Source organism: Electrona antarctica (genome assembly GCF_951216825.1).
Source record: "Electrona antarctica genome assembly, chromosome: 16".
NCBI lineage: Eukaryota > Metazoa > Chordata > Actinopteri > Myctophiformes > Myctophidae > Electrona > Electrona antarctica.
Window position 1 is genome coordinate 39489231 of NC_136797.1, and position 72089 is coordinate 39561319.

At 42.2% G+C, this 72089-nt stretch overlaps 6 protein-coding genes across 9 annotated transcripts in view; 4 read left to right on the forward strand and 2 right to left on the reverse strand.

Moving 5' to 3' along the window:
- The first annotated feature begins 1125 nt into the window (after window positions 1-1125).
- On the forward strand, window positions 1126-33353 carry LOC306939255 (growth hormone receptor-like). Its single transcript, XM_079523811.1, has 10 exons — window positions 1126-1300; window positions 7105-7192; window positions 21547-21682; window positions 24181-24350; window positions 25462-25640; window positions 27447-27591; window positions 28228-28318; window positions 29218-29287; window positions 30603-31028; window positions 31313-33353. Exons 2-10 carry the CDS (start codon window positions 7114-7116, stop codon window positions 31823-31825), a joined length of 1809 nt encoding a protein of 602 aa, XP_079379937.1. The 5' UTR covers window positions 1126-1300; window positions 7105-7113; the 3' UTR covers window positions 31826-33353.
- Window positions 33354-36348: 2995 nt separating this feature from the next.
- Window positions 36349-72089, forward strand: part of LOC306940117 (serine/threonine-protein kinase NIM1-like) — an 805056-nt gene continuing 769315 nt past the window's right edge. Inside the window, exons 1-9 of one of the 4 annotated variants that reach the window (XR_013791976.1) lie at window positions 36349-36495; window positions 40711-40825; window positions 41281-41330; window positions 42358-42677; window positions 44139-44443; window positions 45903-46171; window positions 46975-47144; window positions 47726-48017; window positions 49055-49656. Coding sequence is in view for 3 of the 4 variants with exons in the window: in XM_079525101.1 (XP_079381227.1) it covers window positions 44191-44443; window positions 45903-46171; window positions 46975-47144; window positions 47726-48017; window positions 49055-49366 (1296 nt within the window). In the remaining variant the exon portion in view is untranslated. Of the gene's footprint in view, window positions 36496-40710; window positions 40826-41280; window positions 41331-42357; window positions 42678-44138; window positions 44444-45902; window positions 46172-46974; window positions 47145-47725; window positions 48018-49054; window positions 50336-72089 lie in introns of those variants that run through there. The other 3 variants (XM_079525101.1, XM_079525102.1, XM_079525103.1) reach the window with 3 other exon arrangements.
- LOC306939716 (growth arrest and DNA damage-inducible protein GADD45 gamma-like) lies at window positions 52994-53723 on the reverse strand (the record flags this gene model as incomplete). Its single annotated transcript, XM_079524403.1, has 3 exons — window positions 52994-53107; window positions 53238-53445; window positions 53566-53723. 3 exons carry the CDS (start codon window positions 53721-53723, stop codon window positions 52994-52996), a joined length of 480 nt encoding a protein of 159 aa, XP_079380529.1.
- On the forward strand, window positions 57590-58276 carry LOC306939470 (growth arrest and DNA damage-inducible protein GADD45 gamma-like; the record flags this gene model as incomplete). Its single annotated transcript, XM_079524058.1, has 3 exons — window positions 57590-57702; window positions 57814-58018; window positions 58163-58276. The coding sequence occupies 3 exons, from the start codon at window positions 57590-57592 to the stop codon at window positions 58274-58276; spliced, it is 432 nt and encodes a 143-aa protein (XP_079380184.1).
- LOC306939471 (growth arrest and DNA damage-inducible protein GADD45 gamma-like) lies at window positions 58391-61301 on the forward strand (the record flags this gene model as incomplete). Its single annotated transcript, XM_079524059.1, has 4 exons — window positions 58391-58507; window positions 60622-60734; window positions 60839-61043; window positions 61188-61301. 4 exons carry the CDS (start codon window positions 58391-58393, stop codon window positions 61299-61301), a joined length of 549 nt encoding a protein of 182 aa, XP_079380185.1.
- The window catches only part of LOC306939472 (growth arrest and DNA damage-inducible protein GADD45 gamma-like), a gene marked incomplete at both ends in the record, with an annotated part of 7124 nt that continues 5147 nt past the window's right edge, over window positions 70113-72089 (reverse strand). Inside the window, 3 exons of the mRNA XM_079524060.1 lie at window positions 70113-70226; window positions 70371-70575; window positions 70678-70790. Coding sequence (XP_079380186.1) covers window positions 70113-70226; window positions 70371-70575; window positions 70678-70790 — 432 coding nt within the window. The remainder of the gene's footprint in view (window positions 70227-70370; window positions 70576-70677; window positions 70791-72089) is intronic.

The following is a 72089-nucleotide window of genomic DNA, read 5'->3' on the forward strand; positions in this document are numbered from 1 at the left end:
CAGAATTGGTCATGGCAGTTACAATGTTTCTTAGCTAGCTTGTTTTGTTGGGTTTTTAGGTTGCCCAGCTGAACTTGGAGATCATTGTCGAAGCGATTGGCATGCTTTGACTTGATTTAGAAATTCCGAGCATTTTCTTTTTATCTCTGGCTTTCATTGCAGTCAGTGTACAGTGTACGTACAGGTGCATCCATGCTCCGAGCGAGTTTTGACCCTGATAGTTCTCAAGGGAGCCATTTAGTACTGATGTAAATTTGGTTTTAAAGCCAATTAAGCCATGATTCTTCGACTAGTGAGCTCCTGAGCTCGTCGGACCAATCCAGATTCTCCAGTTCAAGGTTAAAGGCCTAGGTTTGGAGGTCCCTATCTATAGTCTAGAACTCTAGACTGTTTTGTGTTTTGTCCTTCATATTCAAATTCAATTCATAGTTTAGGAAATTTGAATTCATAGGGTGACTTGAGGCTGAAGGTTGACCTGTGTTGGCAGCAGTAGGCTAGTGTCGCGCGCCCAAAATAGCAGACCTACAAGCTCACAAGGAGTCGCATCCGCGATCAACTGTAAGCTTATAGGTCTGTGCAGTGATCCATCCAACTAGGCTGTTCAGGGTTGCCATGTCTGACTATTATAAGGGACTTTGGGATTGCTTTTTCTGAGGTTGCTTGTAAAAATATGTTGGAGACAGTTATTTGGGCTTGTTTAAAGCAACTGTTCTCAAACATTTTCATGCCAAGGACCCCAAATTATTATACAGACCACAGACCACAATCTGAACATATTTTGTTCAGATACACATACACAAAATGCAATCATATATTTAAAATGTTTAAAAAAAGTATTTACAAATCAGTAATTTTCTTCCTAGATGATTATTATTATTATTATTATTATTATTATTATTATTATTATTATTATTATTATTATTATTATTATTATTATTAATAATAATAATTTTGTATTATTATTTTAAATAATATAGTCGCATCTTTTGGACTTGTTTACATAGACGCGGTTGCTTGTTTCTCTTGCATGATCTGGCAACTCGGGGGGGCGTAGTTGTAGTTGTACTAGAGAGCAGCAGTGATCTGACACGCGACGCCCAGACAGATTTTTTTTCTTGGACAGCGAAAACAGAATTTAATATTTCTCCTCACTCCATGAACTGAACTTTGTTGGCGTCGTGGGAGGCTATGCGGACCATAAACTATGTGCGTGTGTTCGTGTTTTGCTTCAGCAAAAAAGACTAATTCCCAGAAGAAAAGAAGATAGAAGAAACAGCTAGGCGGATTTTCAACTTGAGAGGTCAGAGCTAGTTTTATGGTGTTTGCGTTTTATTGCATGTTGCTTACATTGTGGTTGTGGTTCACCACCAGAATTACAGTCTGACTCTGAGCTTCAATTATAACGTGTGTATTACTGTATTTGTGCCATGTATGAGCATGAAAAGCAATGCTGGGGTGTGTTTAGTTTTCATCTGCACTTCTGTAAGCATGTTTTAATATAAATACTCAACAGCAGTAAATTATCAGTGTTGTTCATTCTCGACTGTAAATACACAGTCTGTAACCAAATTGACCCTACATGACATGTTCATTTAGGTTTCTACAGAGTTTGTTTGTTTCAGAGTTGGATAAATTAACAGTGGTTTCCAACCTGCTCTGACTGGGACAATAACCTACACTTTCAAAGTTTATCTTGTATTTTATTTAGTTAGCCAACTACTTGTTTATTTGTCAGACATATAAGCATATTTATACTTGTGTGTCATGTTCGTTATTACTTGGGCAAACTTTGCTATGAAGAAAACAAAATCTAATATGTGCGCAAGCTTTCCCTTGATATGAAAAAGGTTACAAACCACTGTTCTAGCTTGTCATGATAATAGTTTTCATTTCCTTCACACACTGTACTATATGCACATTGCACCCTGTGTGTGGTAGGCTACTGGGAAGAGTATGATACAAGATCCACCCATGGGGGAATTCTGAAACGAATGTAATAAAGTAGGGTAGCCTAGTGGGGGGGGATTGGAATTTTGTTATTGCATGTTAACACAGTACAGTACACTCTGTACAACATGTGATGCCATTATATTTTTCTTTCCCACACGTACAATGAATGCAGTATAGTGTTGATTTTGACAGAAGATTTTTATGTAGCTTTTTTTTAATACATTGAACAATTTTAAGTCAACTTAAATGTTTTAGTGTCTTGTTTTAGTCGACTAAATATAATATTTTAGTCGACTGAATCTATAGTTTATTTAGTCGACTTTTGACAAAAATGTATTTTGGCAGGTGTCGTAATTTCAAACTTGGTTGCATGCTGAAAATAGTCGATCTACAACGATCTACAGAGACGCTGTGACGCGTTGTGAGCTTGTAGATCTGCTATTTTCAGCATGGGGCAGCAGTGGCTCAGGGGTAGAGTGACCGGATAGGAACCGCAATTGTCAATATATTTAGTCTTGGTTTTAGTCATCATAGCTTCGTTCTTATTTAGTTTGTATTGAGTTTTCCTCAGTGAAAAAAGAACATTTTTCGTCATAGTTTTAGTCTACGAAATCAACACTAGAATGCAGACAGTATGGCTTTGTCTGTCTGTCTGTCTGTCTGTCTGTCTGTCTGTCTGTCTGTCTGTCTGTCTGTCTGGAGACTGACTGGAGCTCACACCCTCTTATCAAAAGTGTTGTGCCACATGTGCTGCTGATGTGTGAAGATGGGTTGAAGCCACCCTGCTTCAGTGTGTTATCAGCATGATGACTGTGTCCAGTTCACACAGGCCCCTTTTCCACCAAAAGTACTTTGTTTCTAGAACTGGTTCCGTTGGATTCTTGGAATCATGGTGCTTTCACGGAACCGGTGGCCAATTTTGGTTCCAATTCCGAACCACTGTATTAGGGTTCTTCTGATTCTGAACCAATTTATTTTCAGTGGAAATGCTCTGAATTGGTTCAATATTAGGTGGGGAAAACCCCCTGGTTCAAACCTGGTGCAAAAGGGGCCACAGAGGATGTGAAAAGGACATGTTTGTTCCGCAGGAGCAGTAGGCCTTCCTGCCCTACGGTCAAGAAACTGGCCCCATGGTGTGTTGAAATTGAGTGCAGAATGCATATGCATGTCCACTATAATCTAGCCTAGTGGTTCAGGCCAGCACACACAGTATAGTATAGTATAGTATAGTATAGTATAGTATGCAGGGTTCCTTACGGTCATGAAATTCCTGGAAATATTTTGACTGCTGAGTTAATTTCAAGGGGGACACATAACATTTTTGTGTCATCACACTTTGCATCTTGACTATAGCATTCCTGTTCAGATATACAAGATTTGCAGGCAGTTCAATCACAATGGCAAAGTGTTGTCACTTTACTCCCCTGAGTCCCCCCTCTCCTCTCCTCTCCTCTCCTCTCAGAAAAACAATTTAGTTTCACAAAGTGCCGCATGCATATAATTTCTCTGAATTATATGGTAAAATTTGCTTTCAAAGTTATAAATTGCTGCCTGTAACATGTGAAATGCATTATTGAACAATTATATATAATAAAGGAAGAATTAGCACTGATTTCTCAATTGAAACACATTTAGCAGAGGAAACATACAGTAGATAAAATAAGTCTTTATTCGATTCCAGGCCAGCAATGTATGTCGATGTGTGTCCCTGAGCAAGACTCTTAGCTCCCTGAGCGCCGTAGAATGGCTGCTCACTGCTCCTAGTTGTTATAGGAGGGGTAAATGCAGAGGAAAAATTCCACGTATGTGCAGATATACAAAAGACACCCCAAGGAGTGGGGACTCTTCTACAGTATAAACGCAACATTATGAATGTCAACGTCTCGAGTTGCGAGGCGTTGTGTGAGCTTGTAGATCGGCTATTTTCACAATAGTTATCTGTGGAACAGAGTACAACTAAATGTAATGCCTCAACTCTTACACATGCTTGTCAAGGTTCAAATACGATTATTTTTTAAATTTCAGTTCAGTTCACTCACTGTCAAATTTAATACTGTAAAAAGTAATTTAGCATATAAAATGGACCATAAGGGTTCACAAATATTGATATATTACTGCTATTTACATGGCGTAGACTAGTGTAGACCCTGTATGCTACACGTTGCTGTATGTATTATGTAGCACAAATGGGGGGAAAAAAATCTAATTTGCGTGGAAAAAGAAGATAGTTAAATTCTAAAATATTTAGACCTGACACATTATCTTGGTCCCTCAGAACCACCTGAGCCTGCCCTATCCTCTTCAATATCCTCGCTTCCACTCAGTGGTCGAAAGAAGGAACTAAGTACATTTACCTAAGTACTGTACTTAAGTACAATTTTGACTTATTTTTAACTATATTTTGATTGTTATTACAAAACATACATTAACCATTTCAGCCCTATATTCATTTCGGCCATTTGAAAATAGCCGATCTACAAGCTCACAATGCGTCGCAATGCGACATATTATGTGCTTGTAGATCTGCTATTTTCAAAAGGTTTTTTTTTCCCCCACATGTTTTACATTGGATAACCTCTGAATGACTGTATGACCTTTCCTCTCTCTATGCAACGAGGCATATTACTTAAGCGTATGTGCTCCTCTGCATCTGGTGCTGTTGAATGGGAGTAGTCCACTGGCACTGACAGACATGATATATATAATTATAATATACTGTTATTGGCTTTTTCCACCACTGCCTAGTGCACTGCCCACTAGAAAAACAAAACACAAGTGCAGTCCAGTCTTGACCTTTTTTAGTTGTCGATGCCCTACATATTATATCAACACACAGCGAAATGACCTCAGAGCGTGTATACACACACATGTGTACAACACGTGTAGTTGAATGAACCGATGAGGATTTTACGGTGTAGTAGGATCAGGTTCTGGGAGCCACACAATGGAATAGGGATCATGTATTTCACAAGAGCCTGCTGTAATTGGCTGTTGGTGGAAGTCTTGTGTTCAGTGCACCAATGTTTACTTTGACGTGTTTCGACACACGGTAAACCCAATAGCCCCAAGAGAGTAATGAACCAGCCAAGTGCACAGTAAGTATACAGGGCGGCTGTGGCTCAGGAGGTAGAGCAGGTCGTCCAATGATCCCTGGGTCGGCGGCTCGAATCCCGGCTCCTCCTCTCCACATGTCGAAGTGTCTTTGGGCAAGACACTGAACCCTACATTGCCTCCAATGAGTTGGTCGGTGTGAGCTTGCCACCATTGGTGTGTGAATGTGGGAAGTGAGGACGCTGGCGTCGACTGTTCGCCGCTTCACCTCCCAATGTATGAATGAATGAACCATTGTAAAGCGCTTTGAGCACTTGGAAAAGCGCTATAAAAATGCAATGCAATTCATTATTATTCACATGCACAAACGGAAAAGTCTCAAAAAGCTTTGTCAAAAGCCTTGTTTTAAAGTTGGCATGCCTCAGGCCTAATTTCCTTCTTGGTAATGATAATTTTGTATTACCGTACTGTACCAATTTATTTTCTTCCAAAAAGTACATTGAAGTGTAAACAAAAATGGTATTTATGTGGATACGACCAACAGCTCAATAGAAATACATACAGTAGTATATAGGCAGGCGTTGACATTGTCACTGGCACTGCCCACTTGTATTAAATCTTCCTAACAACAATGCTGCTCGACTGCAATGTGTGGATTACATAGATCATCAAGGAGTTCCACATTCTTTTGACTGCTTTCACATTTCCTGGTTGATGATGGCCTTCATTCACATTGGGCATGACAACATCTTTCGTTTAGGTTTAGGTCTAGTTTAGGGCTGTCACAATTTCAAATTTAAGTTGACGATTAATTGTCAGTTGTCACACAAATAATTGTGATTATCGATCTAATTGTGTTTTTTGCATTGAAAAATGTTGTATTTCTGTTTGGCTTTTAGACTTCGTATTCACAAATTGCACAGTGTAGATATGACAAATGACTTAAATATACAAAGAAGAAATCACTGACCCAATTTTTTTAAATAATTTTCTCTTTCCAAAAAATGTATAAAATGTGTCATGTTGTAAGCTTGTAGATCTCCTATTTCTGAAGAAAGAAAATAGGAGATCGGAGATACGAGGAAAAAAAATGAACCAATTGACGATAATGCAAAAATAATTGTGATTATCTCAAATGAATGCGGTTAGGCGATTATGTAATAATTGTGACAGGCCATAGTCTAATTAAGAGAGTGTGTTTGGTATGTTCCAGCAGAGTGAAGTGAAGGAGTGAGTGGTTTTTATTTAACCTTTATTTAACCAGTAAAATCACATTGAGACCATAGTCTCTTTTACAAGTGCACACTGGCCAAGAGAAGAGGCAAATAAATGTTACACAGCTCTGTCAGTAACAACAAATACAGGACATGACAAGACAAACATGACATCCGTAATACCAAGAACCTACTACCAGGGAGACTCAGAGAGAGTCTAAATAGCTATCCACTAAACCAAGTACAGACTAAAAGAGACTAGTAAGAACAATACTTAAAGAAAACTACTAGGCTAATATAAAACTAAGAACACCGCAATTGCTACTCGTCAAAGCAGGAGCAATGGCCGGAGAGTGTGCCAGAGGCAAGCCTCTTAAAAGTCACTAAGGGGATCAAGGAAACCAATTTTAATCTAGGGTTTTTTTCCCTGCCTCAGATTTGGTGTTGGGTACGACATAGCGCATCCAGGCATTTGATCTGAGGTTAAGCAAGTTTTGGACTAGTTCGAATTTAGAACTAATGTAAGAAGGAGAATTACCAAGAATGACTTTGTAGATAAAAGTGTACCAATGTAGCAGCCTGCAAGATGCTAAGGAGGACCACCCTACTAAGGAGTACAGGGTACAATGGTGTGTCCTATAGGTGGAGCTGCTAATGAATCTCAAAGCTGCATGAAAAAGGGGATCAAGTCTGCCCAAAGCAGAGGAACAGGCGAAACGGTAAACAACATCGCCGTAATCAAGTTGCGACAGAGCTGTTGGTTGGTCGGAGCTGTTCATTGGTGCTGTGGTGGGTTGGGTTGGGCTGGCGGAGCTGAGCTAGATGGACTGCACGGAGTAACATTCATTCAATCACCAGTCACCACATGTTCTGTTCCTTCCCTCCACAGCGGAACACCATGGCCACCAACATCCCCATGTTCCTCTTCTTCATTCATATCTGGATGATTTCAGCACAGGAGACCTCCTCTGACCAAGGTACCTTCGTCATTTATTTGATTGATTGATTGTAGGGATGTTAATAGTTCATCGTTAATCGATTAATTGCCATTAATACATTCTTCAATTAAACTTGTAGTCCGGCAGCCAACAGGCTTCTTTTGTTTAAAGTGGGGCATTTGGTATATATTTTTTTATTGGCCTAAAATATTGTCATACATTCATGAATCCACTTGCTGAACGACTGTCGGCATTGAGCAATTCTTTTTATAGGGGGATATTATGTGACCATACCATTTACCACCTATATAAGGCAAGATTTCATTATGCTTTATGTAGCATGTGACATGTCAATCTCGGGGGTTTTCATGATTCTGAATCCATTCCAAGCATTAGTTTTGCACACAAAAAACACTCCTTTGGCTAAAAACGTCCATAGCCACTTGCCCAAATGTGCCCAAAATGGGCTGATCTCATCACATTTGTCATGATGGCTATGGCCGTTTTTAGCCCAAGGCGTGTTTTTTGTGCAAAACTAATGCTTGGAATGTATTCAGAATCATGAAAACCCCCTAGTTTGACAATGCTACTTAAAGCATAATGACATTTTTATATTTTTTACATTTTTGACTTGTTAATGGTATGGTCACGTATAGACCCCTATAGAAACAATTGCTCAATACCGACATCCGGTCAAGTGAAGTGGATTCATGAATGTATGTTTATAGACAATATTGTAGACAAATAAAAACAATCTGTGAATGTAATGCTTACTGCGCACGCACGTCCCCCCCACATTGGTAGCCACAGAAACGTCTCTGCTTTTGCATGTGATGTGACAGACAAGACGGTGCACTTTTCATTTCATTTTATTCCTCATACAAAGATGCCATTGCCTGGCCCTGTATCTCAAATGGTCAAATAATATATATTTGATTAAGGAATATAGCATACCTTTTGTATTCTTTCTGTATCAGCAAAATGTAGATTTGTTTTGTTAGACATTGAGGGAAATTAAGATTCTCAGATTATTATTTTTTTAAACGCCGCTTATCAACTCACCGGATTAATGAATGAATCGATAATTGACATCCTTAATTGATTGTTGTTTACTGAAGAAATGCATAATACATGAACATATATTTGTATCTGTCAATAGGATAAAACAAAAAGAGAGAGCTTATTTGAGTACAAATGTGTGTGTACTGTAAACTGAGTGTCATGCATTTGGGGGAAGATGGGTACATGTATACAATTTCAATGTACTACCAGAAAACTAAAATAGCACAAAACCAAAACATGGCTACTGTAAGAACTGAATTGATTATTTGGTCCAGCCGCAATTCAGCCAACTCTGTATTATGGAGGATTTGAAGTTAAAAAGAAAGCAGGGGCTCGTAACTCACTTTAAGATGCTCCAAACTTTATTTAGCGACAGGCAGGCGCTAAATAAAGTTTGGAGCATCTTAAAGTGAGTTACGAGCCCCTGCGTTCTTTTTATTGTTTACTGTTTCTACAGTTTTGGCTCAGCACCAATGGAGGATGTGTGTTACTTTTCTTACCCTGGGTCTTGAAGTTAACACATGTAGTATATCTGATTTATAGACATGCTTTGGTGTACATATAGGTGGGGTTGGCAAAAGGGCCTTTCTGTGTGGAGTTTGCATGTTCTCCCCATGTCCCCTAGGGTAGGCACCCTCACTAAAAACATGCAGTAATCCTGGTCTGTAAAACTGCCTCCCTCTGGGCCAGCTGGGGCGCCTGATGGAGGGGAAAGGAACTGGTTTGAATAGCGTGTTCCTTCCACGCACTACGTCCGACCAGGGAAACTCCCCCTGTCAGGTGAAAAGAAGCGGCTTGGACGCTCATGCATATACGGTAGAAGGAAGCATGAGGTCAGTCCTTTGCTCTCCCCAGGTTGGCGGAGGGAGTGTAGTGCCCAAGATTAAATTAGATAATTGACACTGGATGAAAAACGGTTTTTCTAAATCGTGGGATAAAAAATATATTAAAAGAAATGATATGCTTTGATGTGGGCCTACATTTATGTAGCTTTTATTATGTGATAATATTCCAGGCACAGCAGAGGCTTGGCATGTTTATTAATGTGAATTCCAGAAAATGATTGCTCTTGGGGATGTAGTGTCACATTATTACAGTACATTTGTTATTTTGCTATTTGACCAAAGGGGGAAGAAAAATAAATCTAAATTAATCTGAAAATAGCCAATCTTTTAGATCTGAATTCAAAATAGTTGGAATTTTTATTTTCACTTATAGTGACATGCCCATAATTGCTAGGGTTAATGTTAAAATAAACAAACAAGTTCATCACCAGATGGAACTGACTACTGGCAAACGATGCCAAAACATTATTGTTTACTCGCTAGTCGCTACCACTCATGTCCAAATTAGCCCTTCACTAAGCCCCACCCTCTGCGATGGCAAGCTGTCCTTCTCACCAATTGAGATGTATGTTAAATGAAGGGATTTCTATCTCCATATAAATATCATCCATCATTTCAGCTTCAAAATGTCTCCTAAATCTAGTCAACCAGGCCAGCAGTAGGCTATGCATGAATCAACTTACGACCGTCCGACAGGAGTTTTCATGTAATGCACAGTAAGACTATGGTGATTAGTATTATTGCCATCACCTGGGGGGGTCAGTCGTGTCCCTTTCCTGACGTTAAGCTGTGTGATTTCAGCACCACAGCCATGCAAATAACATAGACAGCTATGAGGTGACGAAAGCTTGCCATCCTTAGCAACGGTTGCTAAACTATTTGGATTGGCATTGATAATCGCATTTGGGGTGGGGTTTACAACATTTCCACATTTGAGTTGTGCTTCTTGAAATGGTACTGTGAAGACTGAAGAGAAAAAAATCATTGTTATTATGCTTAATTACATCGCTTCGGCTAAAACACAGCATTATGAAAGGACCACAATGGGAAAAAGCCAGCCGCTGGCTCCCATTTGTTGGAGAGAGATACATTATCATATGACATTGTAATTAAGTATAATAACAAGTGTGTGTGGAGGTGGGGGAACGGGGGGAGCTATGGGAAGTAGTGTAGGGAACAGTCGCTTGCCAGTAATCCGCGGAAAGGGAAAGCCAAGGGGTTTCCGTTGAAGTGGCTTCCCAGGAATCCTGGATAATGGCCAGAGCCATCTACCAGAACACTGGGGAAGCTGTTTAATCATTCAGAGGCCTCCCTTTTTTCAGCCACTCTGCCACGCTGTTTATTTACATACACGGTCATTCACTGATAGTAGGTTGGCCCATTCATAGGCAATGAATTCGCATGCACGGTTCACATGCACAGTCCGTGCTTAAATCGCATCTTGTTGCATAATAAGAGTACGGTACAGGGCCAAGTGAAGAAGCCCCCATTACCTTTTACTCAGTTGCTATTATGTTTGTAAACTCATGTTTATTAGTGATACCATAGATTGTATATTATACGTAATCTTTATTAATAGAAGATACCCAACATTATTTTCAACCCAGTCAGACCAAGTCAAGTTTATTTTTGATCAGATTAATCCTGTTTGTTTCCTCTATACTTTTACCTATAGGCACCCCAGGGTGTATCAATAAAGGTCTGTGTAACTGTCTATCCTCCTGCACCTCCCTGTTTTATGTGGTCATCTCATAAGCCCACATTGTTTAAGCCCGTCTTCACGCCACATTGAAGTGGAGTGAGAGGCTGAGAGCCCACCGATCTGTACCAGATTGTTCACAGAAATCGATTGGTGCCTCAGCCAGCCAGTTGTGGTTTACTACTAGCAGTGAACATTGAATTATCCAGTAGAACCAGAAGCTATAGGCAATTTAACCACAAGAGAAAGAGTCCGCTGCTTAATTAACAGCAAAACATTCTGAATGATTCATTCACGGAAGTGGATGAATCATAATTTATTTCTCTAAAGAAAAAATAAAACTGGCACGTCATTTGCTGGATGGCAGGTGAAGCACCAACAGTGGATTAAGGCAAGATTAAAAAGATATATAGAAGTCTGCACACTGTAACTTTGCAAAAGCCCCCAGTCAAGGATTTATTATACATTGACGTTTCTATTATAGATTAACGCTTCTTCAGAATGTATTTCTCTCTCATATACTTCACAGGTCTCTACTGACCAAGACATGATTGTTTATTGAATGGATCCCCACACCGGGGCGACAGCTAATCTTCCTGGGGTCCATAACTAGGCTACATAACATACACATCCAGCAAGGGCCAGTACTGGTCAGGGTTTTCACTGTTCCATAATGTCCATGTCGGACACAAACCTTGTTTCTCCATCTCTCATTAAATATTTGTATAATTTTTTGTCATAAATGAATGCCCGATTATGCCCTACTCGTGAATGATGCAAGCAGGGATGGGAACAATACAAGTTAGAAATGCAATATTCGTTGTAACCGTTGTCAGAGTACCTGTGTACCTGTCTGTATGTCTGTGTCCCTTTTTATGCCCATATATAGAGATTTCTGTAACGCACGGATTTTGCGGATTCCCTCGGGTTGTCGGCGATCATGTTTGAAGTAGGTCGATTTGGCGGCTCTCAAGATACCTAGAAAGCTTATCAGACCCAAAACTAGAATATTTTCAGTTACCGTTGGATAGGAGTTTGTCCATAATTTCATGCTTCATTGATTTTTATACAGGTTTAATGTTTGTTTTTAGTTGTTTTTAGACGGAAAATTTAAGTCATATTGTCCCTCATTACGTCATATATTCTCTTTATTGTTAATGGCATTTAATGTTTGTGTTGGCACCATTTGTTTTATATCACCATTACATCACCTAATCAACATGAGTTAGACTTTAATATATTAGCGCCTCTCACTTCAAGTGAGAGGCGCTAATATATTAGCGCCTCTCACTTGAGTGTGATTTTTTTATTTTATTTAACCTTTATTAACATTAGGTTACTTACAAGGTAACCATGGTTATTTAAGTGAAATGAGCGAAGTAATTCACTGTGGGAACACGCCTTCCAGGCGTGAGACAACAGAACAACTATAAACTCCCATCTAATATTAGATGGGTTTATGCCTCGTGACGTCATCGTGCCCAGGCTTCGCCTGGGGCATGTGTGACGCGGTGACGTCTCGCGCTCATTCGTAGATGATACTTTCTTCTGCTGAGACCAAGCACAAGGGTATCTTAGTGAATTACTTCACTCATTTCACTTAAATAACCATGGTTACCTTGTAAGTAATCTAATGTTATTTTAACCCATTTAGACCTGACGTTGCGTCGAAATAAAGAAAACGTTCGCTCTGAAAGAATATATATTCAAAGATCTTTGCCCATTTTTATGATTAAAAAAAGATAGCTAAAGTACTGCTTAGTTAAAACACCAAAAGGGGTTCCCGTCCGGAATGGAACCTCGTTCCCTGCCTGCGTGATCATGTCCGCTCGTAGAGAGAGCTGCCACGGTCTGTCGTAGAGGAGAGGGGTTAGTTCCGACCTCCATGAGCCCCATGCCGGGCTATGAGGATCACTCTCAGACCCTGAGTCCTTACTCTCTCCAGAGTGGGACGAATCAGAGACAGGGGGGAAAGGCGTACAGTAGGCCTTGTGGCCAGCTGTGTGCCAGAGCATCCAAGCCCAGGGTACAGTCTGCACTTCGCGTTGTCCTCTGCGGCGAACAGGTCCACCTTGGGCACCCCAAACTTCTGCCACAGTTGGGCGGTCACCTCAGGATGCAGAGACCATTCCGAGTAGCAAACCGGGCCCCTGGATAGCAGATCTGCTCCTGTGTTCACTGGAGTCCCGGGATGTGGCAGGCTTTGATCGAGAGGAGGTGTGCATCGCACCACAAGATCAGCCTGCGTGCTAGTGAGTGCAGTAGTGGGGACCTGAGTCCTCCCTGCCTGTTTATGTAGCACATAGTCGTTGTGTTGTCCGTCCTCACCAGGACGTGGCAACCGCGGAGATGTGGCTCGAAGTGTTGCAGAGCGAGGTAGACCGCCATCAATGCTAGGTAGTTGATGTGTGCGTTCCGTAGATCCGCACCCCACACTCCTCTCGCCGTCATGCCTTCGTGGGTGGCGCCCCAACCCATGAGGCTGGCGTCTGAAGTGACCACTTTCCTGGAAAGGATTGTCCCCAGAGAGACTCCGTCCGTCCCTCCACCAGTCCAAGGCCGACTTGCCTTCCGCTGAAACCGTCACTTTGCGGAAACGGTTGCTGCTGGGGACGTGTAGAGATCCCATCCATCTCTGGAAGGGTCTCATGTGCAGTCTGCCCAGACGGACTAAAGCGATGGCCGACGCCAGAAGTCCGGCCATCCTCATGCACAGTCCGTAGTGGATCTTACGAGAGTAGAAACCGTTCAGGCTCTGGTGTGGGGGCACTTCCCTGATAGCTCTCTTGTCTATCAGTGTGCGGATCTCTGTTAGAAGAATCTCCGCTGCCGGGCCCACCGCTTGGGAGAAGATAACTTTCTCGAAGGTGGGTGGTATCTTCGCCAACTGTAGCTTGTAGCCCTTTGCGATGGTTCGTAGGACCCAAGGAGATGCTCCGAGTAGTTTCCATTGCTCTATGCATCTCGTCAGAGGGTTCAGAAAAATAGCGACGTGTAGGTAGAAGTTACTAGCTTCTGTAGCTGTAGTGGTTTGAAGGAAACTTTCTCAGTCGAAGTAGTTTGGCTCGGAGAAAAGTTGTAGTGCTTGTTGTCTTCACGCAGAAGAAAGAGCGAATACGCGCGACACACATACCCCAGGCGAAGCCGCGTCTCACGCCTGGAAGGCGTGTTCCCACAGTGAATTACTGAGTGAATTAAACTTAAAATAACCAGTAAAAAAACACATTGAGACTAACGTCTCTTATCTTTATTTTTTTTTAATTATATTTTTTATCCCACAATTTTGTAACCCATTCTGCACCCAGTGTCAGTGTCATACTTCCTTCTATGCATGAGCGTCCAAGCAGCTTCTTTTTACCTGACCCTGGATGGACGTAGTGTGTGGAAGGAACACGTTATTCCAACCAGTTCCACTAACGTAATACAGATGTTTAACAGTAAGTTAACTCTTGCGAGCGTAAAAGGTTTCATTTAAGCAATATTACACAAGAGGGTGTGGGTTAACGTGATTATTGCCACGACAGGGATGCGGTGAGGAACGAGATGAAGTCGAGTTCCGCAAGCATCACTGAAGTGGCAATAATCACGTTAACCCACACCCTCGAGTGTAATATTGCAATTATACAACAGTTACCCTTAAAACTAAGAAAATCGCTGAAAGAATATATACTACATCTGTAGTGACTACAAATGTCCCAAGAAACTAGCTAGCCTAGCCACCGAGTTTGCTAGCGCTCTGGGAGAACAGAGCAGCTTAATTCTTTGTTTTGATTAGGTGGTGAATGGTGCTGGTTTAACCCACGGCTAGAAGGCTGTTTCAACCAATCAGATTGCTTCCTCGAAACGACCTGTGGTATAATTTACATTCTCAACAGTTAAAGACCTATAAGGCGGTCCATCTGGTTACCAACTCTCCATCATTTAGCTGGGGACCACCTTGAATCCCCCTCAAGGGCCACTGGTGGTCCCCGGACCACTGCTGGAGAACCACTGATCTGATCACTTGCAGTTAGTACATGTGGTTCTCTGCTATTAGGAAAGCAAACATTATGTACTGAAGCCACAAACGTGAGGGGTCTCTGGCCTTCTACCAAGGGAGGAAATGGCTTCTCTAAATGTACAGCATAGCAAGAGGCTTTTCCCTGTGAGGGAAAAAAAATAAATAACAACACTGATTGATGGAGACCAACCCAAGCACTCAACTCTATTAATAATACCCGTTACCGCTCTGTGTGAACGCTGTGCTCTCACATGGGGCGCGTTAATGGAAGACCTTCTCCCATACATTGAACAAACATGTTTTCATAACAGGACGAGTGACCAGTCCCCTTTACGCCGAGCCGTTAGACATAATTAGTCATATTCTCCGTGGTTTGTATAAGATTTATTTTATTGTGTTAACCATTCATGGTTATTGAATTGAGTGCTGATAGAAAAAGGCTCCTGGTTTTTCTTTTGGAAATTGCATCTAAAAGGAAATTCATTTGGATGGTTTGTGGAGGCTGTTTTCTTTATTCCCGAAATAGACTGAATGTTTTTTTTTACCAGTGCTCAGGGACACAAAGATGGCTGATGTAAGCATGTTGATTGATTGAAGTTGGTGCAATTAGCTTGAAGCAGTGCCTAGTGTCAGGATGCATTGTGATTCCAAATTGATATTTCCATTATAGGAAAATTAGCTTTTGGAGCACTGGCATTTGTGTTCGACGCGGCAGGTGTTTACCTAAGTGAACTCAGCTTGGCTAACATTAGACAAACACGGCAGTACTTACAGCACTTACATACCATACAGTACTAAGCACTTTAACAAGAAACAAAATAAATTGCCAGTGCATTTGCCATTGGCCAGTGACTTTGTCTGTGTGGATATAATAAACTGGTGTGTGCACAACTAGTCAGGGAATATTATCAGAATAATGTCAAATCTGGGAATACATTTCTTACCAAGAGTTTTCTCCACCAATGTGTACTAACATATCCCACATTGGGATATGTTCTATTCAACCACCCTAGGGGAATTTTTGACAGCTGCTGAAAGTCAACAACCAATATATGGCAAAATGTTCTAAATTTCATTATACTTTAAGTAGCATGTGACATGTCAAACTAGGGGGTTTTCATGATTCTGAATCCATTTTAATTAGTTAGTTTTGCATGAAAAACACTCCTTGGGCTAAAAACGGCCATAGCCGTCATTACAAATGTAATGAGGTCAGCACATTTTGGGCACATTTGGGCAAGTGGCTATGGCCAAATTTAGCCCAAGGAGTGTTTTTCGTGCAAAACTAATGCTTGGAATGGGTTCAGAAACATGAAAACCTCCTAGTTTGACACGTCACATCACATGCTACTTAAAGTATAATGCAATTTAGAACATTTTGCCATATATTGGTTGCTGATGGTACCCCAACTTTCAGCAGCTGTCAAAAATTCCCCTAGGGTGGTTGAATAGAAAGCAATGTGGGATATGTTAGTAGAGAAAATTATTGGTAAGAAATGTATTCCCAGATTTTATTTATATCCCCTGACTAAACATTAAGTCATGTTCCAGACCCATTATGTATCATCATAATAAGTAAACATGTGCCTTAATGTGTGAGTCATCTACCTCTGTCTTTCTCACACAAACACACACGCACGCACGCACGCACACACATCGTCGCTGTCGGGTGGAAACCTTGTATGTCCAAGTATGGTCACTTTTCAGGATATGAAAAAAGAAAAACCTGTGTTCCAATCATATGTCCAATGTAGTAGTTATCACTTAGCCACAAGCTGTTGTTAATGCTTCTCACTGGTTAAATATTTATAAAACACACAAGCTTTAACTGCCAGGTGCAGAAAGCGCTGCTGCTCTGTTGTCCATCTTTTCTCAATTTCATTTTTTTTTTTTTTTTGTTGGTTCACTCACTGTGTTTTGTTATGGCTTTCCTCTAGCTGCAGTTAGCTCATAACATTAGCATGTATAGTATGGGTTTAATGCCGTTCAGAGTTCAGACTATGGGTTTTATGGGTAAGTCTCCCATTGGCTTAGAGGCAGCCAATCATGAAAAAGTGTCTACTAAGGTCGTCTTTACGGTCGTTAGTAGAGAAGTAGCAAATGTAATCCAGACGCTTTTCAAGACCTGGTGGAAAAAAAGAAGAAAAAAATCAGAAACTCGCAGATCTACAAGCTTGAGCATGTAGTTTGAATTTGGGGGTACAAGGTTTCTGCCCGACAGGAAAGTATTCACAAAAAATGTGCTGACTTCTGACATTTGTAGCTGTAAACTGTGCACATAAAACCCTCGGGCATAGCTAAGTGTCAGATAGATTTTTCTCTTAATCCTCCGTTTAGTGTGGCTCCTCAGAAGGAGACACGGGGGGATCTGGTAAACAGGTTATTTTTAACCTTTCGAAGCCCCCGACAACGCAAGCCACTAAACCAGGCCAGAGGTCTTTCATCATGTCCGAACACAGCTGTGGTGGAGAGGAGCCATCTTGTCCTCTCACTTCTCGGTAATCTGCAGCTAATTAAAAGTAACAACGCCACATTGTAAACAAATACTCTTGTGACAAATAAAAGGTCTCTGTGTTCAAAATGTGACTTGAGTCAAAGACAAAGTACAACATTATTGGCATGACAATATGCTCTTACAGTACGTAGTAAAGTGCAAAACATTTTCAGAATTTGGCAATCTTTAAAAAAATATATAGCCAAACTATAAAATAGGGCTCAATTGGTTAATTAATGTATGTGTTGTAATAATATTATGAATCTAAATCTACAAAGTTACCTATAATAAAATAATTGTAGTGGAGTGAATAAGTGCGACATTTTCCTCTGAAATGTAGTGGAGTAGAAGTATCAAGTTTTGAAAAATGGAAATACTCGAGTAAAGTACTATACTTGAGTAACGGTACTTTTCACGGCTGGCTCTGAGCCAGCCTAAGGTGAATACGCTGTTGTTCTGTCGATGTGGCTGACTTGACACCTTCCTTCTACTCCCAGTAGACCTTGGCTGTGGGAGATGCATCGGTGCATCGATTCCAAATTGATATTTCCATTATAGGAAAATTAGCTTTTGGAGCACTGGCATTTGTGTTCGACGCGGCAGGTGTTTACCTAAGTGAACTCAGCTTGGCTAACATTAGACAAACACGGCAGTACTTACAGCACTTACATACCATACAGTACTAAGCACTTTAACAAGAAACAAAATAAATTGCCAGTGCATTTGCCATTGGCCAGTGACTTTGTCTGTGTGGATATAATAAACTGGTGTGTGCACAACTAGTCAGGGAATATTATCAGAATAATGTCAAATCTGGGAATACATTTCTTACCAAGAGTTTTCTCCACCAATGTGTACTAACATATCCCACATTGGGATATGTTCTATTCAACCACCCTAGGGGAATTTTTGACAGCTGCTGAAAGTCAACAACCAATATATGGCAAAATGTTCTAAATTTCATTATACTTTAAGTAGCATGTGACATGTCAAACTAGGGGGTTTTCATGATTCTGAATCCATTTTAATTAGTTAGTTTTGCATGAAAAACACTCCTTGGGCTAAAAACGGCCATAGCCGTCATTACAAATGTAATGAGGTCAGCACATTTTGGGCACATTTGGGCAAGTGGCTATGGCCAAATTTAGCCCAAGGAGTGTTTTTCGTGCAAAACTAATGCTTGGAATGGGTTCAGAAACATGAAAACCTCCTAGTTTGACACGTCACATCACATGCTACTTAAAGTATAATGCAATTTAGAACATTTTGCCATATATTGGTTGCTGATGGTACCCCAACTTTCAGCAGCTGTCAAAAATTCCCCTAGGGTGGTTGAATAGAAAGCAATGTGGGATATGTTAGTAGAGAAAATTATTGGTAAGAAATGTATTCCCAGATTTTATTTATATCCCCTGACTAAACATTAAGTCATGTTCCAGACCCATTATGTATCATCATAATAAGTAAACATGTGCCTTAATGTGTGAGTCATCTACCTCTGTCTTTCTCACACAAACACACACGCACGCGCACGCACGCACGCACACACATCGTCGCTGTCGGGTGGAAACCTTGTATGTCCAAGTATGGTCACTTTTCAGGATATGAAAAAAGAAAAACCTGTGTTCCAATCATATGTCCAATGTAGTAGTTATCACTTAGCCACAAGCTGTTGTTAATGCTTCTCACTGGTTAAATATTTATAAAACACACAAGCTTTAACTGCCAGGTGCAGAAAGCGCTGCTGCTCTGTTGTCCATCTTTTCTCAATTTCATTTTTTTTTTTTTTTTGTTGGTTCACTCACTGTGTTTTGTTATGGCTTTCCTCTAGCTGCAGTTAGCTCATAACATTAGCATGTATAGTATGGGTTTAATGCCGTTCAGAGTTCAGACTATGGGTTTTATGGGTAAGTCTCCCATTGGCTTAGAGGCAGCCAATCATGAAAAAGTGTCTACTAAGGTCGTCTTTACGGTCGTTAGTAGAGAAGTAGCAAATGTAATCCAGACGCTTTTCAAGACCTGGTGGAAAAAAAGAAGAAAAAAATCAGAAACTCGCAGATCTACAAGCTTGAGCATGTAGTTTGAATTTGGGGGTACAAGGTTTCTGCCCGACAGGAAAGTATTCACAAAAAATGTGCTGACTTCTGACATTTGTAGCTGTAAACTGTGCACATAAAACCCTCGGGCATAGCTAAGTGTCAGATAGATTTTTCTCTTAATCCTCCGTTTAGTGTGGCTCCTCAGAAGGAGACACGGGGGGATCTGGTAAACAGGTTATTTTTAACCTTTCGAAGCCCCCGACAACGCAAGCCACTAAACCAGGCCAGAGGTCTTTCATCATGTCCGAACACAGCTGTGGTGGAGAGGAGCCATCTTGTCCTCTCACTTCTCGGTAATCTGCAGCTAATTAAAAGTAACAACGCCACATTGTAAACAAATACTCTTGTGACAAATAAAAGGTCTCTGTGTTCAAAATGTGACTTGAGTCAAAGACAAAGTACAACATTATTGGCATGACAATATGCTCTTACAGTACGTAGTAAAGTGCAAAACATTTTCAGAATTTGGCAATCTTTAAAAAAATATATAGCCAAACTATAAAATAGGGCTCAATTGGTTAATTAATGTATGTGTTGTAATAATATTATGAATCTAAATCTACAAAGTTACCTATAATAAAATAATTGTAGTGGAGTGAATAAGTGCGACATTTTCCTCTGAAATGTAGTGGAGTAGAAGTATCAAGTTTTGAAAAATGGAAATACTCGAGTAAAGTACTATACTTGAGTAACGGTACTTTTCACGGCTGGCTCTGAGCCAGCCTAAGGTGAATACGCTGTTGTTCTGTCGATGTGGCTGACTTGACACCTTCCTTCTACTCCCAGTAGACCTTGGCTGTGGGAGATGCATCGGTATTTGGTACCTAACCCTCCCCCCCCTGTTTTGTTTGATTGGGTGTTCTGTGCTGCTGTGAAAATGAAGATAGGATTTGTGTTTTTAATTCAGCCTCCTCTTTTCACATTTGGGCGTAGCGCTTTGGCTCAAGAAAAATAAATGCTGCAGTTGCAACGTTTTAAACCTACGGCTTTCTCACACCAAGCCAAATATATACTACAGCATGCATTGCTTGCTCGCCGACAGACTTTCTTTTACAGATTTTCAGGAGTGAGTGTTTTATTGCAGTTGAAAATCAATAATCTCTTGGCAAGCGGTGCCGTTGCACAGCAATGTATAAATTGGACTTCAAACTGTAGTTGTGATATCTGTTGCACATACCGTACATGGTGGTGGTGTTGGTGAGTGTGTGTGTGTGTGTGTGTGTGTGTGTGTGTGTGTGTGCTGTGCTGTGCAAGCCAGTAAGGCTGGTTTCTGTGTATGTCGAGGAGGGTTCCTGTGAGGACAGATTGAGAACAAACTGTTTCCACGAAAGCCGTTGTAGTGAGCTGACTGAGCATGCATGTGAAGGGGCGTTAAAGAGACTTCCAGGAAAATGCAGCTGTCAGTGCGTGCGTACCCCTCGGGCAATGCTACTCTGCTCTCTTGAGTAATGTTCAGTGGCGTGCACAGATAGACACTAGGGGGTGCTAGAGCACCCCCTGCCCTTTTGGCAATGTGCCCTTTTGAAAAAAAAAAAAAAAAAAAACTATTTTTTTTCTTTTTCTTTAAAAAAAATAGCAGACCTACAAGCTCATAGCGCGCCACTCGGTGGCGCGCTATGAACTTGTAGATCTGCTATTTTTAAATAGCTAAAGCATAACATAATGCTAACACCAAAAGGGGTTCCCGCCCAAAATGGATTAAGGCAACCGGCCGGTTCCACGCGCTGCACAAGGTGCCCTTTTTTAACTTGAGCACCTGCCCCTCTAAATGTCTGTGCACGCCACTGGTAATGTTACATGCAGTGCTCCCACCCTGAAGTGCACACGACACGTCATACATACATGCTCCCTTGCCAGATACATTGATCTGTGCCGTACATGTGATAACATGTGAACAGCACATTGTGTATTGTGGACCTGCAGGATATCGCAGTACAACCGTTGAGGAGAATAAGGATATCATTTAGTTTAGTTAGGGAGTGTGTTATTATAGAACAAAATCTATGTATCTCTCTCTCTCTTTCTCTTTACAATTTAAATTACAATTTTCAATTTAGGCACTTATTCCAGAGCGATTTACAAGTGCGAGATTGGATTAAATTGAGCAGAGTGAGCATGAACCCTAGTTAACAAAGGACAATAATCTCTCTCTTTCTCTCTCTCTCTCTCTCCTCCGTATCATATCTCATTACAGCTGTCCCACAGAAGCGCCCCCACCTCACAGGCTGTGTCTCTGCGAACATGGAGACTTTCCGCTGCAGATGGAATGTCGGAACATTCCAGAACCTCTCGGAGCCGGGCAATCTCCGCTTATTCTACATAAATAAAAAGTGAGTGTATAAACCAAGTAGCCTTTAGTTGGAGAACGATTTTTCAATATGATATCATATACATCTTTTTTTTAAACAATATATTTATTGCATTTTTCTTTTTTTTGTACAAACAGACAATACAACAGAACAATACATAATACATCAGACAATACAATTACTTAAAAACAAAACAAAAAAACAAAACAAAACAAACATAAAGTATATACATATAAATACAGTATATTAAAATAAAATAAGGGCACTTAGACTGGTAACAACAACAGAGTCCTTATGGCCACAAGACCAAATAGCTGCAGAGAATACACTTAAACATTTTCAGTTTCCACCATTAAATAAGATAAATCATTAACCGTAATATACTGGATAAACCGTCCCCATATCTTATCAAACATCTCTTGTTTATTTTTCAAAGTATAAGTGATTCTTTCCAGAGGAAGACACAATGACAGCTCCCTAAACCACTGAGCAATACTGGGTTTGCCTATCTATATCATATACATTTATGATATATACAATTGCATATTTTGTTCCGAGATAGGCTTCCCTGAACGTACATTGAAATACTGTATAAAGATCTAAGATTAGAAATGTGTGTTAACCACTCCCACCCTGGTATCCCTATTTTGGGCATGTCATTTTAGAATTAAATGAAAAATTACAAGTTCACGATACATGAGAAACTTGAAACAAGACAAACGTCTAATGGCGTGGCCTCCCTGTCCAATCTTTAGCTACCAGTAGGACGATACCAAGGCTAGTGTGTAAAAGAAATCAAGCCACACAAATCACTCCGCAGGTGTTTGTGAATAAATCTTTCACTCCAGCAGTGCCATTTAATGGTGTAGCTATTCTCTGATACAGAGAGCTACCCCACACACTGTTTCATGTACTGTAGTGAGTGGCCTTTGATGGGTCTACTTTTGTCGGTCCATAGACACATAAATACAAACACTGTTCTATGGGGCCTGACCATGCCGTAAAAATAGGCCTGTTTCAAATGTGTGTATTTTAAAGAACTACCAACATATCTTCACTGTCGGTCAGAAACCTAGAATCCTCATGTTTTATCTCATATTTGTTCATTTGTTAAGTCCCTATTGTCCCTATTGTCGTGTGACAGTATCATGCAAAGATAGCTGACCTACAAGCTCAGCAATTTTGTACAAACATTGAGAAACAAAATGAAAATATATAATAATTCTGTTGCTAACAAGTAAATGATCAGATTTTGTACGCATGAATGATTGCAGTATTCCAGCGTAAACTGCTTTTGCACTACAAGTGTGTGCATTGTTGAGATTAAGACTTATCTAACAGTGGTCACAGCTACAATACACAAGATGAAATCTAGGGACGCTAGTCTAATGGGTAAATATGCCTGGGAGGAATTTGAACAAAAAGCCACTCATTTAGAGAGCAGGGTTTCTGCTTATGAAATTGGTAATGATACATTCTTTGCAGTTATCATTACCGTACATACTTCGTTGACCAGAATTCCCCCCAGGAATCTATACTAGACCCCTGCCTTTCCCCCCTCTTCTACACCCAATCCCTTTACCAAAATTAGCCGATCTACAGGGATGTCAGAATTAGGATATTTTACATGACGATTATTGTCACATCAAAATAATTGTGATTAATGATTTTATTGTTTTTGTCGTTGACCACTGGAACGTATGAATAAAGAAATGTCATTTCTGCTTGGCTTTTAGGCTTTGAAATTACACAGGGCAGATATGACAAATAACCTAAATATACAAAGAAATGACTGACATATTTAATAACTTTAAACTATAAACATTGTGATGCGTTGTATAACGGCTATTTTCCGCTATTTTTAAACCTCTATTCTTAAAACCTTCTTTACACGGTTGTCTGACATTGCACAGTAAAATCCTCAGTGTTAATTTATCAATTTGTGGCTATCTCTGAAAGTGTACAAAATAAATGAATTGGACCCGGTAGGGTAATTTAACACTTGAATTGGACACAGATGATTTTACTGTGTAGTAGTGTGTAGGTATTCTGCAGTAGAGCGTGGGATTCCATTGAGTGCATCCTCAGTGACTGAAGTGCTATCCTCTGTCGCCTGATTCTTCTCTCCCACATACAGTGGTTCTCAAAGTGGGGTCTGACAGGGACCCACAGGGGCCCTTGAACGGGTTCCATGTGGTCCCCAGCAAAATGAAAAACAACAAAAAAAATACAGAATTTTGTATTGTATAATTATTCTTTTTTTGAATGTCAAAATTCAAACAACACAAATATTCTCCTATGGAGTTCCCTGGCACAAAATCTTTCAGAACACCAAATACTAACCCTGAAGAATTGTGAAAATCTTTGAATAATTAAAAACAAAAGAAATGTTCAAAACAACCTGAAATCCTTTCAGATGGGGTCTGCAGCCAACTACATACACATTTCAGGACCCCCTTGAGATGAAAATGTTTGAGGACCACTGTTTCAGACCGTGTTTGTCTTTCCTGCCCTTTCAGGATAACGGACAATGAATGGTCTGAATGTCCTCACTACACTGCTGACCGGCCCCGTGAGTGCTTCTTCAACGAGAACCACACGACCGTTTGGACAAAATACAGCGTCCGGCTACTTTCACAAGACGAGACCGTCCTGTACGACGAGGATTACTTCCTGATTCAGGACATTGGTGAGCAGGCGTGACTAGGGATGGGACGAAAAACACTCACGATAATCGTATCGCAGGGATTTTAATTAATCGTGACATTGTCCTCCGTCATACACTAGTGATTGGCTTTTGTTGAGCTGCAAATTCAGTACCACTTAAACCCTCTATGCCTGGTAAAGAGTGCATTTTGTACCCTCTTATTTCACTCTACACAAATCAATTTGCCAAGTCTTTGGCAAACGTTCCTCCCAGAATAGGGATGCTGTTGGTTCAAGTTGTTAACAAAAGTGTCATTTTACGTTTTAATAATTTAAGATAAATTATTATCTTTAATCGCAATTATTTTTGCCACATCGTGACATGTAATTTTCATATATCGTCCCATCCCTAGTCTCGACGTTATTTCCACCCAGCGACCACACAGTGACTGCTCGCTTTGTTGCTGTAATTGCTTTATATCCCCAACTATTAAACCATGTAAATCATACCCAGCGACCAAATTTCTTCCGCTATTTTGATTCAGCGACCACATTAACTTCTCGTTTTGTTACTGTAAAGTTGTTTATATGCCGAACCAAGAAACACTGTAAATGTACTAAAGCTAAAGCCATCGTCATTAGGGTCCCTGCCCTCGGTGTGTTTTCCGAGAACTAACTAAAGCAGTGGTTTTCAACTAGTGGTCCCTGAGGGGGTTCCAGGTGGTCCCCAGCTAAATGATGGAGAGTTGGTAACCAAATGGACCTTTTATAGATCTTTAACTCTTGAAAGCGTAAACTGATTTGGTTTCATTTTACGCTCTCAAGAGTTAAATTATTGTTAAACATCGGGCATTACTTAATTTCCAAGAAGTCTACACAATTAGATAATGTAGAAGAATTGTTATTTCGATCAACGTTTGCCTGTTATCTCTCCTATGGTACCAACATCAATACAGCATGGAATTGTGGACTAAAATCTTATCCAACGATACCAAAATATCATTTCGTTTTGGGTCTGCGAGGCTAAATCTCATGAAATGGTGGTCTGTGGCTCAAATGCTGAATAAATAATGGTCCTTGATATGAAAAGGCTATTGAAAACCACTGAACTGGTTGAACAGTTGAACAGTATTTGTATCTATTGTTCCTTCTAGTGAGGCCGGATCCTCCGTCGGGGTTGAACTGGACCCTGCTGAACGTGGGTCTCACCGGCTCTCACTTTGACATCCTGGTGAACTGGAAGCCCCCGGAGTCTGCCGACGTGCAGATGGGCTGGATGACCCTGCAGTACGAGGTCCAGTACCGCGGGGTCAACGCCACCCTCTGGACAGTGGTGGGTCAATTCATTTGGTGTGTGTGTGTGTGTGTGTGTGTGTGTGTGTGTGTGTGTGTGTGTGTGTGTGTGTGTGTGTGTGTGTGTGTGTGTGTGTGTGTGTGTGTGTGTGTGTGTGTGTGTGTGTGTGTGTGTGTGTGTGTGTGTGTGTGTGTGTGTGTGTGTGGCTCATTTTCGCTGTTTTAATAATTTTCTGAATTCCTTAAAAAAAAGAATAGTTAAACAATAGATAATTCTTTAGGAACTTTTACTTTAGTAGAGTATTTCCATTCTCTCCACTACACCTCAGAGGCAAATATTGTACTATTACTACACTACAACTATTTGAAAACTTTAGTCACTTCTTACTTTGTAGTTTTTGATTATTAAAAACATAAATTACCCACTTCAACCCTATATACATTTTCGCCATTTGAAAATAGCCAATCTAGAAGCTCACAATGCACATTGCAAGCTTGTAGATCTGCTATTTTCAAAAGATTGTTGATAAATTTGGTGGCACCCAGAGTCAACTAGGAAACATATCTGTTGGTTAAACATTCAAAGTAAGATTAGACATTGCCACATTAGATCAAGTGCAGAAAATCAAAGCAACAACATAGTTTCCTTTTTACATTTTTAAATTTTAGTTTGTGTAAGATCATTCATTGAAATAATTCCACATGCAATGCAATAATATATTAAAACATATTTATTGAACAAGGATTATTCCACCTAATTCATCAATATGTAATACATGAAGTAAGGTCAACTCCCACATAACCCCAGGTCTGCATTACTACAGCTTCACTTTTATTTGATTTTGTTTATCTTTTTCCAGGTAAAGATAAAGGTTGTTTGCTTTCGTTTATCTTTTCTTTTTCAGTACAAAGTAAAGATAACTTTCGTAGCTGTAGCTGCAGGTTTGCAGAAAACCCAGGTCATTGCGAACGCAGTGATTGCGAACGCAGTGAGCATTTACTATGAGACCCAGCAGATCATGTCTGTCTGTCTGTGTCTGTCAACACCACCCGCCCACCACCAGAGGGCGCAGCTGTATCACACACAAAAACACACACACACATGCACACACACGCACGCACGCACGCACGCACGCACGCACACACAAAACTTAACTTAAAAAAAAATTTACTTAAAAAAAAAATTAACTTAAAAAAAATACTTAAAAAGGAAAAATAACTTAAAAAAAACCTTAAAAAATTACGTAATTTATTCTAATTGTTTTTGCAATTTACGAGCTGCGTTCGCTTCCCGCGTTCGCGCGTCTTACTTGTTGTTATACACTAGACCATGTAAATGAGAACTATGCTCTATTAAATTGCTTAAATAAAGGTAAATTAGATACAAGAATTCTTATTAACTTCACGTCGGTTTCAACAGTAATCCTTGTTTGTTTGAGTTGTTTTCTTTCAACTTTTTATTGTAACCTTGTGTATTTTACAAGACGTTATTCACTCGATTTACTTCACATTATTGTACAGATCATAATGTTTACAAATCAAGCTTCGAAATACATGGAAAAAATCCCACAACTTTTGTAACAACATTTTTCACCTGGTGCCAATTGCCTAGGCTTATAATCCCGGGGCGCTACTGTCCCTCTGCCAACCTGGGGAGAGCCCCGAACTGAGCTCATGCTTCCTCGCATTGCATGAGGAGTGAGCAGGCCGCTTCTTATCACCTCTCGAGGGGATGCGTTGTTTACCCTATTTTGGTATGCAATGTTTGTCTTTGTTGTTGTTGGTCATCCGAGTGTCAAGTGATTTCTCAGAGCGATATATGAGAACTCTATGTTCTACTCCCCAGGCTGACCTTGAGAAAACGACACAACGTTCGATTTATGGCCTTGAGACCAACATAAGCCACGAGGTCAGAGTGAGATGCAAGATGCTGGGATACAGATACTTTGGAAATTTCAGCGAGTCCATATTCATCTCTGTGCCTTCTACAGGTGAACTACACACAGCATATCACAGCAAAATACTCAGTATTCATTTAAAGGTATTTTCTTTATTATTTGTTAAAATTAGTCATACATCGATCTTGTGTTGCAATAGCAATCAGTTACTATTGAGTGTTGTTTATTCAGTAACAGGAGTGGACCACTATAACGTTGAAGCTGATAAATTATCTTTGTGTTGTGCTCTTTTCTGAATGGATAAAAGTGGTATCCTGATCTGAAAATGTATGTTCTGTTTTCTAAAGAGGTGTGACTATTACTGAACAAACACAGTCTAGCAGTGATTATTCTTTCAAAACAGAGCTTTAACTTAACAATAGTTAAAACATTTCACTTACAGCAGCTCTGCTGCTCTAGCGTGTACACTGTCAGAGTTTAAATTCGCCACTGAGGATTTTACTGTGTTTCTGTCAGAATTCTCTGATTGTCTACCATTCTAATGTGTTGTAGTAGATGCCAGGTTTCAAAATGTAACATGTTGCTAGGAAACGTGAAAACCATTGTCAATATTGTGTGTGTGTGTGTGTGTGTGTGTGTGTGTGTCTGTGTGTCTGTGTGTCTGTGCACTTGCGGGCGTGTGCGCATCTTTGTGCATGTGTGTGTGTGGTTGTGTTTTATTAACCCCAGTTTCTAGGTTTCCTGTGGCGATCTTGCTGGTCTTTGCTGGGTTGTGTTTAGTGGGCATCCTAATGCTGATCGTTGTCTCCCAGCAACAAAAGTAAGACACTTGAACATCTATTGTTGCCACGCAATGTACCTACAGTATGTGTAAGTACTGACAAGGATAGAATGAGATTCTAACAATATTAAGACCTGGAACCTGGCAGTGCATCGCTTGTAGATCTGCTATTTTTGAAAAATCGTGTGCAAATCTTTGTATATATATTGTTTTACAGCAAACGTTTTAACTCAAATCTTTGCTTCTGGGGGGTCCCTACTCCCTGGAACAACATATTTTCAGATGGAGGTCGGCAGCCAAATACCGATAATATTTGGGGTCTTTGACAGGTTGAGCACTACTGATATAGAAAAGGATTTAGAAGACATTTTGTAGAATAGGGTCCTGAGGTCTTAATGGGTAAGCAGTGTTGTTCAAGTTACTTTTAAAAAGTAATTAGTTATAGTTACTAGTCTGAAAAAGTAACTAATTACTTTACTAGTTACTAAATTATGAAAGTAACTACTTACTAGTTACTTTACTTTACTTTATAAAAACAATTCTAAAACATGTTTTTTCCAGATTCAAAACTATTCTCTATTCAAAATGATTCTCGATTCAATACTACAATACAATACAGCTGTGCTGAACTGAAGTGACTAGTACTGACTACAGTAATTTAAAAATGACTGAAGACATGATGGTTACTGTGATTAGGGTAAGCTTACATTTCATAACACCATGTAGTGAAAACTCCTGTAACTGTAAGCACATTTTGTTTTGGAAATTATGAATCGAAAATGCATGAAATCGCGGCGAGTTGGTAAACTGGCGAGTTCTCCGGATACCCTCCACAATTAGCTTTGTTGTCTCAGACATATTCCATTAATATTATAGGTTTATTTGCTTTTGTAATAAAGTGATTAAAGACATAATGAGCTTTAACTTTGTCTCCCCAGGTTGATGATCATCTTTTTGCCTCCGATTCCTGGACCTAAAATCAGAGGAATTGACCCAGAACTTCTCAAGGTATTTTACCGACTATCTATCTATACATTCCATGCATTTTCCCGAGTTTGACGGGTGAAAATGGGTGAAAAAATATACTCTTATAAGGTACGAGGACAGGCGGTATCTGAAATAAACGCGTACGGGTAACACTTTAATCAGAGCTCACTGCAAGACTGCAGCTGGGTGCTTCTCAACAGCGGAGACAAGTTAAGTCCGTCACATGCCCAATGAATCACCAATGATGTCACATCACTGACGATTCCTTCATAATGGCGTTCTTTCTGCTGCTGTGCTACTTCCATGTTGCATAACGGCCAAATCCTTGCATCTTTATCGTAGCGTTTCACGCATGGTGTTTTTTCTCTCTACGAGGTGTTTCCTATTTCCGGAACCTCGCGCTAATGAAACACCAAGGGATTATAATGTTAAAGGAGCATTCAGTGATTTGGAAAAAACCCTGGTCCGCCCTGGTAACAAGCTGTGCACATGCACACGCTCTACAGTGGGGGAAGTACAACAGACCAACAGCACATGCACCAAGGCCCGTCCCACTCGATCATGATTGGAGGAAGGCCCCTCTCATCCTGATTGGATGAAAGCTTTGCCACCCAATGCCCAAACCGAAACTAGGGTTTTTTGACTCCAGTGGCTCACTGGGGACAGGGAGGAACTCCTTATATGGTCAGCACACTTTATAGTAGGGAGGATTATCCAAAAAATAAGAAAAAATAAGTGATATTTGAATTAAGTGAAATCACTGAATATACCTTTAACATTCAAGTACAAGATGTAAGCTAACCCGTGTGAAGTAATGCGTCAATATGAAAGTTTAACTAAAGTTCTAACGTAATTACTAATTTCTGATACAGACATAGCCTTGGATCAATTCAAGACGGACATCAGGCAAATCCTTTTTTACCAGCTGCTATGCAATAGCAAGCCGAGTCTATAATCGATGTGCAAGCTAGTCCAGTAGTCCTCTAGTCCTGTAGTCCAGCTGGTTTTCTCATTGGCTGATGTATATGCGTATCGCAAATATGTCCGGGGGGAAACAAACGACTCAGAACACAATAGTTCCCCCTTAGAGAATTTTGGTTCCTACCTAAACTACTTGAACTTGAATTTTTGTTTTGACAGGCAGACTGGCTGTTCTGCGAGTACAAAGCCATTGACGGTTACATTATTATTGTGTCATCAATATCTGTGAAATTGATCAGGATTATTTTTAGACTGATCCGATACCGATATGGAATTTTTGTATCCGATATGGTCGATTTCGATACGCTACCAATTATATCGTGCATCACTAATATTTTTTCTTTTTATCTTACAGAAAGGCAAGTTGTTAGAGTTGACCTCGATCTTGGGCGACCACCCTGACTTGAGACCTGAGCTGTACAACGACCACTGGGTGGAGTTCATCGAGTTGGACATCGAGGAGCCCAACGACCATCTCACGTCGGATGCGGATACCGACTGTCTCGTGGACTGCTCGCCGTCCTCCTCTGACGGCACGCCCCTGTCCATCGGTTTCAGGGACGACGACTCGGGCCACGCCAGCTGCTGCGACCCGGACATGCCCTGCTGCGACGCGGAAACCTTGCCCTTTCACTCGCTTCTCTCACGTCGCAGGTCCAGCCTGGAAACCTCGGCACTCGCCGCAGACCCGTCCAGCCCCTCCCTGGCCCAGAACCCCGCCTCTGCGTGGGAGTGGCCTCTGGTGGCCTTTCCTGGCGGAAGAGAGGAAGTTTACACCCAGGTGAGCAGTGTCAATTTCGTAAAAACTAGGGCGAAAAAGTCGAGTCGACTGCCTATTTTTCACTGACGAAAACAAAAGCTAACTAAAAACTAAGCTATGATGACTAAAACTATGACTAAATATGCTGACAATTTCGTCAGCAAATAGTTTGGTTGTGTGCAGGTGTCACTCTCTATAGTCAAAATAGCCGATCTTCAAGCTCACAACAAGCTAAAACTAAATGGAAATTTACTCAAAAGACTAAAACGTAATCAAAATGCGCTGTCAAAATGTCAACACTGCAGGTGAGCGAGGTGAGAGCGTCCGGCGAGCTGCTGCTCGCACGCGAGGAAGAGAGCACGGCGGACGCTGCCGCCGCCGACAGAGGGAAGATCAAGATGGAGACAGAGAAAGAACGCATAAAGAAAGGGTTTGTTCAGCGGGTCAACAGTATGAACGCGTCGGGTTACACCTCGGAGCTGGACGTGGGCAAGATGAACGCCAGACTGTCCGCGTCGGTGGACACCGCCGGCGAACCCTTTCAGAGAGGACAAGACGCGAGCTTGGTGGCGGCAGCGTCTCAAGCCTTCGGGGACTACCAGCCTCCTTATCTCGAATCGAGTCAGGCCTCCGCGCGCCCCCCGCTTCCCCCCCCTGCCCCCGTCTACACTGTGGTGGAGGGTGTGAACACGCACAACAGTCTCCTGCTGACACCCAACCTGACCCCTGGCCCCCCTCAGCGGGAGGTCGTGCCAAAAGCCATGCCCACGCCAGAGGGTTACCTGACGCCTGACCTTCTGGGAAACGTAACGCCGTAGGCTTGGTGACGCAATGTGGATAGTCAGGATTATTCGGGGGAGGGACGAGTAGAATAGGGCAGTGATGTAAATAGGTTTTCAATGTAATGAGTCCCTGGGACATTTTTTGAGTCCCACATTACTGTCCATGCTGAGTACAGTAGTGCATCCCGTGGATGCAGAGGTCGTTGTTTTATTGCGTCCCTTAACTATAAACTGCTTTTTGGGATGCAAAATGCACCCTATTTTAATCTCTGATAGGGCAGTGGTTCTCAAACATTTGAGGGGCGCCGCTACCCCTTCGGCGTCTGGCATTCGGAATTACGTCATATGGCAGCCAAGACTATGGACTTTTAATGTTTGTTTAGAGCATTTTTGACAAACATAGAGTAGCAGCCAAGTCTATGGACTTTTAATGTTTGTTTAGGGCACTAAAAGTGACGTCATGTGGCAGCCAACTCTATGGACTTTTAACAAATTCTAGGCCAAGTACTGATTTGACTTCTTTTTCACAAAGTGCCTCCAGGCCAAAGACGTTTTTAATTTATTTTTAAAGGGGCTTAAATTGATAACATTATAATCATGACTTAACCTAATCCAAGCCAAGGAACGACAGGTTACGTTTTAAGCACTATAACCCCCTGTGCCAGGACGTAATTTTGCGTCTTTTAAAAAAATAATAATAATAATTACAATAGAAATGCTGGCCACTGGTCTGCGTTTCTATTGTAGTGTACTGGCATGGATTCATCTTACAACTCTCGTTCTAAAAAAAATAGAACAAATCTATGGTGGCCTGTGCTAACTATTGCTAATGCCATTTAGCGGTGGAAGAGTTAGCGGTGGAGAGTGCAGTCTGTTTACAGCAGTTAAACAAGCCTCAGTGGGCACCCCTCACTTCACACTAATGTGATTTTTGAGGGGCGCTAGCCCCTCCTATGTCCAGCTTTGAGGGTTTGTGTAAACACAAACATTGAAGACAAAGTCAATTCCCATTATTTGTGTAAACACAAACGTTGAAGACAAAAGTGAGGATGCAAATTGTGGGGCCAGAATGAGATGATGTATGATGACGTGTGGTGATAAGAGCGCCCCTCACTTCACACAGGTGTGATTTTTTTGTATTTTTTATTTCAAGGACCCTGCCCCCAAAGGGTCCATTTGGAACCCCGTCAAGGAATTCAGAGCCACTGGAAATAGGGAACATAAGTGAGACCGAGAGTGAATGGTGACATGGTTTGGTGACATGAAGTGTCGAATGTCGTCCCTCTTAAAATAGAGGAGGGTCCTTCTGCAGAGCGACCTAGCGCCACCTCTACCTCCTCTGGCCTTCACTGCCGCTGCTAACCAGACGGATAGCTTACACCACCGCTGCTAACCAGACGGATAGCTTACACCTCCGCTGCTAACCAGACGGATAGCTTACACCTCCGCTGCTAACAGGACGGATAGCTTACTTACACCTCCGCTGCTAACAGGACGGATAGCTTACTTACACCTCCGCTGCTAACAGGACGGATAGTTTACACCGCCACTGCTAATCAGAGGGATAGCTTACTTACACCACCGCTGCTAACCGGACGGATAGCTTACACCGCCACTGCTAATCAGAGGGATAACTTACTTACACCACCGCTGCTAACCGGACGGATAGCTTACACCGCCACTGCTAATCAGAGGGATAACTTACTTACACCACCGCTGCTAACCGGACGGATAGCTTACACCACCGCTGCTAACCAGACGGATAGCTTAAACCTCCGCTGCTAACCGGACGGATAGCTTACACCGCCACTGCTAACCAGACGGATAGCTTAAACCTCCGCTGCTAACCAGACGGATAGCTTACACCGCCACTGCTAACCAGACGGATAGCTTACTTACCCCTCCGCTGCTGACCGGACGGATAGCTTACAGAAGACGGACAAGAAGGGAGAGACGTCATATGAGGCTCCCTCCTGGTGCCAAAAGAGCAGTGGTGGAAAACAACTAAGAACATTTACTTAAGTACTGTACTTAAGTACCATTTGGTATTTGTACTTTTACTTCTACTCCACTACACCTCGGTTCCAAATATTGTACTTGTACTTTTTGATTGAATATTATTACAAAACATGCATTAACCACTTCAACCCTACATACATTTTGGCCATTTGAAAATAGCTGCTATCTGCTATTTTCAAAAGATTTTTAAACATTTGAACACTTGAAATGGGACATTCTGCATAATGAATAATTTTACTTTTGGTACTTTAAGTACATTTTGATGCCAATACTTTTGTACTTTACTCAAGTACATTTTGAATTCAGGACTACTTTCTATATTGCAGTATTGATACTTATTAAGTGAAGAATTTGAGTACTTTTTCCACTACTGCAAAAGCTAAGCTCACGTTATTAAGCATATATTAAGTGTTGTGGTTGTAGCTGGGTTTTTGGTAAAAAAATATATATATATATATATATATATATATATATATATTTATTTATTTTTGTATACGTGTTTTGGGTGTGAAGGGAACTTAATGTAGCCTATACACTATGGGGCTTGTCTTACATGGTGCTATTTAGCACTTTGTTGTTTACATCATTGTTCTCAACTGTGAGGTTTCAGAGCTGACAGAATGTGTGTTGACTCTTCAATGTTGTGGAACTGGTATCCGAATTGTGTGTGTGTGTGTGTGTGTGTGTGTGTGTGTGTGTGTGTGTGTGTGTGTGTGTGTGTGTGTGTGTGTGTGTGTGTGTGTGTGTGTGTGTGTGTGTGTGTGTGTGTGTGTGTGTGTGTGTGTGTGTGTGTGTGTGTGTGTGTGTGTGTGTGTGTGTGTGTGTGTGTGTGTGTGTGTGTGTGTGTGTGTCCACTCATAGGCCGATACCTAGCCAATAACCTTTTCTTTTTCTTCAAGCTAATGGTGCATGCATTGTATATAATGAGCTTAAAACCGGCCTGAGAGATGAATATTGAATTTGTACAGTCCTTGTATTACATTTGTATTACAATTGTGTTACAAATAAACCACTTTCATACTTAATATCCATCCCCCTGTTTAATGAATCAGCTAGAAGTGCTCAGATTGTTTTTCTCACGATCGGCCGATACCGATCTTGAGCGTAAGGGGACAATTTGAATATTTCCAAAATGATATGTCAAAACTATTCCTGTGTGTGTGGGGAGGAAGTTGGAATGTTTAGGCCTGTCACAAAGATGCAAAATGATATAGTATATGACTTTTATTTTATGCCTGTAAAAGATCGGTTTCACGATCGGGTGAATAGCCGATCAACAATCGAGTCAGTTTGAGTGAAAATCGGCCGATCACTGAATTGATCTGTGGCCGATCGAAGCGCTTCTGGAATCAGCACTAAACTATTTAATATAATTGGGTATTGTCCAACAATGAAAGGGAACTTGGGTAACACATGTCGACTGGTGGGTGCTGGGCTAAAAAACGGTAGAGCCAAAGCACGGTTGACATCGTTTCGATCCTGTTGTGGATCTCCTGTCGTGGATCTTCTTCAGGTCATGATGTGACCCGTGTGAATGATGTGATGTGAGGATTTTTGACCTCTGCATTTAACCCTGAGGATACAACCTCTTTAAGTTTACCTTTGATAATGATACAGGCAGATGTACACAACAGAAACCGGCAGTGGCGTGCACAGACATTTAGAGGGGCAGGTGCTCAAGTTAAAAAAGGGCACCTTGTGCAGCGCGTGGAACCGGCCGGTTGCCTTAATCCATTTTGGGCGGGAACCCCTTTTGGTGTTAGCATTATGTTATGCTTTAGCTATTGAAAAATAGCAGATCTACAAGCTCATAGCGCGCCACCGAGTGGCGCGCTATGAACTTGTAGGTCTGCTATTTTTGAAAAATCAAAAAAAAAAGTAGGAAAAAAAAAGTTTTTTTTTCTTTTTTTTTCTCCAAAAGGGCACATTGCCAAAAGGGCAGGGGGTGCTCTAGCACCCCCTAGTGTCTATCTGTGCATGCCACTGGAAACCGGTGGAAACAGATGGTCTGCTATGGCGTCGACCCCTGATGATGAGACGAAAGAAGAACAGTTATCGACAGTAAAAACTAAATGGTCACTTTACTTTGCCTGTGCCCAAAACCAATGCACTTAAGAAAACAGTCATGTACAGAGCCATTGCATACTGGCGTGTGCTCCCCCCACATTTCACTCTATTACAAGAAATACATTTAGTTTCAAAAGGAAACTTAAGGCAGCAAATTCAGAAAGGAAATTATATTGGATTAGGTTGTTATTTTTATTTTTGGTATTTTCAGACAGACATCTGTTTTTTATTTTATTTTACTGTTAATATACATGTTGTTCTCTAGGTTTGTGTTCACCAACATTGATCATGCTGTACTGCATTTCATGATTTTTATTGTGATGTTTTTGCCTAGACCCCAGGAAGAAAGTAGTGTAGTAGACAGGGATCTACAGTATACTAATCACTAGTCACCAGCCAGGACAATAGATGAGATGCTGGTTGCTGCGGTGACAGCAAAGGAACACTAGGGGGAGCTGGAGGCCCTCACAGCAGTACAAGAAAGCAGACGGTACACAGATACTTTCTTTCTATTCTCTGAGACTGTAACATGATTAGCTTCACACAGCTGCAAGCCTTTCCAATGGTCATAGCGTCGGTCTGCTAGAAAGGGACAAGGAGATCATGTCTCTCTCAACAAGGTATTGAAATATAACTATGATTGAAACCTGAAACACAGTCCCCCTGCCTGCCAGGCAATGTGTTTTGGAAGCTGAAACCACGGTGGCTTCTTTGCATAATGTGTTTTTGTTTGTTTACAACGTGTGTGGCTTTGCCGCTTTTAGATGAGCACTCACTGAAAACTTTGTTTTGACGCAGGGCTCTCTAAAGTGTTTTTATTATGTCCCTGTTCAACTTAAATTGGCCAACAGACTTGTGGCAGCCTGGCAGGGAGATATAGCACAGGTGTTGCTTGTTTTGACGAGGCTTGATTTTTTGCAACAGTTAATGAAACAATCGATTTAATTAAAATGTCACGTCTTTTTTTCGGCTATTCATTTTTGTTAGTATGAAATAGGAATGATGTGGTAATTTAGTCAATTATATTCAAACTATTCAAAATGCGTTGATTTGTTCTTTTGTTGTTTTCAACTTAGCACTTAGCAGGTGTACAGTCAAGCAATGTATTTTATTATACACATCGTCGTCAATCCAGAACATATTTTTAATCATTATGAATCGTAGAGTATGCTAGTAATGATACAATATATTTAGCACATCTGCAGTGGTCAGGGAGGACACCTACTGGTTGACAAGTAGAACTGTGCCTGAAAGTTCATTTAATAGTCCAATATCTCCCCAACACAGGGATTCCTCTGGAATGAGTGGTAGATGTTTGTGTATGTTTTCTTTATTGTCTCCACCAGGCCGAAGGCATGGGGAGAGAGTATGTTTTGCACTCCGTCCGTCCGTCCGTCCTTCCGTCCGTCCGTTACCAGCTAATCTCCGGCACCGTTAACCCGGTCGATGCCAAACTTTGCACACACACTCCCTGGATGCCAACGATGAACCTCTGCCCCACATTTTCCAGAACGGCCTGTTATAGCGCCACCATGAGGCAGCTTTTCACATTTTTACCTAAAACTGCACCGATCTGCGTGAAACGTTGCATGCATAGTCCCTAGAGGCCAAGGACAAACCTTTGACCTGCATTTTCCGCATCTGCCTTTTATAGCGCCACCAGGAGGCCGACTTTTGTAAAACACATTTTTTTATATTACTCCTCCAGATTCTGTCCAAAAATCTCACAAATCGTTACACAGTATCTCTATGGTCATGTGCTCAAGTCGGATCTGTCCGATATTTCATATTCCATCCTAATTGGCTATAATTGGCTTTCACAGTTTGTAAGATTGCCCCGTTTTTAACAAAAGCCTCAAATCATAAACGCAGCATGCAATTTACGTGACATCTTTCACACATTTTCTTACTAGGCTGAGGAATATATCCCACCCTTTTCACATTGGCCTGTTATAGCACCACCAACAGGTTGATTTTTGCAAAACACATTTTTGGAACAAAATGCCTCAAATCATCCAATTGCCATCAAAGGCGTATGAAGAAATGGCAATCGGTACACATGATCTCTGTAGTCACCTGTGCCCGGAAGGGCACTTTTTCTAGTTTTATTTTTTTCTGTTCCTGGGGGATAGAGTTGCAATTCCCTCAATCGATACGTTTCGAGTACACAAAACATATCGATTGTAGCTTTAAATAATACATTACTATAACCAGTACGACGTCGTGCAGAAACAACAGAGCTTCTTAATACGGCACAGTTAAGAAGCAGGAGTTGATGCTGCTGCGTCCTCCATGAGACTGTGCTGTGAAGAGTTTTGAAGGTAGAGTTGGAGATCTATCATTCTGTTGAGCTGGTCCAGTTACCATTGTGATGTCAGAACAGCATTGTGATGTCAGAACAGACCAGCTCCATATATGGAGATATAGGGGTTTGATGAGGTAAAATCAACATATGGAATGAATTCTGTACTGGCCATATATGGAGCGTGTCTTGAGTATACAGGGTTTGATGATGTCAGATCAACATATAGAATGAATTCTGTATTGGCCATATATGGAGAAAAGTCGTACGATTAGTCATTACCACAGTGAAATTTGTTCTCCGCATTTGACCCATCTCTTGGAGCGGTGAGCCACAGCGTGCCCCACGCTCGGGAATCATTAGTTGATTTGACCCCCAAATTGATGCTGAGTGCCAAGCAGGGAGGCATTCGGTTCCATTTGTACAGTCTTTGGTATGAGCCGGCCGGGGATCGAACCCCTGACCTCCCAATTTCAGAGCGGACACTCTAACCACAAGGCCACTGTCTGGTCACAAGGCGTGACAGACTGACTGGCTGACTGGAGATGCAGGTTTTCATAGTAAACTAAGACCTATGGTCGCAATAAAATGTAACATTTGCCAGTGTCACACACGGTGGATAGGAGATCTGGGGACAGCTGCAGGTGACTATTTGTGCAGTGTTTCCAAAACATTTTAGCCTGTGACCCAAAAGAGAAATTAGATGCTTGCTCAGGACCCAAACTAGTGATAATAGCAAATCTACAACGTGCCGCGCCACGTTGTGAACCTGCAGATCGGCTATTTTCACTACTTCTTAAACATTTGCTTTCAAATGTATAGAATTTCTTAGATTTCTCTTTTATTTATTCTTGAACTTACTTTGGGGGAAACAAATCATTGAATTAGTTTTTAATTCATTTTTGCTTTTATATTTTTCTGCCTTTATTGATAGATATATAGACTGACAGGAAAGGGGGAGAGAGAGATGGCGAGTGACACACACTCAGCAAAGGTCGTTGGGATCGAGAGTTGAACCCGTGACACGCTATCAGGCAGCATTAGCAGCCTAGGGGCGCTGGCCGCCCGGTCCCATTTTTGCTTTTTTGGGAATGATTTATTTAGCTTTTATTTGTAATGATACAAATGTAGAAATGTCCCTTTATACAAATAAAGGGACCCGTCAATATGTGTCCGCGCCCCACAAATTGGTCCCGACCCAGTGTTTAGGAACCAGTTCTTAGTGCTCTATAGTGTACAGATTACAGCAGAGTAATGCCGGCGCCTCACACAATGTTCCTGCTGGTCTGGAGGACTTTTAATCCAATGAGCTCAGACTGATTTCTCCTCGCAGGGCAGGGCGTTGTGAGCGATGTCAGGCCAGACAGCAGGCTGAGGGCTGAGGCTGCAGCACAAGATCAACTTGTTCAATGAAATCTGTGTAATCTGTCCCATTGAGACAGTTCATCCATTATAAGTGAATAATGCAAATTCCTTGAAGTAAAATGGCAGAAATGTCAAATCATTTTTAGTCAATTAACTGTAACGAAATGGATCCGTGATTGTGTAAACTATAAACACCATCATAGTTATACTTGGATGAATGGATACATAGATTCCTAGCGTTGATATTGGTACCTCCTCGGTTACCACTTCTCTTTAAGTATTCCTATTCATAGTCCTGTAATTTCATAAACTCTGAGATTGGGCGTTTGGGGTTTGATTCCCCGGCCGTGTCATGACAATCACTTTCCTGTTAGGCACTCCGTGCTGTCAATGGTTGGATTGGGAATAAGTCGCTGTGACATACACTAGCGCCATGTCCAGGTTTTGTACATCCAGTTGCCTCACGCCACAGAAACAGGCCCTGCGTGGCTCGGCAAGGCTTACTTAAAGATGTGGTGCTGTGATTTTTGTACTTTTTCTGTTTTGTATGTGTCTATGGAGTTAACATTACTCTAATTATCTAATAGACCCCCATGTGTGATTAGAATATTGAAATATGTCTTCCTTGTGTATTTTTGGTTTCTTCCTGAAAGCCTTTGAGTCAAAAAGCCCAATCAAAAATACACATTTTTTTGTGACATCACAACCCTAACCCCTCCCCGCCCTAACCCTTCCCATTATCATACAACAGCTGTGGGCGAGGCTTAAGTTCAGGTGGGTGGTGCTAAGGTGAGAACCAGGTATAATGAACTGGTGGGTGTGGTCACATAAAATCATATTAACACTGTACACTTTATCACAGTACCTGATGATCATGCTTTAAGGGGGATCACGGCATTCCATCTTTAAGTTTCCTAAGTTTACAGGGAGAGCACACCTGAATAGGAGTGACACAGTTTGTAGGATTGCTGCTCACGCTCCATAATCCTTTTATTCCTGCTGCTCTGTGTGTGTGTGTGTGTGTGTGTGTGTGTGTGTGTGTGTGTGTGTGTGTGTGTGTGTGTGTGTGTGTGTGTGTGTGTGTGTGTGTGTGTGTGTGTGTGTGTGTGTGTGTGTGTGTGTGTGTGTGTGTGTGTGTGTGTGTGTGTGTGTGTGTGTGGCGGGACAGAGACGCTAATCTCTCTCTGGGAACATCAGGTAATGCTGTTGCATAAGGCCTGATCTCTGACCGTAGCTGACCACACAACCGAGAGGTCCTCCTTCAGTCCTTGGTCATCCTCAAGGTGATTCCCGTTCTGCATGCCACAGTCTGTTTTTAAGGGAGTGGTAAATGGTAAATGGTGCATTTATATAGCGCTTTACATAGATTGTGCATTACATTCACCCATTCACACACACATTCATACACCGATTGCGGCGGAAGCCATGCAAGGTACCAACCAGCACATCGGGAGCAATTTGGGGTTCAGTGTCTTGCCCAAGGACACTTCGACATGTAGACAGGAGGAGCCGGGATTCGAACCGCCGACCCATGGATCATTGGACGACCTGCTCTACCTCTTGAGCCACAGTCGCCCCAGTGCTTCTAGGACCTCGGATTATGTGCTCGGCATAGAAGCAGCACTTATATAGTTAGTATAGTTATTTCCCCTTGTGCATCATTAACTGCAATATAAAAGATCATCAAATATAAAGTATCCTCAACCATGTGTGTCACATCTTTTGGCCCATGTACTAGACCGGTGCCCGTACCTGGAGACCACGCAAGTCAGGAACGATGCAAGTTAGGTATGTGTGCCCCACCCGGTTATGCAATTGTTTTGTCAAAATAAAAACTTTGGCACGGACATACACAATTAGTGGATAATATTACCAGATAAAGAGCTACAGTAGTCCTGAATGACCATAACAGGTCTGTAACTCTGAGAGTGCAACAAATGTCCATTTGTACACTAGAGTTATGGTGGTCCTTTACAAATAAAACGTTTGAGAACCGTCGTTGGTACTAGTTGGACTCATAATGTGCATAGTGTTGTAGTAAATCAGTGTCATACATATTCTGAAGAAAACCTGGAGACTGACATTCACTAAGTGGGTCTTATAATCAAAATGAGAACATTATAATGGTGTGTAAAAAAAGAAAATCTAAAGTTTTCAAGGACAAGGACAAGTCTTTCCCACAGACACATTTTGTCTGTGTACGGACATATTGATTGTGGTGGGTAGGGTACAGACCCCTGCTTGTTGTACGTGTTAGACTCCTTGTCAGAGTACGCACGCAGTACGGTGCCGTCTACCATACGACCAATCCACTCTGGAGATACGAGGATCCCTGATGTTGTCAGAAACTGCTGATGTTGTGTTGATGATGATGTACATGGATATACACAATTACACATGGGAGACTGACAGACCCTCTCAGACAGACACACAAATACAGAGATTCCGTGCATTGCCCGGTAAAAGAACGGAGTTCAATTGTTCTATTGCTACGAAATATGTTGGTGCAAAGCTCGGCCAATCCGTGAAGCTGATGGGTTGGGTTGGACATAGCAAAGACATGCCTATTCACTTTGCTGTGGATTTGATCCAGCACCAGGTTGACCCAAGAAGCAGATTAGTTTGTGTGTGAGCGCATTTGTTCTTAAACAATCGTCACCACACTTTAGCCCCTTAAAGGGATCGGGGGAGACCTAAATAAGGCAAGGATTAGAATACATGAAACCACCTTAATCCCTAATCTGATTGAGGAGGAGGAGACGGAGACAGAGTTGACTGACGAGAAGCCGTTTGGTGTCTGTTTTCTTTGACTCAGGTGAAGGCACAGAGTGAAGACCGGGTGATGCCTTCCAGCCTGTGTGTGTGTGTGTGTGTGGAGTACCAGAGGAAAGAGAGGAGATACGGGCTGAAAACATAATAACTGCGTGATTCATTAGTTTCTCTCCGGAATGCTCACATAATCAGAGAATATAATAGCACAAATGGGTGCTGGCATCAACATGTCACTGTAGAGGATCCAGGATTGATGATGGATGTCATTCTCAATGTCCCGCCGATTCAATAGGGATGTGCTGAGCCTTTTGATGGTTGCCATGGATACTGGATGTGTTTGGATGCAACAACTGTGGAGACTTGGTGAGATCTTAAGCACTTAAAACCAGTAGTGTTCTGCCGTGTTACGCTTTACGGTATGTAGCATACCATCCGAGCTAATTTGAAAACAATCGTGGTACACCGTCTACTAATAACCATTTAGTAGATGAAGCTCGATACCCGATACCCGAAAAAACAATAAGCTTATTGAGTACCCGGTATCGATAAGCTTTGGGCTTATCAAGCCTGTTATCGAGCATAGCGGCCCATGACGTCATGTTTAAACAATCAAGACAAGAGGCGATCAAGAAATAAATCTAATCACCCATGCTGGCACAAACATGTTGGTCTAAAAGTGTATCGATACCTGCCAACCAGCGTTGCACCGGTAAACAAAATTACACTTTTAAAGTGACGATACACATATTAACCAGTTCACAGTTTCTTCAATATTATTTTCCAAAAGTGAGAAGGTCATTTGCCTTCCGTCTGTTAGAAAAGTACTGTATTTTGTGTATGTGTGTATGTATGTATGTATATATATATATATATATTTATTTTATTTCCTCCAGACTGTTCCGACTATCCTTGGGATTGTGGGTGGGGGGAGGGTGGGATAGGGGATTGAGTTTTATTTTTATATTTTATGTGTCTGTCTAATACTTGCCCCTGGGCTATTGTCGAAAAACCTGAATAAAAAGATTTTGAAAAGAAAGAAAAGTACTGTATTTGAAGGCCCTAGTAAAAGATACTTGTTCTGTTCAGAATTTGTCGTCTCCCATCTTTCCACAAATGAATAGAAAATGGGCTCGATAAGAACCCGGCTCGTTAAGCCTTATTGATAAGGTGCTCGTTATCAATAAAAATGAACGAGCGCCACCCCTACCGCGATCGTATATGCACACGCATGCCGTGTGGGAGGGAATAATATGGTACATGGTGTAAAATGTGACCATATATGGTAACTGTTTGCACGTATTCCTGTGCATTATTTTGAGTTTCACGAACACAACTAATGCATGGTATTTTGCGTTTGTTTATAGATGTACCAGTTCTTATTTAGTATTCTCCTCACAACATGTATCTATATAATGTTTACATTACATCATCTGACTTTTCAGATACCTCTAGTTATTTGGAAGCAACCAAAACCTTTATAATATACATTATACAGTTCTGTGATGTTTTTTTTTGTTTACAATTTCATCCAGGTACGTCATAAAAAAAACGTGAAACAGCAAAAAATACTGATCTGCAATCTCGCAACGTGTCGCATCGTGACACATTGTGAGCTTGTAGAGCTGCTATTTATTTGTATAAGAAAAGATCTCCTGAGCAGGGCCCAAATTTGGTTCTGTTTCCCAAACAGTGGGTCGCAGCAAAGCTTGTCGGGATCGGGGCTCGAACCCACGACACGCTTTCAGGTTGGACTACCAGCCTATAGGTTCCCAGACGGCTGGCCAAAGACCCACAATATATTAACCTGTCAAAACTACTTTTCAGGATGACCTGATCGCTCCACTGCTGTAGGCCTAAAAAAGAAAAGAAAAAGAAAATGCCTGGGAAGGAGTACAAGGTGATGACCAGGAGGCGGCGCCATAGCTACAGCATGAGCGACAGCTCGGTGGAGGATGAGGATGAGGTGAGGCTCACTCCGCTGCAGAAGCTCACCACAGACATGTGCAAGGACCAGAAGACCATCAAGGAGCTGGTCGTTGGCCGCAGGGTGGGCTTCTACAAGGTGCGAGGGGAGATCGGCTACGGGACCTTCTCCAAGGTCAAACTGGCCTTCCACGCCCTCACCAGAGGTAATCAATGATCACCATATCATCAGTGGTGGAAAAAGTACTCGCATCTTTCACTTAAGTAAAAGTACCAATACTGCAATATGTGTCGCAACGTGATGCATTGTGAGCTTGTAGATCAAGAGAGTGCAACACCTGAGTGCAACCAAACATAAAATGACTTGTCTTTTAGTTCTACCGGATCTCTTCTCCACTAGTCTCTCGAGACAAACTGAAAACAGGCAGCTTTCTTTCCTTTGTTTTGTCAATGGGTTCCCAGATTGCTCCACTAGTCCCTCCCTAAGATTTTTGTCTAGTTTTTATTTGTTGACGAAATTGTCAATATTTTTAGTCATCATAGCTTAGATTTTATAGTATTTATTTGGTTTAGTCTATAAAAAAAAGGTAGTCGACGAACATTTCTCGTCATAGTTTTAGTCGACAAAATCAACACTGAGTGGGGTAGAAATATAAAAGTAAACCATTACAAATACTCCAGTAAAGTAAAAGTACCTAAAAATTGTACAGTACTTAAGTAAATGTACTTTCCACCACTGTATATAACTGTGTACACTCTTCTACGCATGTTTCTCTGTTCGTCATATCATAGACATGGTGGCCCTAAAGATTCGAATAAAGGTCTTTTTTTAGAAGGGGAGCGTGTGACGCAGGCATCGCCTGGATCAGCGACGGGTCTGCTCCAGGTCTGCACCAGGTCTGCTCAAGAGGGGCGCGACAACGCAAGTGTAAAAAAAAGCTCAATTCAATCCAGGTCTAGTAAGTCACGAGCGTGTGTATGAAACGAGCACGCTTGCGACAATTTCACAGGACCGCACCCACGTATATACGCTTGCGTTGTCGCCCCTCAACTTCTCTGTGGGTACAAAAAAAACGCAGATTACCAGGCGCGTTAATCACTGTCCATCTGAAAGGACCTTAACCCATTTCGGGTGGGAACCCCTTTTGGTGTTTTATGGATTATGTTATACTTTAGCTATTGAAAAATAGCAGATCTACAAGCTTTTAGATCTGCTATTTTTGAAAAATCGTAAAAATGTGGCGCAAATCTTTGAATATATATTCTTTCAGAGGGAACGTTTTTTACTCAAGTCTTTGCTTCTGGTGAGGTCCCTGGAACAACATATTTTCTGATACGGGTCAGCGTCCAATAACATAATATATTTCCTTGACCCGAAAATGTTTGAGAACAACTGACATAGAAACATGGGTTTTTCAGGATTTAGAAGGCATTTGTACAGTGACGGTAGAGTCCGTGGGGACCACGGGGCCTCTGCCCCCATGAGGAATTAGACCTTATGACTCGGCCCCCATGAGGAATTACACCTTATATATATTCGGAGGGAGGGGGGGGGGGGCGTGCCCCCATGACGATTATAAAAACATTTCGTCTCTGCATTTGTAGAATCGTCCTAAATAGGTTAAATGTGAGTACCTTTTCCTGTTTGTCATGTCCATGTCATAGACAAGGTGGCCCTGAAGATCCTGAATAAGACTGGGCTGGACCCCGAGGCCCAGCGCCTGCTGCCCAGGGAGATCTTTAGCATGGAGAGCCTGCAGCATCCCAACGTGGTGCGTCTGTACGAGGTGGTGGAGACCCCCTGCCGGCTATTCCTGGTGATGGAGTACGCGGGGGGCGGGGACCTCCACTCCAGGATCAGCGACGAAGGCAAGATGTCGGACACCGACAGCAAGATCGTCTTCGCCCAGATTCTGGCTGCCATGAGACATTTGGTTAGTGTAATCAAATAAATCACACTCTGTGTCCACTGTATTTATATTGGACACATGGTGTCTTACGTTGTCATTTAGTGCCCTAAGCGTGCGTGTGCGTGCGTGCGTGTGCGTGCGTGCGTGCGTGCGTGCGTGCGTGCGTGCGTGCGTGCGTGCGTGCGTGCGTGCGTGCGTGCGTGCGTGCGTGCGTGCGTGCGTGCGTGCGTGCGTGCGTGCGTGCGTGCGTGCGTGCGTGCGTGCGTGCGTGCGTGCGTGCGTGCGTGCGTGTGTGCGTGTGTGTGTGTGTGTGTGTGTGTGTGTGTGTGTGTGTTGCAGGGGAGAGTTATAGTTTGGTATTTTTCCTACACACTATCGTATTGATTAGTTTTAATTATTTTAAAACGTCTGAAAAGCTCTTTAGTTTTAGTTAGCGTGATATGTAAAGTAACTAAGTACATTTACATGAACTAATGTGGAGGTATTTGTACTTTACTTACAATTTCCAAACTCCACTACATCTCAGAGGCAAATATTGTACCTTTATTCCACTACAATTATGGGAAAACTTTAGTTAACAGTTAATACTTATAGATTTTGATAATTATTATTACAAAACATTAACCGCTTCAGCCCTATATACATTTTGGCCATTTGAAAATAGCCGATCTACAAGCTCACAATGTGTTGCGATGCAACAGATTGTGAGCTTGTAGATCTGCTTTTTAATGATTTTTATACATTTGAAAACTTGGGACACTCTGCACAATGTCTACTTTTGGTACTTTAAGTACACTTACCGATACCAAACGTTTTGCTGTGTGCAGCACAACAATCACATCATCCACCGGGACCTGAAGGCGGAGAACGTTCTCTTCACCAGCGACGGCTGCGTGAAGGTGGCGGACTTTGGCTTCAGCACGCTCGTCTCCACGCGCAACCAAACCCTGGACACCTTCTGCGGCTCACCGCCCTACGCTGCCCCAGAGCTCTTCAGGTATATACACTGTGTTGATTTCTTCTATTGAAAAACTATGGCGAAAAATGTTCGTCGACTACCTTTTTTCACTGGCGAAAACGAAAATATAAACGAAATAAAACCTAAGCTGTGATGACTAAAACTATGACTAAATACAGTATACTGACAATTTCGTCAACAAATAAGAACTAGACTAAAATGACAAGTCATTTTATTTTTTGGTTGCGCTGAATGCGCTTGGGTTTGCAACCAAGCGTAAAAGTGTGAAAATCTGTGACTCAGCTCAAGTGACTACTGGCCATTCACAGCGTGTCTTTTCCAGGACTTGTCAGACCTGAACGTCCATTGTGACGCACGCATAAACTTCTGTGAAGCACTAGTCTTGCGTTGCCAGACTGTTGCCTCTCGCAATAGTTGTCTGGCTACGTGAGACTAGTGAAGCACCAACGAGCGCAGAAGCTTGCCCTCACTTGAGTACACACGTGACACGCCCCAGAGCCGAAGGAGGCGTCTACCTTTCTATGTCTATGGTTGCATTGGTGCGGTTTGGGCTTAAAAACTAAATCCAAAATGTGCTGTCAAAATCAACACACTTGCAGGGACGACTCGTATGTGGGCCCTCCGGTGGACGTGTGGGCCATGGGCGTGCTGCTCTTCTTCATTGTGACGGCCTCGATGCCGTTCCGTGCCGTCACCATAGGCAAACTACGCCTCTGCATCCTGGAGGGTGACTACGCCGTGCCCCCCTGGGTGCCCGGCCCGTGCCAGAGGTTGATCAAGGGGGCGCTAAGGCACGATGTCGCGGAGCGCTACGCCCTGGACCAGATGCTGGGCTGCGAGTGGCTGCTGCCAATCGAGTTCCCCTGGTCCTGGTCTCTGCTGCAGTCACAGGTTATTATAATAGTCTTGGATTGTTTTTTCCATTATAGTTTAGTTTTAGTTAGTTTTGACAATGTTTTTTCTATAATTCAGTTAGTTTGAGTTTTTCTAGCGTTTTTGCTAGATTTTATTCGTTTTTTATTAGTTTTAGTTGTAGTGTTAGTTTTAGTGTTTTTCATACTTTGGGTTATTTGTCAGGCTTGGGAAAAAGGTCAAAGTAGGCCTATTGTGTAATAAAAACTCAATAAAGGATACAATTTAAAAAAAGATATACTGTTACTGTTGGTGTTGGTAACGAGAAAAACTAAAATTTAATTTTGTCATTTCAGTTTGTTTTAGTTAGTTTTGTAAACACACAATACAGTTTCAGTTAGTTATAATTTGTATTCTTTTATTATAGTTTTTATTTAGTTATCGAAAATGTTTTTTTTTAAAGTTGTGGTTAGTTTATTAGTGTTTGCTAACTATAATCAGTGGTGGAAAATAACTAAGTACATTTACTTAAGCACTGTACTTGTACTCCACAACGTCTAGATTTGGATTATTATCACAAAACGTACATTAACCACTTCAGCCCTATATACATTTCGGTAAATAACTACTTTTACTTTTACTATACCAGATCAGTGGCCTTGTGGTTGAGTGTCCGCCCTGGGACTGGTTCGGGTCATACCAAAGACTATAAAAAATGGGACCCAGTGCCTCCCTGCTTGGCACTCAGCATCAAGGGTTGGATTGGGGGTAAATCCCTGCGACATACTAACGTCATGTCCAGGGGGTGTACTTGTACATCAAGCTGCCTCACGCTACAGAAGCAGGAGATAGGCTCCTGCCCTATGGGCCTCATGGCTCGGCAAGGCTACTTACTTACTTACTTTTACTTTGAGTATAATTTTGATGCCAATACTTTTGTACTTTCACGCAAGTACATTTTGAATTCAGGACTTTTAATTGTAGCAGATTACTTCTACATTGCAGTATTGATAGTTTTTCTTAAGTAAAACATTTGAGTACTTTCTCCACCACTGACTATAATAACCTGGCTGCAGTGTCCGGTGGAGCCGCCCAGCCCTCGGCGCCTGCTGGACTCGGAGCCTGGGGAGCTGGACGATGAGGAGGAGGAGGTGCGGGCCTCCCTGGAGGAGCTGGGCTTCACCGCGGAGCATGTGCGCGACAAGGACCCCCGGAACAGCCGGAGCCCCGTGACCGGGGTCTACCGCGTGCTCCTGCACCGGGCCCAGAAGAGGAGGGGCTGCGAGACCATGCCCGTGGTCAGGGGTATGGTCCGAGACCCCAAGAGGGAGAGCCTCAGGGCCTACAGAGGCCTGATACACTCCTCCAAGTTGTGCGTGCTTTCGTGAAAGAGAAAAACAATAGAGCATGCACATCCACTCTAAAGGCCCCTTTTCCACCAAAAGAAATGTGGTTCTAGAGCTGGTTCCGTTCTAGATTCTGGAACCTTAGTGCTTTCACGGAAACGGTGGCCTTTTTTTTGGTTCCATTTCCGAACAAACTTTTAGGGTTCTGAACGAATGAATTCATTTTCATTGATAACACTGAACTGGTTCAATATTAAGCAGGCAAAAAGAACTGAACCGGTTCAACCCAGGTGGAAAATGAGCATTAACTGAAAACCAGGTGCTGGGCCGAGGTTAGAATAATGAAGAAAGGTAAGGTCTGCACACTGGACGATGCTCCAAAAGAGTAGCCTGGAAACCAGACAAATCTGCAACTCCCTGGGGAGATTGGCCTGCATGGTACTCCCCAGTTTGAATTACATTTTGCTCACCCCAGTGTTGTGGGTGACCAATCAGAACCCACTATTCAAAGTGAGACTTTTTTTGCTGTGACGTTGGAATCTGTTTGTAACCGCCCCTTGGAAATAGACTAATATCTGTCTGGCCATACCACGCTACCAAAAGAACCGAGAGGCTCGAAACGTCGCGTCCATGGTGTAGTCCGGGAGCCGTGGGGGTCAACGTGGTTTCGTCAGATAACGTTTTTTCTTGTAGCTTGGGTCACCTCTTAAGAATTCAAGAGGGTGCCCAGTGATATCCCTTTGGAATTTTCAGTTATTAACCCCTTAATGCCCTTCGGCTCCCTGACTATAGTGTAAGGAACCATTAATATGTTTTGGAGCATCGTGTTCAGACCATACCTATTGATTTCATTAAAGACACTTGAGTGATAGACCATCACAGCTTTCTTGCGGCGCACTTTTATACTAAAAAGTATTTTATACTTTAATAATTCTGCATTAAGTGATCATTAACTGAGTAGCCTATCAAATATTTTGTGATTATTTCCACATTTTGATAATGTTGTGTGTGTGTGTGTGTGTGTGTGTGTGTATGCGTGCGCGTGCGTGTGTGTGTGTTATTTTTTTCTGACACTTGATTTGGCATGCAATGTAAATGTATGTTTTCTCATGGCAATAAAGCTCAATTGAATTGAGAGAGACAGAAAGTGCCTCTTGATTGCAGCTTTTTGAAGTAACGTAGCTACATTTAGAAACAATATGCTTGAAATGTGCTTTTCTTAAATCCTGTATTTGATCAGTGGAGTTCACATGGCCTAATTGGTCATGTATGTAAGCCACATGCAGGTCTCTGAAAGCTTGACATTTGACTTTAACTTTTCATTATTTTTTAATTTAATTGAACTCCCTGCCCTATCCAGCAGTTAAGCTCTGAATATATAGTCGATTAGTCGTATATGATTTGAGTAAAAAACTGTCGCACAGATTTCATGGTTTAACTCATGATGAACATGCACAATGGTGGAATGTAACTATAAGTATTGGGCCTATAAGGTACTGTACAAATTTGAGCTGACTTTATTTGAGTATTTCCATGGCAATTTCCAATAGTTTTACTTCTACTCCATTACATCTCGGATCCAAATGTACTTTTACTCCACTACATGTACAAAGTAAGTTACTTGTTACTTTGTAGATTTTTATTATTATTACAAAACATACATTAACCACCCTATACATTTCGGCCATTTGAAAATACTAAATAGAGTTCTGCAAGCTCACAATGCATAGCAATGCGACGCATTGTGAGCTTGTAGATCTGCTATTTTCAATAGATAGATTTCTATATGCCTACATTTGAAAACTTGAAATGGGACCTTCTGCATAATGAGTAGGCTATACTTTCTACTTTTGGTAGGCTACTTGCCAGACTTGTCTTCAAGTACATTTTGATGGCCCTTTTTTAAATATTTTACTCAAGTACTTTTTGAATTCTGGCCTTTTACTTATTTCTATATTGCATTATTGATACTTTTACTTTAGGCCTATAATACTTAAGTAAAAACGTGATATATGAGTAGGCCTATACTTTTTCCAGCACTTGGCAGCACTGTGCCTGCAGTGCATCCGTCTCTCCCTGGGGATTTGTTTACCAAAAGTTTCGCTAGTGCCTGCGAGACCCCCGAAGTAAACAATGGAGGAGGAGAAGAGAACAGCAGCTGGCGGGACCCTCTATGCTTGCAGCCGGACCAAACCAGCCCCAACCCAACCCACCCGGCCCCTTTTGGCACTGAAAAGTGCAGGCCGGCTCCTCCCTCCCCCTCCTCCCGCGACCCCCACCTGCAGAAAGTGGCAGATGGTGTGGCGTGGGTACGAGACATCTGCCCTGGGACAGACAATAGCGGCTCTGTGCGGACCGCTGCATTTGACAGCCTGAACGCGCGCTGCTATTGTGCGCGCCCCGCCAGCCCCGATAGCCTGCACAGCACACAGAGGATTTAATTAGGCTATACACATGCAGATGAGCGCCTGGGCTGGCTGGCTTGCTGGCTATAGTGGCTAGGCCGGAAAACAGCAGATCTGAAAGCTCACAACGCCTTGCGTCGCAAGGCGTTGTGAGCTTGCAGATCGGCTGTTTTCAAGCACATGCGCTGCCTATATGCAAATTTGCTGACTCGTCTGTAAGCATACAAGTTGTACTGGTTTTTCCCCACCCCCCAAAAAGAAATGAGAAATCCCTTACAACTTAAGCTAAGTCAGTCTGCTCTAACATTGACACAAACACATCATGATGACACACAACTTGTTTTTTCTTTTCTTAGTTTTATTATTGAATTAATATTCATTTCATTTCTATTGGATGTACATTCTGTACATATATCATATCGACGATTCTAAAGTGAAAAGTCATACATTTGTAGCTTGTCACAATTTCCAAAAATAATCAACATCTCTTATACAAATATAAATCAGCTTGTATATTGTTTTGTCTTGCGGTAAGTACATCAGTGAAACATTCTAAAGTTAAACCTTTAGTTGTAGAGCATTATAAATATTTTTTTGTTTTTACTTTTTTAATATTAATTTAACATTATAGTCATTAACGTCTAAAGTGAAACCTTTAGAGCTTTAAGTAGGCTATTATTTTTCATTTTCAATCATTTTGTCATCATTAAATTTCTAAAGTGAAACCTTTAGAGAATTAAGACACTTCTGGAAAGTGGGAAACATTTCGCTGCGTTGTTACTCAGCGAGAGAACATTTTAAAAAGTCTCTTTTTAAGAATGTCTCTTTCTCGGCACCGCTTCTTAATTTCTCCTGCTGCGCGTGCGTCAGATATGCGTGTGACGTTCTGCTCACTGTGTGTGCGTGCGTGCACGACACATCAGGACGTGGAACAAGTCACTTCTCCTTTCTCTCCAAACCTCATCCACACAAAGAATGAGGGTCGATGTGTCGCTCTCGTGGCATACCTGACCTCATTCACATAAAGAATGAGAGTCATCTTGGCATGGACGGGACAAGAGGCGACGGGTCCGAAGACCAGCGGGGGCGGCCCTCCTCGGGGCCGGCGCCGGTCGGTCGGGCTGCCCAATGGGCAGTGCCCATGGATATGAATCCTCCTCAGGAGTATCCATCCATCCAGGGATGAGTAGAAAACAGTGTCATCCTGCTCAGTAGGATGAGTATTTCCATTTTTGTTAAACGAAGAGAGTGTTGAGCTCTCTGATCAGCGCTCGGGGAGGATGATCTCGGGCACCCAGTCGTTCATACCGCGGCTCTCCTCACAGAACAGGTGCAGCTTCTCCATGGCTGGGTCCTCCCAAGAACCATCAGTTGGGTTCTGTTGAATTAAAGCAAAGAGGAAAGGGGGTTAGCGACAAAACACTTCCAAATGAGGCTGATGCCTCAGCTGCTTGTCCAGAGTGAGAGAGAACAGATATAAAGGCTATGTTTGAGTTCAAATGACATACCGTGATGAGGACACAGTGAGCGTCTTCTAGCTGTTTGTCCTTGTCGCCAACGATCTCGACCAGGCGCTGCACGTCGCTCACTCTGACGATGCTGATGTCGTTGTCGAAGCAGAAGGACTGGATGAGGGTGAAGTACATCTGGAGGGCGATGTCACACTCGAACCCTTCGTCGATGGCCAGGACGCAGAAAGACACATTGTCCGGATCACTGGAGACAAAATAGAAGAAACAATATGAGCACAAACTCAAATGGGATTCAAATTAGAAAAATGCCTTATACGGGTCATTTTCTGTGCATCTATAGTGTTCGAGAAGTTAATATACTTACATAGTGTTCATAATTTTGGCGGATTCGTAGACGCCGACCGTCAGACAGTCGTTGTCTTTGGCGGAGACGAGCACATCCTCCAGGGCTTGCCCGCTGCACTGGGCACGGTCGGGCACTTCGGTGCCGGCGGTCTGGATCAGAACATCCTCCAGAGTCATGGTTCGGTTGGTTGGTTGGCGATGAGTCACAAAAAGTATTCCACAAGGGAAGAAGTTGAAGAGAGAGATGGTGTAGGTTAGGTTGTTGTCGGAAAGCAAATCCGAAAAGGCAGTGTCTCTGGTCCTTGTGTGTTGCGCTTTTATACGTTGGCTCTCGTGTGGCCGCGTGAAAGCCGCTTCGCTCGGATTGGCTGATCCTGAATGGTGTATTGGTATGCTAATATCCTTGTCACACTGCATGCGGCTCGTGGCAGATTGATAGGGGTCACCGAGCCACGTTCTGGCATAATAATAGGTCTTCTGCACAACTAAAAATAAGTTTCATATCAAATAAAAAACAAATTCACTGTTGTTTTATGCGATCTCTTGCTGTGATTCTCTCAATACATCCATGCATGCATATAGCCTATATTGTGCATTTCCCCAATTTCTTTCGATTTGTTTAAGAAAAATATATTAGCCTGTTTGTTTGTAGCCCTATAGTCCTATATGAAAGCTTCAAGGGTTTTATTTTGTGCATTATTTTTGTTTTATTTTGTGCATATCCACAAAATAAAACCCTTGCTGACTTCCATGCTATTTTATCTCTGGGTGCTGAAACACCGAAAAGTTTTAGGTGAAAGTATAACAAGTGCTTTTGCAGAAGCACAAAGTGTGTGCAGAAAGGCATGCATGCAGGCGCCCCATCCCCCATGCCGCACGCACGCTGCAGAGAGAAAGAGAGAGGGCAGGTGGAAGATGCCATCTGTAGGACTAGAGGGCTGGCTACAAAATACGGACCCTATTGTGCGCGCAGAGACCCCCATTATCACGGTCCCCATACACATGCAAATGACCAGCGCGTGCCAGGACGCTGTGCGTGCTGCCGCACAATCTGCACTGCTGGCCCACGCTGACCACGTGCAGGCCATCAGCTGTCCCAAATCCTCGAATGGGTTTTATTTATTTACCGTATACAGAGAGGGGGCCCACACCCACACGGACCTCATTTGGTAAAACATCAACAAAACTTCCAAAGATTATCCCCAAAAGTTGCAACACAAGCCCCTATATATATATATATATATATATATATATATATATATATATATATATATATATATATACGTGCGTAATATATAATGCATAACAACAAACATGCCTGCTGCTGCTGCGTAATTAAAGGGGACCAGAGTGTGACAGGGCAACGCAGAACACAGGTTGGCGGTGATTGATTCAGCGCCATTGTTCTGCATAGAAAGCAGTGGGACAGATGGAGGACTGTCGCTATGACCCCCCCCCCCCCCCCCCATCACCACCAACCATGCAGCCTACAGGTCAACCCCGACCCACCGTGGGGCGCGCCGCTTCATTGTCTACGCGTCTCACATTCTCTCATCTGTTGTCTGCGTTTAATTCAATTTGAATGCCAAAAGGAGAGGGCTTCATTAGCAGCATGCACATAACATGCAGTATTATGGCTACAAATAATCGCCGAGTGTTAATTTAACTCCGAGAATGTATACAGAGTGAACCCAAATGGACCCGTGCGTGGTCTGTCGGGTTACATTTGCACTCTCTGGGTCTGGGAGTTACATAATGATAAATTATCACTGCCATGTGTCATTTTACTGTGGGGTCTAGTAGTGAACAAGTGATCTCTAGGCTATACAACAAGTCTTATCTCAAACAGTACACTGCAGGCACATGCAGACCTACTAGATACGAATCACCTCATGACTTCTTGTAAACACGTTTAAGAACAATTATCAAAAAGTGTGTCATCATGATGCAAAAGAAACCCCCTTATCTTTGTGCATATCGTGGAAGGCATATAGAATCGCTGATAGCCTATTTGTTTGTTTTCGGGTCATTATTATTCATTCCTTGTGCACAGGTGCAGATAGGCCTATTCTTTTCTGTCTCCCGATGTCTGCATGCTGCAAAGTTTGCTAACATTGAGCCATCAAGGAGTCGTCAACACAACATCTCACATGACTAAAGAACCTTTGAATCAAACTGATTCCAGCTGATATGCTCTCAGCATGCATGGCAACAGGCAGGCGCGTGCAAGTCGATACGCCGTATAGACGTGTTTGTTGCTGCGAGGCGCATCTGCCGGACGGATCGGCGCGCCCCTCCACGCCCCGCGGTGTGTGTGTGTGTGTGTGTGTGTGTGTGTGTGTGTGTGTGTGTGTGTGTGTGTGTGTGTGTGTGTGTGTGTGTGTGTGTGTGTGTGCGCGCGCGCGCGCGCGACAGGTGTTGGTGAGCAGAGCAGTGCCTCTTTTTCGGCTGACCCGCAGCACATATATGGCTGAGTGAGTCTTTGTGCAGATGCAAATTAGTTAAAAAGCGGTAGCCTATTCTTCAAGAGTGCGTTTTGTTATGGCAAGCCGCGCGTGCATTATAGGATAGTGGTGTGTGTACAACAAATTGCCAAAGCGCAAAGTGTATATAAGCATATATACACGGAGGAAAGAAAACTATTATGCTCTTTGGATATAGGGCATCTTTGTAGAAAATAACTTTAAGTAGGCCTAATACACAAGTCACAAATAAGTCACACATTTGTCTGCAACAATATGCTGTTGAAGTTAGTTGAGTGAAACACATAAATGATTTGTGGTGGTTTACTCTGGAGTTTGGACTGGCTGCATCACCTGCGGCCATTACGCACAGCAGGTGCTGACTTATCTCCAGGCATGAGTTTCTTTTGTCGACCCCTCGCCTCCCCCGAGTCCCCCCAGCGACAGATGGCGTATCTTCTGCAGGGTTGCTATGGAGAGTGATGCAGGCGTGGAGATAAGGACACGTCCAGCTGCCACGCGCCTCCACTGAGTGAGCTCTGGCTCGGTCTTTACGCATGCAAAGTAGCGGCGCGTGCCACTATCTAGAATCTGTTGCGTAAAAGTTGCCTATAGGCTGCCTATTCAACGTAATTGTGCCATACAGAGTTTCAACGTGAACACCGATGAACAACATCTTATGAAGAGCCTATAGGCTTGAAAAAACGTCCAATGGTGGAACCAAATAACAAAATAGCCTTCCCAAAATACTACTGCTTTTAGACGAATTAATTAATTTCCTAATAGCCTAGCACTTTTGCAGCTTATATATGCATTTGCTTTATGGATTTTGGGTTGGGTTTTTATGGGTTTTTAGTGAGTGTGTGAGTGGATGTGCGTTCTTTATTGTTTTTTTCTTCAACCTGAACATGCACAACCAAGATACATCTTTTAAACTATAAACATATGATATTTTGTATCAATACATTCGCCAATATAGGCCTATAGCCTATAAAGTCGAGTCCACTTTATCACGGAAAACACGTGTTATGTTCATGCATGCACGATTTAAGTGGGATTGCGATGAAAAACGAAATCTGTAAATTTCCCTCAAATCCACCGGGTCCATTTGGTTATGGCTATTCTCTTGGATTTAAATGAACACTATAGTGAACTTCACTGCATGTGCGCAGTGTGCCGTTTCTGTGGAATAATTAGGCAGTTTTGCAAATCTACGTAGACTTTGATGGCACGAGTCTAGGAGGCCAAGTGTCGGGATTAATTATTCCTGAAGTTGAGGGCATCAATTAAAGGTCACGGACTTTCAGAATCTTATCCATTCAGTCCAAACTGGCCCATCCTTCCTCGGACAGTTTCTCTATAGGCACGCGCCTGCCATGGGAGGTGTGGTGGGGGGAAGGGGGGTGACTTTTGTCCCTGAACAACAGCCAATCACAGAACGCGCGTGCCGGGTCTTCAGTATAAATACCGTGAGTCCCATTGGGGAGCATTCAGAGCTAACTGTGCTATATCTTCTGAATCACTGTCCTCCACATCTACTAAAACCAGTGAGATCAATCACTTGTTGGAATTATTTTGAAGATGCAGTCTCCTGCAGGGTCTCCTGGCAAAGCGCTGAAAGAAGCTCTCCTCTCTGCTCGGAGAGAGGAACAACTCACCATTGGTGTCTACGATAGTGCCACAATAATGCATGAGTAAGTACAATGCTAACATGTCTTATGCTATTGCTCAGCTCAGCTGGTAGCCTATATAGCCTACTTTTGCCCTGACCAAGAGCAGCCACTAACAGATGTATTTCTCCACAGTGATCCAGACAGCGTGTCTTTCTGCGTCCTGGCCATGGACGAAGGGTTCGAGTGTGACATCGCCCTCCAGATCCACTTCACCCTCATCCAGTCCTTCTGCTTCGAGAACGACATCAGCATCGTCAGAGTGAGCGACGTGCAGCGCCTGGTCGAGATCATTGGCGACAAGGACGAACTAGAAGACGCTCACTGTGTCCTCATCACGGTATGTCATTTGAACTCAAACATATAGCCTTATATCTGTTCTCTCTCACAAAGCATTATTGGACAATTCAGCATGCAGGCAGCAGCCTCTCTTTGGAAGTGTTTTGTTGCTAACCCGCTTTCCTCTTGTGCTTTAATTCAACAGAACCCAGCTGATGGTTCTTGGGAGGACCCAGCCATGGAGAAGCTGCACCTGTTCTGTGAGGAGATGAACGGTATGAACGACTGGGTGCCCGAGATCATCCTCCCCGAGTGCTGATCAGAGAGCTCAACACTCTCTTCGTTTAACAAAATGGAAATACTACTGAGCAGGATGACACTGTTTTCTACTCATCCCTGGATGGATGGATACTCCTGAGGAGGATTCATATCCATGGGCAGCCCGACCGACCGGCGCCGGCCCCGAGGAGGGCCGCCCCCGCTGGTCTTCGGACCCGTCGCCTCTTGTCCCGTCCATGCCAAGATGACTCTCATTCTTTATGTGAATGAGGTCAGGTATGCCACGAGAGCGACACATCGACCCTCATTCTTTGTGTGGATGAGGTTTGGAGAGAAAGGAGAAGTGACTTGTTCCACGTCCTGATGTGTCGTGCACGCACGCACACACAGAGCAGAACGTCACACGCATATCTGACGCACACGCAGCAGGAGAAAGAAGCGGTGCCGAGAAAGAGACATTCTTAAAAAGAGACTTTTTAAAATGTTCTCTCGCTGAGTAACAACGCAGCGAAATGTTTCCCACTTTCCAGAATTGTCTTAATTCTCTAAAGGTTTCACTTTAGAAATTTAATGATGACAAAATTATGAAAAACAAAAAGTACTTAATGATGGCTCTAAAGGTTTCACTTTAGAAGTTGTTTAGCTAATGATTACAAAAGTATGGGAAAAGAGGTTATCTTAAATATAACTTAATGCTCTAAAAGTTTAAATTCAGACATGGTAGTCTACTGAAGGCAGTTTTTAGAAACAGTTGAAAAGAAACAAATCATTATTTCAGTCATGTTTGTGTTGATTTCACAGGAAAATGAAGTTTTCATGTCAGATACATTAATGTCAATAAGAAATGTGTATTTCATCTGTTGTATGACCAAAAGCTACAATAAAAAACAAAACAATATTTCTGTCCCGGTGGTTCTGTGGATAATTGAAGTTGCACTGCAACACACATGAAGCAGACAACACCATCCAGTTCCTCACATTTTGCAACGTAGGGCACCATTCTATTTACATTCCAGTAACATTTTTTTGATTTACACTTAAACCGCATCCCTGGGCATGTTATAAGTGGACATTCAGCTGGAATAGGTGAACATTGGGCTGATCTATAAGCTGATCTATAAGCTCACAATGTGATGCTTTGTGGTCTGTTGTGAGCTGTTTGAAGAACAAAGTATATAGGGTTTATTAGGCAAGGCCAGTTTATTTACTGTAGCATAGGACCACAATGGAAACAAGTCCCCAGGACTTTTTTGTGTTATCCTTTTTATTTAGCCTAAATGTCTGACAAGAAATTAACTTTTCCAATCTGATAGCAGGTCAGTAATTCCAAAGTTGTTGAAGAGAAATAAGCAACCAGGTCTATGAAAACAATACAACTAAGGCATGTTAGAGCAGTGATTCTCAAACATCTTCATGTCAAGGACACCCAAATGCATAGGCCTATGTATTTGCCCACACTCCCCCTTCTGAAAATATTTTGTGCCAAACAAAGACAAGCCGATGAACAACATCTTATGAAGAGCCGATATGCTTGAAACATCACGTCCAATGGTGACACCAAATAACAAAATAGCCTTCCCAAAATACTACTGCTTTTAGACGAATTAATTAATTTCCTAATAGCCTAGCACTTTTGCAGCTTCTATAGGCATTTTCTTTATGGATTTTGGGTTGGGGTTTTATGGGTTTTTAGTGAGTGTGTGAGTGGATGTGCGTTCTATATTGTTTTTTCTTCAACCTGAACATGCACAACCAAGATACATCTTTTAAACTATAAACATATGATATTTTGTATCAATACATTCGCCAATATAGGCCTATAGCCTATAAAGTCGAGTCCACTTTATCACGGCAAACGCATGTTATGTTCATGCATGCACGATTTAAGTGGGATTGCGATGAAAAACAAAATCTGTAAATTTCCCTCAAATCCACCGGGTCCATTTGGTTATGGCTATTCTCTTGGATTTAAATGAACACTAGTGAACTTCACTGCATTAGGCAGTTTTGCAAATCTACGTAGACTTTGATGGCACGAGTCTAGGAGGCCAAGTGTCGGGATTAATTATTCCTGAAGTTGAGGGCATCAATTAAAGGTCACAGACTTTCAGAATCTTATCCATTCAGTCCAAACTGGCCCATCCTTCCTCGGAAAGTTTCTCTATAGGCACGCGCCTGCCATGGGAGGTGTGGTGGGGGGAAGGGGGCTGACTTTTGTCCCTGAACAACAGCCAATCACAGAACGCGCGTGCCAGGTCTTCAGTATAAATACTGTGAGTCCCATTTGAGAGCATTCAGAGCAAACTGTGCTATATCTTCTGAATCACTATCCTCCACATCTACTAAAACCAGTGAGATCAATCACTTGTTGGAATTATTTTGAAGATGCAGTCTCCTGCAGGGTCTCCTGGCAAAGCGCTGAAAGAAGCTCTCCTCTCTGCTCGGAGAGAGGAACAACTCACCATTGGAGTCTACGAAAGTGCCACAATAATGAATGAGTAAGTGCAATGCTAACATGTCTTATGCTATTGCTCAGCTCAGCTGGTAGCCTATACTTTTGCCCTGAACAAGAGCAGCCACTAACAGATGTATTTCTCCACAGTGATCCAGACAGCGTGTCTTTCTGCGTCCTGGCCATGGACGAAGGGTTCGAGTGTGACATCGCCCTCCAGATCCACTTCACCCTCATCCAGTCCTTCTGCTTCGAGAACGACATCAGCATCGTCAGAGTGAGCGACTTGCAGCGCCTGGTCGAGATCATTGGCGACAAGGACAAACTAGAAGACGCTCACTGTGTCCTCATCACGGTATGTCATTTGAACTCAAACATATAGCCTTATATCTGTTCTCTCTCACAAAGCATTATTGGACAATTAAGCATGCAGGCAGCAGCCTCTCTTTGGAAGTGTTTTGTTGCTAACCCGCTTTCCTCTTGTGCTTTAATTCAACAGAAGCCAGCTGATGGTTCTTGGGAGGACCCAGCCATGGAGAAGCTGCACCTGTTCTGTGAGGAGATGAACGGTATGAACGACTGGGTGCCCGAGATCATCCTCCCCGAGTGCTGATCAGAGAGCTCAACACTATCTTCGTTTAACAAAATGGAAATACTACTGAGCAGGATGACACTGTTTTCTACTCATCCCTGGATGGATGGATACTCCTGAGGAGGATTCATATCCATGGGCAGCCCGACCGACCGGCGCCGGCCCCGAGGAGGGCCGCCCCCGCTGGTCTTCGGACCCGTCGCCTCTTGTCCCGTCCATGCCAAGATGACTCTCATTCTTTATGTGAATGAGGTCAGGTATGCCACGAGAGCGACACATCGACCCTCATTCTTTGTGTGGATGAGGTTTGGAGAGAAAGGAGAAGTGACTTGTTCCACGTCCTGATGTGTCGTGCACGCACGCACACACAGAGCAGAACGTCACACGCATATCTGACGCACACGCAGCAGGAGAAAGAAGCGGTGCCGAGAAAGAGACATTCTTAAAAAGAGACTTTTTAAAATGTTCTCTCGCTGAGTAACAACGCAGCGAAATGTTTCCCACTTTCCAGAATTGTCTTAATTCTCTAAAGGTTTCACTTTAGAAATGTAATGATGACAAAATTATGAAAAACAAAAAGTACTTAATGATGGCTCTAAAGGTTTCACTTTAGAAGTTGTTTAGCTAATGATTACAAAAGTATGGGAAAAGAGGTTATCTTAAATATAACTTAAGTTTAAATTTAGACATGGTAGTCTACTGAAGGCAGTTTTTAGAAACAGTTCGAAAAGAAAAAAAAAAAAACATTATTTCAGTCATGTTTGTGTTGATTTCACAGGAAAATTAAGTTTTCACGTCAGATACATTAATGTCAATAAGAAATGTGTATTTCATCTGTTGTATGACCAAAAGCTACAATAAAAAAGAAAACGAAACAATATTTCTGATCCGGTGGTTCTGTGGATAATTGAAGTTGCACTGCAACACACATGAAGCAGACAACACCATCCAGTTCCTCACACTTTGCAACATAGGGCACCATTCTATTTACATTCCAGGTAGGTGAACATTGCGCTGATCTATAAGCTGATCTATAAGCTCACAATGTGATGCTTTGTGGTCTGTTGTGAGCTGTTTGAAGAACAAAGTATATAGGGTTTAATAGGCAAGGCCAGTTTATTTACTGTAGCATAGGACCACAATGGAAACAAGTCCCCAGGACTTTTTTGTGTTATTCTTTTTATTTAGCCTAAATGTCTGACAAGAAATTAACTTTTCCAATCTGATAGCAGGTCAGTAATTCCAAAGTTGTTGAAGAGAAATAAGCAACCATAGGTCTATGAAAACAATACAACTAAGGCATGTTAGAGCAGTGATTCTCAAACATCTTCATGTCAAGGACACCCAAATGCATAGGCCTATGTATTTGCCCACACTCCCCCATCTGAAAATATTTTGTGCCAGGCACCCCATACAAGATATGCGTTGTAAAATGTTTAAAAAACTTTCCATATTTTTCGTTTACTTAAAGATTCATTGAAAATTGCACATGTAGGCTATTTTTAAATAGCTAATGTTCATAGGGTTAAAGTGGTTGAACTGGAGCGACTTTACATGGAAACAAGTCTTATGAGCTGACTGGCCACACTGGCCCTGAATGATGTCAAAGGTCCCATCACCTTTGTTCCTTAATGTGGATTTAAGAACAGCCAGAAAGGCAACATCTGAGGATCTCAGCGAGAGAGTTATCAAATAAAATCAATACAAACCAATTAAAAAATCAATTAAAAGTTAACCAATACAAAGATGCAAGAATCAATGAACTGATTGATGCTCTCATTTTTCAAGACGGTTAAATCCCTTGCAGCTGTATCTGATGGCACTGGCAGTAATGAGAATTCTTTACCAATGACTGAGCAGAATCAAAATCAGCAGGTTTACAGGTCGTTATTGTGCGAGCTTCAAAAAGAGATTGAAAAACAGGAACATTTTAGAGTGGGGCAAAAAGGAGAAAAGAAAGAAAATTATATTTTCACAGAGCAAAGAATTTGATGAATCCCTGCGTGTATGGAGAACAGCACATACAGTATTATATACGTATGTTGTTATGAATGTGAATTTAGTTAACCCTCTAAACAAGGACGGTGAGTGATGTTGAGTCACGTGCACGCAGAACAAGATCACCCCAGGCAGTATCACAACGACAACTTCTGAAGTTTATTTTATATACAGTATTGGACAGACCATGCAGAAGATATAAGACGAGGACAAGAACAGAATATATATAAGTCTCGGGGGTAGAGTGGCCGGTAGAACATCCGGATGGGTTCCCAGTTCGATCCCCCCAGAGTTTAGTGTCCTTGATCAAGACGCTCCCGGTGTGCAGGTTGGTGCCTTGCATGGTTTCCTCCGCCATCGGTGTATGAATGGGTGAATGTCACCCTGGGCAAGACCTACGCTGAAAAGACTATCATTTTTATGGGCGGAAGTTGCAGGATTTTAGCGGATTCTGCCTTACGTTGTGACCAGGCTTTTCTTTTCGCAGATAAGTAAGCCTGGGACCGAGGCTAGGTGAATGTAAAACATATATCCAAAGCTCTTTACAATCAATGTAAAGAGCTTTGGATAAAAAACACTATATAAATGCACCATTATTTATATATATATATATATATATATATATATATATATATATATATATATATATATATAAACATATCTTACTGCCCTTTGGGATAATTAAGGTCATCTGAATCTGAATGTGGATGTAAATCCAGCAGTCATGCTGGCCTGCAACATGTTGTAAGTCACTCCTAAGGCATTATGGACTGATGTAAGAGTCAACAGCTGCTATAGACTGCCATGACCCCTCACTGTGACCCTCCACTTATCAACCAACCCCACACACACACACACACACACACACACACACACACACACACACACACACACACACACACACACACACCCACACCCACACCCACACACGCGCGCATAGAGATGAGATAGGGAAATCCCTGCCTTGCCATTCACTATCTACACATAAAAGAATATCTTAAAGCCTTCTATTACGTTTGATTCAATGTTTTGCATTTGTATATAAATGATTAACATCATTCTTTTTTCATATTCAATGACTTAACTAACTAACGATGTTTACTACTTTGATGTTTACTACTAAACATCACATTACCATGATGGTAGGTTTTTTTGGTGTCAATTTGTGCATTCGTGATTTGTACTAATTTGTATATGGGCCCGAGAGTAGCTGTCCAGTGACCACAGGCAGACAGACAGACAGGACAAGTTCGAAAACATTATCTTCAACTGCCATCGTTTAGGCCTGGCGGAGATAAAAATCTGTAGACGTGTGCTTAGAAATAATATAAACTAAGCCATCAAAACACCAAAAATATCTGTCTTTACGATTGTTGGTCAATCGGTGAGATTTTGCATGTTTTGGGGTATGATTCATAGGACTATGTAGGTCAGGGGTGCCCAGAAGGTAGATCGCGATCTACCAGTAGATCACAAGGCTTTGCAGGTAGATCACATGACATGCAGGTAGATCACATGACATGCAGGTAGATCACATGACATGCCCCAAAATATATATCATTAAAAATAGGTATATTTTGCTACTTGAATTAAGGTGAGCTCAAACACACAATGCAATAATTTGCTTTCAATAGTTCTGCACACAAACATAGCATTACAAATATACAAATAACTACGAATTCCATTTTCTTCTCTCTATTTCCCATTCCAAGTGTGTTTGTCTTATAGTATGTAAGGCCTGTGCTGCTAATTTCAGCAATGGGATAATACTTTTTTGGGTGGGTAGATCTTGTTGAGCTGGTCATTTTGATAGTAGCCCTCAAGTCGAAAAAGTGTGGGCATGCCCACACTTTTTCGACTTGAGGGCTTTCGACTTGAGTGACTTTGTTGACTACCTACATCAGGGGTGCACCCCTGATGTAGGTAGTCAACAAAGTCACTTTGGTAACAATTGTAATTATAATCATTTGCTGGTGGTTTAAATGGCTGGAGTCTAATTAACCCCCCAAGCATAAAAGATGTCAGTAAATTTGCATTATTAAAGGAGGGATAAAGAACAATGATCTGCAGCCTTGGTATTGTGTAGTAGACAGAACTTTGTGAATGAACTGTGAAGTGTCTGAAGTCAGCTGCAGCCTCTCTCACCCATGCATACAACTCGCCTTACATTCTTTTAGGGCGGTGGTTCCCAAACTGTGGTGCGTGCACCCCTTGTGGTGCGCGAACATCCTCTAGGTCTAGGGGGGTGTGCACGAAAAGGGTAATGGCGGTTTCATAGTGTTATTTTTTTTTTAAAGATATTTTTTTTGCGGCTTACGCCTTTTATTGGTTTTTGAAGGGACAGACAGTAGGCTGACAGGAAACGGGAGAGAGATGGGGGAAGACATGCAGTAAAGGCCGTGTCGGGCTCGGGAGTCGAACCCGCGGCACACTGCGACTGGATTACCAGTCGGGTGCCCAGACGGTTACGCCACCGCCTGGGCTTCATAGTGTTATTTAACACAAACTGCAAAATCCGGTAAAACACTGTTGAAGGAGATGTATAGAGCAGCTGTGGGAGTATACAGCAGCTGCGTGTCTCTCAGTACAGTGACATTCTGTGATTATTTGCCATAATCATATTAAAAAAGATATAATTTTCGGACAAATACTATGAGACTGAGCGTTGGGGGGTGCGTCAGCTAGGTCAGGAGGTAACAGGGGGTGCACGGGCAAAAATATTTGGGTACTGCTGTTTTAGGGACATTGTTGTACTGACTTACATTCCTCCCATATCCCCTTACCCTAACCTTAACCATACCAAATTTAACCCTAACCCTTACCTTATCCTTATATAGCGGATACTTTCCTACCCGTAACCGTTAATTAAACCATTTGAAACTGCAGTCAAATCAAATTGGTGACACCAGTTGTGACCCCAACCCACTGGTTTGATGTGGGCCTAAGTCAGGCATACAGTAAACACTGCCTGGCAACCCGAACCACAGGCCCTCATCCATCTGCTGTCCCCATTAATGAGATGAGGGCCAGAGAGTGCAGAGGGGAGGTGGGGAGGAGCAGGTTAAATGCAAGGAGAAAGGGCCCTGTGCCTGGCACAAGTCAGCTTTCATTCATCCATTCAAAGACATCGTTCACCAACAGCCCACCCCTACCCCGCCATATACTCTACTCCGCCGACCCCCCCATTGAAGTACCAGCACAATGAGTGTTCCTGCAGGATCAAAACACATTAAGGCCTCCAAAGACTACAGAGCCAATGCATGAGTCGAGCTTATACCGACCGGTCGCATATTTATTCGACATTTCCCATTTTACTTACATGACAAATGAATGACAACGACGGCGGTCTCCTGTGAATAGCTGTGCATTTGGAAACACATTGTCTCTCAATTTCTGCCATAAACTGTAAATCGATGTCCTTTTTGGAGCCGCCTTCTCAGTTGACTCGAAAGGCTATAAACTTCCTGGTCATGCATTTATTCATCGCCTGAATTTCTGAAGAATTCTACCCATTCAAACCGTGACCACTTGAACCCAAGTGTCCCTATTCTGGGGTGAATTTTAGGCAAAAGTAGCGGATCTACAAACTCGCAATTCGTTGCAACGCAAGGCCTTGTGAGTTTATAGCCTATTTTCAGCGAAGAGATTTGATGTAGAGGACAATATTAGAGGATCTAAATTAGTATAGGGCAATAAAGTATATAGGGTTTAGTGTAAATTGTTTTCTTACTTGTAAATTTGTTTTCTTACTTGCCTGCAACAGCACAGCTACTGTACTTACATGACAAATGACTGACAACGACTGTTAGTCTCCTATGAATAGCTGTGCAATAAATTGTAAATGGATTGCCTCTCAATTTCGGCCATAAATTGTAAATTGTCCTTTTGGGGCAGCCTTTTCAGTTGACTTGGAAGGCTAATTTTTCTGGTCATGCATTTAGCATATTCATCACTCTACCTAGCTTGATCACTTGAACCCTAGTGTCCCTATTCTGGGGTTAACAGTAGGCAATAGGCAGATCTACACAATGCGTTGCAACACAATTGATTGAAAAAAAAACGAGAACACATAACACCAGTTTTAGCTGAACTTCACTGGCTCCCTGTCACTTTTAGAATAGATTTTAAGATTCTTTTATTTACCTATAAATCCCTGCACGGCCTGGCCCCCTCTTATTTAACGGAACTTCTGGTCCCTTACACCCCACAAAGGGCACTGAGGTCAACAGACAAGCTGCTCATGGAAGCTCACAAAATGAACCTCAGGAGTAGGGGCGACCGTGCCTTTGCCTCTGCTGCTCCTAGTCTTTTAAATCACTTCTTAAAACACATTTTTATTCTTTGGCTTTTCGCCACCTATCGCACCTAATGTTTGTTTTGTTTTATTGCACTTTCGTTATTGTGGCATTAATTACTGATGTTTTTGTTTTTGTTTTTGTTGTTGTGATATAAATTGTTGATGTTTTTGTCTCACCCTGTGATTGTTTTAAATGTGCTCTATAAATAAAGTTTGATTTGATTTGATTTGATTTGATTGATTGATTGAAATATAACAGTTTGCAGAATTGACGTACAAATAGACACTTCTATATACCGGTAGTCAAAGAACAGAACAGGAATTCATCATAAAGGAGGTAAAAAGGAAAAAGAAACATATACAGTGAGGGGAAAAAAGGGTGGGCGGTGGGGGGGGATTCAGATTTTACGGGGGCCAGTTTCGAATTGCAGCCGTCCGTATGTGCCCTTTGAGAGCGGTTTTGAAGGAGTCAAGGGATTCCTATGTCTTAATGACTGTTGGTAGGGCGTTCCACATTTTGGTGGCATAGGAGCGGAAAGAATGTAGTCCCTTGTTTGTGCCGAATCTGGGTTGTACATGGTTTGTTGCACTCCCTCTGGTGTTGTGGGTGTGGTTTTCGTTAACATTAAGGAAGTATCTAGACAGGTACATGGGTATCTTGGTGGTGTATCGAATCTTGTGGACCAGACACATTGCAAGATGCTGTACTCTGTCGTTGACCCTAAGCCATTCCAGCCTGTCAAAGTGGGCAGGGGTGAGGTGGGTTCGGGGGGTGAGGCCAAGTAGGAGCCTGACCAGTTTGTTTTGGGAAGTTGGACATAGGAGGGGTTATCTTATCACCCCTCAAAAATAGCTGTGCATGTTCAGGTTGAAGAAAAAACAATAAAGAACGCACATCCACTCACACACTCACTAAAAAGTAAAACCCCAACCCAAAATCCATAAAGAAAATGCCTATAGAAGCTGCAAAAGTGCTAGGCTATTAGGAAATGAATTAATTCGTCTAAAAGCAGTAGTATAGTATTTTGGGAAGGCTATTTTGTTATTTGGTTCCACCATTGGACGTGATGTTTCAAGCATATCGGTTCTTCATAAGATGTTATTCATCGGCTTGTCTTTGTCTGGCACAAAATATTTTCAGATGGGGGAGTGTGGGCAAATACATAGGCCTATGCATTTGGGTGTCCTTGACATGAAGATGTTTGAGAATCACTGCTCTAACATGCCTTAGTTGTATTGTTTTCATAGACCTGGTTGCTTATTTCTCTTCAACAACTTTGGAATTACTGACCTGCTATCAGATTGGAAAAGTTAATTTCTTGTCAGACATTTAGGCTAAATAAAAAGAATAACACAAAAAAGTCCTGGGGACTTGTTTCCATTGTGGTCCTATGCTACAGTAAATAAACTGGCCTTGCCTATTAAACCCTATATACTTTGTTCTTCAAACAGCTCACAACAGACCACAAAGCATCACATTGTGAGCTTATAGATCAGCCCAATGTTCACCTATTTCAGCTGAATGTCCACTTATAACATGCCCAGGGATGCGGTTTAAGTGTAAATCAACAATATGTTACTGGAATGTAAATAGAATGGTGCCCTAAGTTGCAAAGTGTGAGGAACTGGATGGTGTTGTCTGCTTCATGTGTGTTGCAGTGCAACTTCAATTATCCACAGAACCACCGGGACAGAAATATTGTTTTGTTTTGTTTTTTATTGTAGCTTTTGGTCATACAACAGATGAAATACACATTTCTTATTGACATTAATGTATCTGACATGAAACCTTAATTTTCCTGTGAAATCAACACAAACATTTTCAACTGTTTCTAAAAACTGACTTCAGATGACTACCATGTCTGAATTTAAACTTTTAGAGCATTAAGTTATATTTAGGATAACCTCTTTTCCCATACTTTTGTAATCATTAGCTAAACAACTTCTAAAGTGAAACCTTTAGAGCCATCATTAAGTACTTTTTGTTTTTCATAATTTTGTCATCATTAAATTTCTAAAGTGAAACCTTTAGAGAATTAAGACAATTCTGGAAAGTGGGAAACATTTCGCTGCGTTGTTACTCAGCGAGAGAACATTTTAAAAAGTCTCTTTTTAAGAATGTCTCTTTCTCGGCACCGCTTCTTTCTCCTGCTGCGCGTGCGTCAGATATGCGTGTGACGTTCTGCTCTGTGTGTGCGTGCGTGCACGACACATCAGGACGTGGAACAAGTCACTTCTCCTTTCTCTCCAAACCTCATCCACACAAAGAATGAGGGTCGATGTGTCGCTCTCGTGGCATACCTGACCTCATTCACATAAAGAATGAGAGTCATCTTGGCATGGACGGGACAAGAGGCGACGGGTCCGAAGACCAGCGGGGGCGGCCCTCCTCGGGGCCGGCGCCGGTCGGTCGGGCTGCCCATGGATATGAATCCTCCTCAGGAGTATCCATCCATCCAGGGATGAGTAACAAACAGTGTCATCCTGCTCAGTAGTATTTCCATTTTGTTAAACGAAGAGAGTGTTGAGCTCTCTGATCAGCACTCGGGGAGGATGATCTCGGGCACCCAGTCGTTCATACCGTTCATCTCCTCACAGAACAGGTGCAGCTTCTCCATGGCTGGGTCCTCCCAAGAACCGTCAGCTGGGTTCTGTTGAATTAAAGCACAAGAGGAAAGCGGGTTAGCAACAAAACACTTCCAAAGAGAGGCTGCTGCCTGCATGCTTAATTGTCCAATAATGCTTTGTGAGAGAGAACAGATATAAGGCTATATGTTTCAGTTCAAATGACATACCGTGATGAGGACACAGTGAGCGTCTTCTAGTTCGTCCTTGTCGCCAATGATCTCGACCAGGCGCTGCACGTCGCTCACTCTGACAATGCTGATGTCGTTCTCGAAGCAGAAGGACTGGATGAGGGTGAAGTGGATCTGGAGGGCGTTGTCACACTCGAACCCTTCGTCCATGGCCAGGACGCAGAAAGACACACTGTCTGGATCACTGTGGAGAAATACATCTGTTAGTGGCTGCTCTTGTTCAGGGCAAAAGTAGGCTACCAGCTGAGCTGAGCAATAGCATAAGACATGTTAGCATTGCACTTACTCAATCATTATTGTGGCACTTTCGTAGACTCCAATGGTGAGTTGTTCCTCTCTCCGAGCAGAGAGGAGAGCTTCTTTCAGCGCTTTGCCAGGAGACCCTGCAGGAGACTGCATCTTCAAAATAATTCCAACAAGTGATTGATCTCACTGGTTTTAGTAGATGTGGAGGATAGTGATTCAGAAGATATAGCACAGTTTGCTCTGAATGCTCTCCAATGGGACCCAGCGGTATTTATACTGAAGACCTGGCACGCGCGTTCTGTGATTGGCTGTTGTTCAGGGACAAAAGTCAGCCCCCTTCCCCCCACCACACCTCCCATGGCAGGCGCGTGCCTATAGAGAAACTTTCCGAGGAAGGATGGGCCAGTTTGGACTGAATGGATAAGATTCTGAAAGTCTGTGACCTTTAATTGATGCCCTCAACTTCAGGAATAATTAATCCCGACACTTGGCCTCCTAGACTCGTGCCATCAAAGTCTACGTAGATTTGCAAAACTGCCTAATTATTCCACAGAAACGGCACACTCATGCACACATGCAGTGAAGTTCACTAGTGTTCATTTTGTGCATTCGTGATTTGTGTAATTTGTATATGGGCCTGAGAGTAGCTGTCCAGTGACCACAGGCAGACAGACAGACACAACAGGACAAGTTCGAAAACATTATCTTCAACTGCCATCGTTTATGCCTGGCGGAGATAAAAATCTGTACTTAGACGTGTGCTTAGAAATAATATAAACTAAGCCATCAAAACACCAAAAATATCTGTCTTTACGATTGTTTGTCAATCGGTGAGATTTTGCATGTTTTGGGGTATGATTAATAGGACTATGTAGGTCCGGGGTGCCCAAAAGGTAGATCATGATCTACCAGTAGATCACAAAGGCTGTGCAGGTAGATCACATGGCAAGGTCCTACAAATATATTTAATTTAAATATAAAAATAACTGTTTTGCATGTGCCACTTGAATTAAGGTGACTTGATTGACTGACATCTATAAGGGCCTGTCAGCTCAAACCCACAGTGCAATACTTTGTTTTCTAGAGTGTTGTACACAAACGTCAGTAGCATTACAAAGTTATAATACAAAAAAAAACCCTACCAATTAAAAATGTCCCTCTATTTCCCATTCCAAGTGTGCGTCTCATGTCTTACTGTATGTAACTATTCCAAAGCACCTCAGGTACATTTTTAAACAAATGTCAGCAATCATGGGATCAACATTTTTTTGGTGGGTAGATCTCATTGAGCTGGTAATTTTGAAAGTAGCCCTCAAGTCGAAAAAGTGTGGGCACCCCTGATGTAGGTAGTCAACAAAGTCACTTTGTCACTGGTAACAATTGTCTAATTAACCCCCCAAGCATAAAAGATGTCAGTAAATTTGCATTAAAAGGAGGGATTAAATAACAATG

What these genes read in the sequence shown, in the direction of transcription:
- LOC306939255 (XM_079523811.1), top strand. Translation starts at nt 7,114, where the DNA reads ATGGCCACCAACATCCCCATGTTCCTCTTCTTCATTCATATCTGGATG. An exon ending in ACGCCACCCTCTGGACAGTG is followed by an intron (nt 25,641 to 27,446) that starts GTGGGTCAATTC and finishes TCTACTCCCCAG; the next exon opens with GCTGACCTTGAGAAAACGAC. An exon ending in TTGACCCAGAACTTCTCAAG is followed by an intron (nt 29,288 to 30,602) that starts GTATTTTACCGA and finishes TTTATCTTACAG; the next exon opens with AAAGGCAAGTTGTTAGAGTT.